Here is a 72,089-nt window from a genome sequence, read left to right on the forward strand (position 1 = left end):
CTGCGGCGGCATTACTGCAACCAGGACGGTACTTAACCTCGAAATCAAAAACAGACAGTTGCGCTACCCACCTCTGCTCTATAGCACCTAACTTGGCTGTCTTGAGGTGGCAGAGGGGATTGTTATCAGTCAGGACAACAAACTTTGAACCAAGCAAGTAACCCCTGAATTTTTCAGCAACTGCCCATTTTAAGGCAAGCAACTCCAACTGCATGCTACTATAATTTCGGTCATTCTTCTCAGCCTGGCGTAGTCTGCGGCTAGCATATGCTAGGACACGTCTGGTGTCACCTTGCTGCTGACACAATACAGCGCCTAATCCATGCTGACTAGCATCTGTCTCAACTACAAATGGTTGTGTGAAGTCGGCAAAACCCAAAATGGGAGCAGAGGTAAGTTTTTCCTTTAACTGCTCAAAGGAAGAGTCACACTCTGGTGTCCACATATTACAAAACTGGTGACCTACTTTCCCTGTTTTTTTCACACCTGAACATTTGTTGACTAGGTCATGCAGTGGCCCGGCAATCTGTGAGAAGCCTCGAATGAATCTCCTGTAGTAACTACAGAAACCCAAGAACGACTGCAGCTCTTTGGCAGTGGTTGGGACCTTCCAGTTCTTAACAGCAGAGACCTTGGAGGGGTCAGTTCCTATACCTTCTGCTGACACCTGATGACCCAAAAACTTTACTGACTGTTGTAGAAAAGCACACTTCTGCAACTTCACCTTAAGGCCCGTCTCTGCCAGTCTCTTAAACACAGTCTCAAGTCTCTCCAAATGCTGCTCAAATGTCTCTGAAAAAACCAAGATGTCATCTAGGTAGACCAGGAGTATCTGAAAAATGAGATCATTCATAGTAACTTGCATAAGTCTCTGAAATGTAGCTGGACCGTTACAAACACCAAAAGGCATTCTCACGTACTCATACAGACCAAACGGTGTAGTAAATGCAGTCTTAGTCCGATCTCTCTCATGCATAGCTACCTGGTGGTATCCGCTCGCCAGATCTATGGTCGAAAAGAACTTTGCCCCTCTCAGCGCATCAAAACTCTCATCAATTCTCGGGAGCGGGAATGCATCACGTCTTGTCTTTGAGTTGAGTTTCCTGTAATCGACACATAGCCTCAGACTACCATCTGCCTTTCTCACTAGTACTATGGGCGAAGCATAAGCACTAGAGCTTTCTTGAATGACCCCTTTTTTAAGCAGCTTGCCAATATGTTCCCTGACTTCACTGTACTGTGTGGGTGGGATTCGTCTGTATGGCTGTGTTACAGGTATGTCATCTGTCAGATGGATCTCATGTTGTACTTTGTCAGTGTGGCCTAGATCTTCATCTTCTGTTGCAAACACAAAAGAGTACTTCTCCAGTAACAAAGTCAGCTGTGCTTGCTGTTCTGGGCTACCACAAAAATTGAGCTTGCCGAGAATTTCCTGCACATCTGTCGGTGTTTCGGGGTGTTCACTGATACTCACTTGTTCAGTGTCTGCTGAGATTCTCTGGAACTGTACCTCACAAAGCTCATCACTTTTCACACAGTCTACCTGAGTCAAAACCCCTAGCCTAGTCCGTGGCCCTAGCCAGATATCTTCATCAGACATGTTCATGACTCTGACTGGAAAAATGTGATTGCCCGATGAAACCAAAGTAGGCACAACAACCAAACCTCCAGGAACGGGGACACCCACAGACTCCAGCAACAAAAAATAACCATCCTCACTCACTGTCCTGAGTCCCCTAGCCATAACTGTAGCAGCAGATGAAGCAGGTATATGGACTACATCCTTACCAGCTACCCTAGCGAAAGAGAGTCTGTCTGTTGCATGTACTGCATGAAGATGATTAAAAGCCTCTCTCCAATTTGAGTCAAACCTCTCCTGCAGTGTGGTGTCAAACTCAGTGTGTACTAGCTCTCTGCATTTTTTGACAATGTTCATCCCTATTAGACCTGGAACAGAGGAAGAGTGTTCAGAATCTTTAACTATCAGAAAACCTCGCTCTGGGATAGTCAGACCCATGGCTTCTACATCAAGCTCCACATAGCCCATATAGGGTATGTCTAATCCATTGGCTGCAGTGATCTTTAACCACTCAAATGCCGGGTGAATGTCTTCACCTTTCACTGACAGGTGTTCCCTGAAAAAACTCTCAGAAATTGTACTGACCTGGCTACCAGTGTCAAGTAAGCAGGACACTGTAACGCCTCGTAGTTTCACCTCAACAGTTTTACATTCTCCGACTGCACGCTCTAAGATCCTGCTTCTGTCTGGAGTTTGTTTTGGTGAGTCAGCTTCCTCCCCTCGAGTTGTGTGGCTCATGACAACTGAGGGTGCGAGTTTTCCTGCACTACATAAGAACTAGGTGTTGCGTCCCCTTGACCCCCTCTGGCCTGTGAGCATTTTCTTGCAATGTGACCTATGCCTCTACACTTGAAACAGATAGGCTGACCATCTGGTGTGAACTTTGGCTGGGGTCGAGGTCGTGGCTTGGGCTCTAGGAATGTCTGTTGAGTGCTGCGCTTACTCAGTTCACCTACAGCAAAGGCTAGATCAGCAAGTGTTTTGCCTAACTCTGCTAGCTGTTTTTCCTGATGGGCTACTGCTCTCCGAACATCATTTAATGCAGTACCTTGGTCATTGTTTGTTTTAATAATAGAGCACTGGGTTTCTGGAACCTCTGATGTAACTTGGTTGCTCTTTATGACCCTGGGACGATGAGACCTGCTGTCCTCCATCTCCCACAGGAGGGCCTCGTTCCTCACATCTAGAAGACTGCTCTCTGGTTTGTCCCTAACCATTTTCCTGAGTTCACGCCTGAGTGCTGCTTCTCTTAAACCCTCCATAAACCGGTCTCTGAGCACAGTTTTCTCATTAGGTATTACATCTGTGGACTGTTTCACTACAGAGCTCAAAATCTGGGATAGTGCATGGGAGTAGTCACGGAGGTCTTCTCCATCAGTTTGGTTACGGTTGTAAAAGGTCTGCAAAAGCTGTGTGGAACTGTGCTTTTCCCCAAATGCATTGCTCAGGTAAGAGTATAAATCACTGGGCCCCACTGACTGACCCCTCATGCATAGTCGCACGTCTTCATTGGAAGAGGTGCGACTATGCATGAGGGGTCAGGGCCACGCAATAGAGATAGTATATAGTCACATTGTTCTTCTGTTGTTTGCTCTCTGTATCTTAAAACCCTTTCAACCTCTTCAATAAACTCTTCGACAGATCTCCTGTCTGTACCACACTCCCCACTAAATGCTTGGATCTGGCGTTCTCTTGGAACGTAGATGTATGAACGTGTGGGTGCACTGTTATCACTTGCTCTCTGAGCCCTTGCTTCACCATTTAACCTGGTGAGCTCATCTCGCAGTCTGGCGAGCTCTTGCACGGTGGTCTGCATTTCTTCTGTAGCACCTTCACCTATACCCGTTATGCCACCTGAGGTGTGGCCATTATCATTACGTGAACTCCCTTCATCACCAGAATCACTAGACATAATGATATATTAATCTTTACTCAGCCCAGTATAAATGAGGATATTTAGTTCAAAACCTGGTTCAAGGATACTACAAGGACAGTCTTTAACTTGGAGCCTTGCTGAATCTTGGTCTTTGTAGCTGAAGTTAGCGCTGGAGTCTTCTGCGCTGGTACGGCTGAGTCGTGTGACACAGGAAGCACCAGAACCTCGTAGAGCCCCTCACGTCGTCTCTCGCTGTCACCACCTCCACAGCAGGATGGCTTCAGACTCAACACCAACGGACGTCACCAGCAATCTTCACCACTGCCGTATTTTTTTTTTTAGTAAAAATAAGCCACTCTGTTGCCAATTTTTAAAAAAATGGTTTAGCTAACCCCACTCCTGGTACCAAAATTATGTAGCCCGTGGAATTAGATACCACACAGGACACAATTACTTCCGGGGTTCTTGTAGCTTTAATTTTATTGTTTGAACCTTCGAATGCAGATCGTTTTACTGAGTGCATAAATTCCTGTGTCTTTCGAGCAAACAGCTCATAAATGTTCACAGATGTGGCAAGTTTAACAGAAAAGATTTTAAAAAGGGAAATAAATACAACATACAATATACGGTGCAAAATACGGCAGTGGACTATGTACGTTAAACAGGGTTTAACAAAGACATGTGGAACTTCCTGAAGATCGCGCAACTTCTCACTCTGTCAGTTACCTTTAAACAGAATTAAAATGCATATAAAACCTTTACATTTCCCTTACTACCCAAATACAATGGCATGGTGTGGCTTTATGCACGCCAACATTACCTTGTCATGCCTGCAATGGCGAACAGTAGTCGACGGCTCGCGCCCAAAATCACCGAACATCAACTCCAGTAGCGTCTAAATCAAACCATCTTGTCAAATTACCGACATACAATATTGTTTGGAATAATGTTACAGGTATATTTCACAAGATATTTACCTTTACTTACTACGGAGTCAGAGCACCGTCACACCGCAATCTTCAGGCGCTCCACACAAGAAAAAAAAGAAAGAATACCCAAGATGCACTTGGATAACTTGCACGGAGTTACAATAAAAGTCCGCAACACTGCCACTTACTGGTCAAAACATGCAATGACAACCAAAACTATAAAAATACACTCACAATCTGCTTCACAATTTAACTACATCAAATGACATTTTACATGGCTTGACAGTGTAACAATTACATATATTAACAGTTAAACTATACTAAATTTAAGTGGAAAATCATTTAACATATTTAACAGATTTACCACCCGGCTACACTAGTATTGTCTTTGATGTCCATGGCCAACAAGAAATTTTCGAAACGAGCCGTCCATTTCTCCCATCTAGGTCCCAACGTCCCCGGGGCACCTCCATGGATATGAAACGCCGGGTACGCGTCGCCCGACGCGAAAAACTTTGCCATGATGAGATGGCAGATGACTTGGATGAGCTTGTTGATTCGTGCTAGCTAACTCAGCTAATGCAGTTAGCTGAACGTTACTACCCTTTTGTTACTACTGATTAGAGTTCATAATTCAATTCCGCAGTGCAGGTTCCGTCAATCCACAAAGTCCTCGTCGCCATTGTAATGACCTACTTTTCACTCTCACAGATGATAACATCGTTTCTGAATTAGCCGTGGAACTTCGGCATGTTTATTTCGCTCCATGCATAACGTGCACATAATCCGACTGACTCTCGTCTACCTTCCCGCTCCCGTGGCTGCTCTGTTTACTATCACATAACTCCCTGTGTCCTTAAAGGTGTATTCCCCTAATACTGAACATCACAAGGGCCTAACACTATGCAGCGAGAATGCGAGGTTCAACACAAAAGCCAAGATGCAAAACTATTTATTACAAATAATATGAACGTCACAGGGAACAAGGGAACTGCCCATGCAAGTAAATACTAAGTCATAAACCAAAAAGGGACCTCCTAAACTAGTGCAGTAGGATTCTAGACTACCAGGGATATACAGGAACCTAAACTACACTAGACTAATAAATACAGAGGGTGGCACTCACTCCTAACCTGGTGTATATAATAAAGATAGGCTACGTGATGAAGAGTGGGCAGCTTACATATCCACTTGACCCTGCGCGTCAAAACCAAACCAAAACGCTATACCGGGTATAGGTCGTAACTGCTGGACAACAAACAAACATGTAGCAATGGCCAACCAAACAAAAGACAAGACGACATCTCTCGAACACAGGACAGGAGGACATTTAAATAGGCGGACGGATGGCTGATTGGCTCTGGAACAGGTACGCAAACGATGATGGACTGGAAACACCTGGCCAATCATGGACGGGCACCTGCTGGATGAGAGGGAGGAGGAGGGGGAGGAGGACCCACACTGGAAGACAAACACAGAACACATACAGGACGATGGGCGTAACACTCTTCGTGCTGTATTTCTTATTTGATTTTCAGAACCATTTTCCCTAACCTGTATCTCTTGATCAGTGTAGCCCATTTCTTCTTTCTTTTTTCCCCCTCATCTGGGATTTAACCGAATACATAATCAAGCCTTTATCTGCCAAAAAAAAAAATGCACAATTTTGAAATTTCTCAAATTTTTTGTTTTTTGCAAGAATTTTTTAATTTGGCGTGCATCATAGTACTCTTGTGTTACACTTTTAAGAATGACGCGATGGCCGGTTCTTGTGTTGCATATTAATTTTCCTTTTTATTCCTGTTGGAACATAAACAAACACAACATCAGTCCTGGCGTCTGTGTATTATTCGTGCGTCTGACGTCTCACTCTACTAGTGACAGGCATCAGTCACCGATACCTTACACCTACAGCTAGTGACAGGCGTCTAGCAACACACATATTACATATTAAACAAACCAAAAACACTCAAAATACAGCCATGTGATCATGTCACAAACACCTTTGTAGCAACTTTGTACTTTGTGTATTTATATCCAATGAACTTATTGTAATCTCTATTTATTACCATATTAACTGTTTAACCTTTTAACTTATTACTGTTTTTAAGTCTATTTATTATTCTCTTTAACCCAATGGTCACAAAACATAACAATGAATTTGAATACTGTAGCCGTGTGATGTAAAGGGGAACTCTTATTTTGTAACAGGAAACGATATACAGTTTTCCTGGCCAACAATTGGTCAGAGCCGCAGTGAAAGCGGGCTTTTACTGTTAGCAACTGTTATTAGCTTCCACTCGTTTACACATCAATTAATAACAGTTCACAACACACCTTAGCATGGGCTAACTAGAAAACACCCTCATTGATAGTTGTTTCATTCGCTATTGTACATTTCTTTCACACACAGTTTCATAGTTCGTTTCCAATTTCATAGATTAGACTGATCCGCCCGGGTAGCGGGAATGACCAAACCGCCTTTATCAAGTGCGTCTACATTCAAAGCTAGTTAGTTACTCCACATCACACTCACAGTCTAAGACCTTAGCAGTTATTATCTCGCTTTCATATATTTTTCTGTTTCTGATATCTGATTATCTTACCTGTTGGAACATAAACAAACACAACATCAGTCCTGGCGTCTGTGTATTATTCGTGCGTCTGACGTCTCACTCTACTAGTGACAGGCGTCAGTCACCGATACATTACACCTACAGCGCCCCCTGTTGACCATGTGTTCCAACCATTTAAGACAGAACCAGAAATACTAGAAATTAATAGAAATCACATGAACAACATTGAAGCAGTAATTTTAACATATTTTAAAGTCTTTCGCTTTTTTATAAGGAGTTTTAATTTTAAATGGGGGGCAAGATATTTTAATCTTTTTCATGCCAATGTCTATGAAAACACTCAGTGACACACTTGCTTTGTTGCACCTGACAACTGGGAGGGGGTGCGAGTCTGGCTGTCTACACCACCATCCTCCTCCTCAAACTCACCTTCAGACGTTTGTACCTCTTGTTGCTTTTTCTTTAATACAGGTACCTGGCTGTCTAGACCACAGTCCCCTTCCTCCTCCTCCTCCTCCTCCTCCATACTCAACTCAACCTCAGACAGTTGTTCCTCGTGCTGCCTGCCTCTCTCCCTTGTTATTGCTCCTTTTTGGGGCTTGAGAACCACTCGTTTTAACTGCCTGCTTTCTCTTCAGTACAGGAATCTTACAGACTTTTTCTTCCTCCTTCAAATCCTCGTCGCTGCTCAACACTACACCTTCTGCAGCTCTGCCTGTAGTGTGTGATGCCGCTGCCTGTGCACTTTGTGCCTCGTTTTCATCATTTATGTTTTTTTTCTTTTTAGACGTTTCACTCTGTTTAGGTGGTTCCGTTTTGTCAGTGTAGTCTGGACTCTGTCCCTTTTCTGTTGTCTCTTCGATGTTCTGCCTGGTTTTACTCTGTTTGTTTCCTCTCTCTTCTTCACTCTGCGTTTTGTCCTCAGAGGAGTGTTTCTGAGGACAGGACCGAACCAAATGACCCTCTCTTCCACAGCCAAAACACTTCAAGGTCCCGGAGTTTACAAAACTCACGTAATCAAAATCATCTACCTTCACCTTAAAAGCCACATCCAGTGCTTCGTCTTTGTCATTCAGGATCATTTGAACCTGTCGTCTGTGTGAAATTACACGTCGCACCAGCAGTGATTTGCAGCCAGATGACAGCTTCCTGACCGACGAAACTACTTTCCCATACCTTGACAGCGAGACAGAACATCACCGGAAATGAACGGCGGGATGTTGGAAATGGTGACTCTTGTGGACGGCGTGGTGAGCGGTGACGCCGACACGAAGCTGTCATTAACAACAACCGGCTTCCACCACTTCGTTCGCTTTGGCTACAACGTCGACAACAGTCACCACAGCGCCGTTCAATCTAGCAGCAGATTTAACGCTGCTGTGACCCACAACCTCCCCCACTGCCAGAGCACAGTCCTCCACCCAACATGGGAAACCAGGCGACACTTTATATAGCCATGCTGTCTGGCGAGTTTGGGAAACTCCATACCGACGTTTAGCACGCCGACTTCAAACACACACACACACACACACACACACACACACACACACACACACACACACACACACACACACACAAACCCCCTTCAAACCTCCTTATATGCACACGCTAAACCAGTAACCCTACAAAACGCACTATGTACAATATTTACAAGGAAAAATAAAGATAGCAAAAAGATAGAAAACGCCCACAGCCGCTCTGATACGTCTGCTCAGCACGCTCACTCGCACTTGCGAAAGAGGGAGAGAGAGAGTGAGTTCGTGCTCGGGTGCTGTGATTATGCCTCCACTTTAGCTTTCATCACTTTTTCTGTATTTGCACAATTTTTTCTAGTAGTAACTACCATCCATACTGTGGCGGACGTAGAAGCAACCACAAAGGTAACTGTGCAGCCCCTTTATTGAACTCACACAGAAACAAGAATTTACCGAAATGTGACACAATACATGGGAGTCATCAACTCGAACAACAAAGTTGTTCAGGGTTTCAGTTACAAGGTTACACAACACAACAGAATGACAACTGCAATTACACCACAACAAATAGTAATCACATAAACACATAAAACCACATAAAACACTTACAAAACATTTAATAACAACTGACAATCTGCACGCAGTGCCTGATGGGTAAAACAGGACATTTGGCACAATTCTGACGTGGTAGCAACTTCGCTACATTACCCCCTCCAGCGTGTCGCCTGTCCTCAGCCGACAACAAAGTCCCTATAGCGAAGGGGAAGCCGTCTCCGCCGCCGCGGGGGCACGGGTCCCTGTTCCCCACTGTCTGTCCGGTTGGTAGGGCCTGTGGGTGTAGGAGGGACCGTCCCGGGTGGGCTAAACTGATCTACAGGTTCTTCAGCCAAGGGGCGGTAAGGTGCCAAACGGCCCCGGTGCAGAACTACCACCCGCCCCGGGACACACAGTTTCACCCGGTACACAACATCCGAAAGCTGCTCCAACACCTCACAGGGCCCCACCCACTGGCTGGCGAGCTTGGGGGAGACCCCTCTCTTCCGGGTTGGGTTGAAGACCCACACCTTTGCTCCTGGGGTGAAGGAGCGGCCCTGACAACGAGTGTCATATGCCCGCTTTTGTTTTGCACCTGCCTGTTCCTGATGCTGCCGAGCAAACTCATGTGCCTCGGCCAGACGTTGATGGAGGTCCCGCAGGTACTCGAAACCGGGTATCTTGGGAAGGTCAGTACCCGGGGGCGTGCCAAAGGCTAAGTCCACAGGGGTCCGCAGTTCTCTCCCGAACATGAGCGCGGCCGGTGTACACCCAGTACTTTCTTGTACTGCCGACCGGTACGCCCAGAGGACCAGGGGTAGATGACAGTCCCAGTCTCGCTGGTCCCGTGAGGTGACAATAGCGAGTTGTGTGGTGAGCGTTCGATTGAACCTCTCCACCAGTCCGTCGCTCTGGAGGTGGAGGGGCGTTGTCCTGGTCTTCTTCACCCCCATGCGTTGACACACGTCAGCGAATACCTGTGCCTCGAAGTTCCGCCCCTGATCGCTGCGTATTTATTCGGGCGCACCGAACCGACAGAACATCTCACACACCAGCCGCTCGGCTGTAGTGGCAGCGCTCTGGTCTGGGACCGCATACGCCTCGGGCCATTTGGTAAAGTAGTCCATGGCCACAAGGACGTACCGGTTTCCGTTGTCTGTGGTGGGAAATGGGCCAAGAAAGTCCACACCGACCCGTTCCATGGGGGCCCCCACCTGATAGTTTTGTAGAGGGGCATGGGAGCGTCTGGTTGGTCCTTTCTTGGCAGTGCAGGCATTACAACAGTGCACAAAAAGTTCAGTGTCATGCCTGCATCCGGCCCAGTAGAACCGTTGGCGCAGTTTGTTCAGCGTCTTTGCCACCCCATAGTGACCTGCCCCCACCGAGCCGTGGGCTGCCCGTAGCACTCGTTGGCGCCAGTCCTTGGGCACCAGTAACTGCCACACACTTCTTCCCGGCCCGGCGCTTGCAAGACCCGGTACAACAGTCCATCACGCCGGGCCAAGGTGGCCCACTGGGAAAAGTAGGCCTTGGTCTCTACCGACATGGCAGAGACAGCTTGCCAGTGGGGGCGTGCCTTGGCGTCGACCCACTGTCCCACCCTGGCCAGGGTGGGATCACTATCCTGCGCTGTTTGCCACTCCTGCTTGTCCATTGCCATCAGTCACGCCTCCTCTGGCTCAACCTGCCGCGTGGTGGACACTTGGAGGATTGCTCTGTCTCGCTCCTCTTGGCGCCCACAATGTCTACAATCCTTGCAGGGACGACGGGAGAGGGCATCTGCATTGCTGTGCAGGCGCCCAGCTCGGTGCTGGGTCTCGAAGTCGTAGCTCTGCAGCTCCTCAATCCACCTTGCCACCTGGCGTTCGGGCTCCTTAAAGCTGAGCAGCCAGATCAGGGCCGCATGATCCGTCCGCAGGAGAAAGGTCTGGCCATAGAGATAGGGCGAAAATGATTGAACGCCGCGACCACCGCCAGGAGCTCGCGTCGTGTAACGCAGTAATTGCGTTCAGGGCGGCTCAAGACACGACTGTAGTAAGCCACCACTCTCTCTCCCCCAGCAACTTCCTGAGACAGGACGGCCCCCAGCCCCACATTGCTGGCGTCTGTGTCCACGATGAAGCGGCACTTAGGATCAGGAAGGGCCAGGATGGATGCAGTGATCAAGGCAGTGCGGAGCCGGGCAAAGGCGGCTGCACAGTTGTCGTCCCAGTGGAACTCCCGTCCCTTCTCGGTGAGACGGTGTAGGGGACTGGCAATGGAGGCAAAGTTGCGGACAAAACGTCGGTAGTAGGAGACGAGCCCCGTGAAGCTGCGCACCTCGCTGACGTTTCGCGGAACTGGCCATTTCTCGACCGCCTCCACCTTAGTAGGATCAGGGGCCACGCCCTCTGCCCCCACTACATGGCCCAAAAACTTAGTCTCACGTCGAAGGAGGTTGCATTTCTTGGGGTGCAGGCGCAGGCCCGCCCCCCGAATGGCTTGGAAGACCTGACGGAGGTTCTCTAGGGCCATCTCGAAGTCAGCGGCATGAACCAGAAGGTCATCAAGGTAAACCACGCACCGGTTGCGGGGAATGTGAGCCAGCACCCTCTTCATTAGTCTCTCGAACGTGGTGGGGGCATTGCAGAGACCAAAGGGCATCACACGAAACTGCCAGAGTCCCTGACCGATGGTGAAGGCCGTCTTGGGTCTGGCTTCTGGTGCCAGCTCCACCTGCCAGTAACCGCTCCGTAGGTCAAGTGAGCTGAACCACTGTGACCCTGCGATGTGGTCCAGAGCGTCGTCAATGCGGGGCAAGGGGTAGGAGTCCTTGCGAGTTGCATTGTTCAGCCGACGAAAGTCCACACAGAACCTCCAGGTGTCATCTTTCTTTTTGACCAGGATGGCAGGGGCGGCCCAAGGGCTATTGGATGGCTCTATCACCCCGGCCGCAGCCATCTCTAGAATCATCCGCTCTGCAGCTTCACGCTTGGCAAGCGCTAACCGGTAGGGTCGCAGTCTAATGGGTGGGGTTGTACCAGTGTCGATTGTGTGCTGCACCAGGTTGGTCTGGGTGCACTCCTCTTCACGTGCAGCGAAAATCTCAGCGAACTGTTGGAGCAGGTCTTTCAGCTGTTGACTCTGCTGAGGGTCCAGCCCTTCACTGCTCCGCTGATACAGATCCTGGATGGCGGCAACAGTGTCCGGCGAGGGTGTCTGAGGAATGGTAGCCTCAATGAGGGTCGTCGTCATTGTTGGTGGGCTGGGCAGTGTCGTCATCCCCTTGGTTGGCAGTGGAGGTGGGGGCGGCGGCGGCGGCATGGTGACAGGTGGAGTTGGCTGGATGTGGACACGTCCCACCTTCCTCTCTGGACGGCGCCGGAGGGCCAGGGTCTCTGTGCCAAGGTGAATGGCATTACTCGACACATCGACCAGAGCCCCCCAGCGAGTCAGCAAATCTAGACCGATGATGCAAGGGTCTTGTATTTCAGCCAACCAAAACTCGTGGGTGGCTGCAACTTTCCCTGCCCGCACCTGCAGTGCTCTCTTCCCCAGCATGCTGGTTAGTTCCCCAGTCACAGTTCTGATTTTAAAGGTGGTGGGCCTCCACTCTGTCTCTGGCAGCACCCCTGGACGCACAATGGAGATGGTGGACCCTGTGTCCACAAGGGTCCAGCAGCGGTGTCCACCAATGGAGCAACAAAGATAGAGACCGTGTGCGTGGCCCACTCTGCCGATCTGGGAAGAGTTCTTAATGGGGGATATGGTCGGTTGGCTGTGTGGGGCCATTACAGCCTCCACCCTCTCTGCCTCTTCCAATGCAGTCTTGAAGGCTGTAGGTGCCGTGATGTGGAGGTGCTCCTTCAACCTCTCTGGGGTGAGCCCCTGGATGAAGGCACTCAGGGCTAACTCGTCATGAGCTGCTGGATCAAAGGTGGGGTAGCCACGATGTGCAAAGAAGTGCACGTCTGCTGCATAGGTTCCCAGGGTCTCGCCCTCTTGGCGGCGCCGGCGGGCCAGTCGGTCTCGCATGCTGTCAGTAGAGACCCGTTGACCAAAGCGTCGGTCTAAAGCAGCGGCCAGTGTCTCGTAATCCTGCTGTTCTGACGGCATAAGGTCGAGAAATACCTGCAGCGCATTCCCTTCGAGCGCCAGGGCAACATGAGCAGCAGTGTCTTGGGTGCTCCACTGGTTGTGACTTGCTACCAGTTTCACCTGAGCTAGGTATGGCTCCAGGGCTGTGATGCCCGCATACCCTGGGAGCTTGAAGATGCTTGGGGATGGCAGCATCACATTAGCAGGGGGTGCTGGGGTTGTAGTGACGTTGGTCAGCGAAGTGGTGACGGTGACCGGTGACGTAATGGCGGCGGCCGGCGGCGACATGGCGGCTGTTGATAGTGGATGGGCCGTGGCCGGCACCGGCGATGAGACGGCGGTGGAGACGGCGGCGGCTGGCGATGACATGGTGGCGGCTGGCGGCTGCATGGCGACTGTTGAATTCAGAGTAGGCCGCGACTTCTCGGCGGCAGTTACCGCCTCCGAATCGCTGAACCGGCCGGCCGTGTCGGGTCCTGAAGGACTGGGAGCGCTGGCTCCGTCCGCCCTTCCTCCGCGGGACATCTTCTTCCGAGCGGCGATGCTCTCTCCCGGGAAAGCTATTTTTCCAGACACTCGGTGAAGCCTTCAATCTACCGGAGTTCTACGTCAAAGCTTCTTCTTGACGTTGCCATCTTCGATTTGTGGGTATTGGCTGCAATCCTACTTCTGACACCAGAGTGGCGAACGTAGAAGTAATGACCAAGATAACTTTGCAGTCCCTTTATTGAACTCACACAGAAACAAGAACTTACCGAAATGTGACACAATACATGGGCGTCATCAACTCGAACAACAAAGTCTTTCAGGGTTTCAGTTACAAGGTTACACAACACAACAGAATGACAACTGCAATTACACCACAACAAATAGTAATCACATAAACACATAAAACCACATAAAACACTTACAAAACATTTAATAACAACTGACAATCTGCACGCAGTGCCTGATGGGTAAAACAGGACAATTGGCACAATTCTGACGTGGTAGCAAATTCACTACAATACTTTACCGCTCATCAAAGACTGTGAACGTATATGTGTCTGTGCGAGTGTGTGTATGTCCACTGCAGTACCTTTACACTCTCTCCCATTTCACCATGCATGTACGCGCGCGTGTGCGTGCGTCGTGCGCGTGTGTGTGTGTGTGTGTGAGAGAGAGAGAGAGAGAGAGAGAGAGAGAGAGAGAGAGAGAGAGAGAGAGAGAGAGAGAGAGAGAGAGAGTGTGAGTGTGTTTTTACTCAGTGATTACAACTCCATGCTTTACCTCCATCACAAGCTGTTTGGTTTCCATGGTGAGAAAATCCTCGTCTCTGTTAAGCTACTGGCAGCACACTGCAGCCTTCTTCTTCCCTACTTTCATTTCTCCCTGTCTGTTTAACTCTCTTTCTCTTTTTAGGAAGTTATTGGGATTTTCTCTCCATTTTGTGTCGCCATCTCATACCAGTAGCCAGTAGCTTTGTTTCTCTCTGTCCCTTTCGCCGTCTCGCTTTCACTCTGGGTTAGGATCCATCTTGTCCCCATCTCTTTCATTTTACATTCTTCCCCCTTTTCTCTCTCATCTTGCTGTCCAGATGATTCTCTCTGTTTTTCCTCCCTCCCTTCATTCTTTCTTTTTTCTTGCTTTCTTCCTTCCTTTCTTTCTTTCTTTCTTTCTTTCTTTCTTTCTTTCTTTCTTTCTTTCTTTCTTTCTTTCTTTCTTTCTACCTCCTTCCATTCCATCCCACTCTTTCCACCCTCCTTTCCTCTGCTGTCACCCTTCTCCCTTTATCTCCAGTGTGTTTCTGGTCTGTCCTGCTATGTTCTGTTCAGTTCCTTGGTCTGGCCCGGTCTCATTATGGCTTTAATTGGCAGCAGACTTCCTGTTAGAGAGCTGATGACTACCTAGCACACTGTGGATAGACAGAAAGAGAGCGAGAGACGAGAGAGACTTGGCATTTAAATATATATTTTATTTACACCACAGTATAAAAATCCTCCATTCCCATCATGTCAACATTAAACTGGTACGTGAACACAGCCTTGCTATTGAAAAGGGGAGACACAGGACGACCTGGCTCCCTGCAGAGCAAAGGCCGTGTTGTCACTGCACCCTCAGGGAGTCTGAAACAGAGCTACACTTTCTCACCACATGTGAAAAAATGTAAACATCTTAGAGGAGCACATTTTAAACAATTCCAACTAATAACAACATATTTTCTTAACCTACCAAATGAAGAAAAACCACTTTATTTCATTTTGTTTTATTTTTTGGTACTCTGTTGACCTGTTTTGCTGTCACCTGTTTTGGCAACATTGTAATTAATGCAGTCATGCCAATAAAGCATCATTGAATTGAATTAAATTGAATTGAATTGAGAGAGAGGGGGTGTATATATATATAGAGAGAGAGAGAGAGAGAGAGAGAGGAGAGGAGAGAGAGAGAGAGAGAGAGAGAGAGAGAGAGAGAGAGAGAGAGAGAGAGAGAGAGAGAGAGAGAGAGAGAGAGAGAGAGAGAGAGAGAGAGAGAGAGAGAGAGAGAGAGAGAGAGAGAGAGAGAGAGAGAATGTGGCGATAACAGAGAAAAGAGGGAACAGGACAGGAGATTGCCAGAGGATCAAATGACGAGTTAACCTGAGCTGAGATGAGAGTGGAGGAAAGGAGGAGAGGGGGATGGTCTTCAATGCCAGATATCTGAATAGAGATGCATTTCACCAATGTTGTACCTACAGTGCAGATGTGTACATACAATGGGAATCAAATCTTTACCAATGTGAGTGACAGGCTCTACCTGCATCAGACACTACTGCTGGGTAAACAACGTAAAAAAAACAATCTGTTGAATTGTTAACCTAACAATGAACTTGAATGTGGAATATACATTTTCATTAAATAGTACATATAATTTTTGAGGAAAAAACACAAATTAAGCCAACATGTGTAACCTCATGATGCCTTGCATGTGAAGACATTCTATAGCTTTGGATCATAAGTGTCAGGGGAATTCAAAAACACTTTACAAAACTGCAGAAAATCCTTACCAAGGCACTAGTAGTAAATAAATAAGGAGCAAACTGTTAGTTAACAAATAGCTACAAGTTCCTGAATAACTCTGAATCAAGTTTTCTATAGTAGATAATAAGTTCTATAAAGAGACAATGTTATGCTTTTTTTATCGTTCCTGTAGTGTGTCATATGCATGGAAGTGCATGTAAAATGTGTGCAGAGTTACAAAGGCCAAAGACCATGCCAAAGTGCGCCATTCTTTCCGACAGAAAACACTGCTGCTGAGCTGCCTGAAGTGCCTCGTTTGTAGTCCATCTTTTCCCCCCGTTACTTATCTACGTCACTATGTAACACAATTTCAATAATGCCCGCCTAAGCGGCTAGTTTGGCCCGCCCTCAAACAAGGCTACGTAGAGCGGAAGGCTAGGTAACAAGGCTAGGTAGAGCGGAAGGCTAGGTAACAAGGCTAGGTTGAGCAGAAGGCTAGGTAACAAGGCTAGGTAGAGCGGAAGGCTAGGTAACAAGGCTAGGTAGAGCGGAAGGCTAGGTAACAAGGCTAGGTAGAGCGGAAAGCTAGGTAACAAGGCTATGTAGAGCGGAAGGCTAGGTAACAAGGCTAGGTAGAGCGGAAAGCTAGGTAACAAGGCTAGGTAGAGCGGAAGGCTAGGTAACAAGGCTTGGTAGAACGGAAAGCTAGGTAACAAGGCTATGTAGAGCGGAAGGCTAGGTAACAAGGCTAGGTAGAGCGGAAAGCTAGGTAACAAGGCTAGGTAGAACAGAAAGCTAGGTAACAAGGCTATGTAGAGCGGAAGGCAAGGTAACAAGGCTAGGTAGAGCGGAAGGCTAGATAACAAGGCTAGGTAGAGCGGAAGGCTAGGTAACAAGGCTAGGTAGAGCGGAAAGCTAGGTAACAAGGCTATGTAGAGCGGAAGGCTAGGTAACAAGGCTAGGTAGAGCGGAAAGCTAGGTAACAAGGCTAGGTAGAGCGGAAGGCTAGGTAACAAGGCTTGGTAGAGCGGAAGGCTAGGTAACAAGGCTATGTAGAGCGGAAGTTGGAAAGAGTTTGGTTACTGCGTATCGCCGTGTCGGGAAGACGCTGCTTTTTTTCTGTGCGAAGGCAAATTCGCTATGTATGGACTTTCAAAGGAAGACGAAATGAAGAATAAGTGGTTAAAATTAGTTTTTACCACCCACTATTCCCCAGCAATACAACCACAACCTTTTATTGTGTTCCCTTCATTTTACCGAGGACTGCTTCCTGCGCCAGGCACAGTTAAACGCTGGATTTTCGACGTGGTTGCTCATGGAAGACGGAGCAGCTCCCACCCTGTTAGGGCAATCTGGAGATTCGGGATCACAACCTGTAAGTGTGCTTTATTAGTTGTAGATTTGCTATGTTTAAAACAAACACGTTAGCTACTACCGAGTGTTGAAGTGCGGAGTTGTTGGTTGTGGCTAAATTGACCTTAAACTGTATACCCAATGCAAAAGCTAGCTAACGTTGTAGTGTTTAAATGCTTTTGTTAATCAGCAGTAGGCCCACTTTTACCTAAAAATATGCTGAAATATGGCGATGGTTTTTCTATCACAATATATTGAACAGTGTTCAAGTGTGGAGGTGGATTTAATTATACAAGCTGTAATGTTACGGCTGCAATCCACTTTAGATTGGCTAACTTGATAGCTAATTTGGGGGCGTGTATATGTTCCCTCAGCACTATTTCATTAAACTACCCAAAATGCTTACCCTAACCTAACCTTAACCGATAGCTAACCTATTCTATAGCTAATCCACAATGCTGAGGGAACATAGGGATAAACCCGTAAATGAAAGTTGATAATACCCCCAGTATTTTTCTACCTCCTCTTAAGGTGGACATAGCCAGCGTTCTTTATTTGTTGTAATTGTTACGCCCCTCACCGCTGTTCTCCTTTCATAACACTGCCGACAGAAAGGTTGCATAGACCAATTCCAGCAAAATATGACTAACTTTGATTTACAACATGCCTTTTACTTGGAGGCCATTTACCACAGTGTAGTTCAAGTTCAAAAAACTTGTCATTGTGCAATCACAACGAAATTGCTATTGTGTCAACCTCAAATGGTGCATACAAAGAATAAATAAGACAGGAAAGAGAAAAAATATAAAATAAACAATAAAAAGTACAGAAACAATTTAATGTATTAAACACAATAAATGCTAAAATACAACTAATGAGGTGTAAAAACATCAGCAGCAAAAATGTAGTAAAGGTGCAGTGTGACATATATAAAGTGGCTTTAAGTTACTTGTAATTAAATATTGCAAATATTGCCCATGCCCAATGCTGGCAGCGTATTGGTCTTGTTAGACTGAGGATATGTCTGAGTTCAATATTCCCACAGCTTTTGGAAAGAAACTGTTTTTCAATCTATTTGATCTGAAGTGCCTACCTGATTGGAAGAGCTGAAACAGATGGTGTCCAGGGTGCGTGATATCTTTTATGATGTTCTTAGCCCTCCTCACACAGCGAGTGTCGCGAATATGTTCTAGTGAAGGCCACTCAATGTCAACAATGCCATGTGCTGTTTTCACGACATGCTGAAGGGCTTTTTGTCAGCTTTGGTGTAGCTGCTGTACCAGGCTGTCATGCAGTTTGTCAGGATGCTTTCTGTGGTGCATCTATAAAAGTTGAGAAGCTTTTTGGGGGGATTGGCTCTCCTTAGCCTCCTCGGAAAATCAAGGCATTGTTGTGCCTTACCCTCCACTGCTGAGGTGTTGTCAGCCTAAGAGATGTTTCCTGTGACGGTGACTCCTGAGGTACACAACTGATGATGTGTCCTGGTAGTGGCAATGTCACCTTGGCAGACATCTCCAGTTTAATCTCCACTGAATCTGTTGCAGTGCAAACACTAGGGATTTTAACAACCAGTCCTTTTTTGAATCTTGAATATCTGGAGTAAACCAGTGACCGCTGCGAAAGGGCAGCTGACAATCAGGGGAAGACCAGATGACGGCCTGGAAAGACTGCTGACAGGAGGGAATAGACCCCAACGGGGCTGGTATGGGCTAGCGACTCATACTAGCAGGACCCAGCGCTAGTTAGCGTTCCTGGATCCACCCAATATTGCTACAAAAACTTTAAGGAGAAGAATACCCCCAGAGTCTGCGAGAGCGGGGGCGCAAGATGATTCACAGGTGGATCACACGGTAACGGAACAAGGAAAGGATTTGACAACGAGTCGGACGACCAGCACTGCAACCGATGGATCATCAGCACTGGCAGGACAAAAGCTGCACAGCTGCATCAGTGGCTGGTCAAAGGTTACATCAGTGAAGGGTCTCAAGATCCATCAAGGCAAAAATAAGTGCCTTAGTGAGCTCAGTAAGGGGCCTCGCATTGACCAATACTTTTTAAGAAGTAGGCCAAATCAGTCGAGTGAATCCCGGGAGGCAGGGGAACCCCCACAGTCCTCAGGGTTTCAGCACCCCAGACGAAGCTCAACTTTGCATAGACCCTCCAGTGGACTCCGGTCTGGAGCCCGGCCAGCCACAGCCAGCAGCAGAGAGGAAGATGGAAGGAAGAAAACCTCAAATCCTGTGGCCCAAGTCCAGCCAGAAGATTGAGTGGGAGACCATCAACTCTGACGTTGTCCTCTTACTAGAAGGTCAAAAGGGAACAGTTGAAAGAAAACTGGAGAACATGGGAACATTTACAGCTATGGCGTAGAGAGATTTGGGGTAAAGGAGACGATATCCAGTAGGCAGAAGGACCCTTCAACCCAGCCCAAATCCAGGAGGCAGTGGGAAATTGACAGGTTGGTGAAGGATAGAAGACAACTGAGGAAGCAGTGGAGGAAGGCCACAGAGGGAGAGAGGGTTGGGCCTGACGCACTGCAGGCTGAAATAAAGCAGCGCTTGACAAAGCTGCGAAGAGCAGAACACCTCAGACGACAGCATAAGAGGAAAGAACGGGCTAGGACTCGTTTCTACAGCAACCCTTACAGCTTTGTCAAGAGCCTTTTTGACAGCAAGAAAAATAGAGCCTTAGAGTCCCCATACGAGATCTGGAAGAGCACCTAAAGAGGACCTACTCTGATGTCCGGAGACATGAGCCAGTCACCATCCCAGATGACATGCCACCAATTCACCCACCTGACCACCATATGGACATAAGACCCCCCACATGGAGCGAGGTGGAGAGGACAGTAAAGCAGGCAAGATCGATGTCAGCTCCTGGGCCCAATGGTATTCAGTATAGACTCTATAAGAATACTCCTGGAGTCCTGAAATACCTCTGGAAACTGATGAAAGTGGCATGGCAGAAAAGAGTCATACCCAGGGCATGGCGAAGAGCAGGAGGCATTCTGATCCCCAAGGAAAAGAACTCTTCCTGCATCAGCCAGTTTCGCCAGATCAGCCTTCTTAATGTAGAGGGAAAGATATTTTTTAGTGTGATTGCCTAAAGGCTCTCCACATTCCTGCAAAGAAACAACTTTGTCCATACATCAGTGTAGAAAGCCAGGATCCATGGTTTCTCAGGATGTCTGGAGCATGCTAATATCATCTGGCACCAGATACAAGCTGCCAAGAAAGAACGGAGAGAACGGCACGTGGTTTTCTTAGACCTTGCCAACGCTTTTGGATCAGTTCCTCACAAGATCCTGTGGACGGCGTTTGATTTTTTCCATGTCCCCAAAAATATCACAGAGTTGGTCAAGACCAATTTTCAGGATCTCCAGTTCTGTGTCACAACACAGAACACCACCACCACTTGGCAACATCTGGAAATAGGCATTATGGTGGGCTGCACTATTTCCCCTCTGGCGTTCACCATGGCAATGGAGCTCGTCATCCGTGCATCTCGATGGGTGGTGGGAGGCGAAAGGTCCAGGAATGGCCTGTGTCTTCCACCAATCCGGGCATGCATGGATGACTTGACCACCATAGCAATAACAAAACCATGCACCAGGCGCCTGCTGCAGAAACTCCAGGAGAACATCAAGTGGGCACGAATGGAGTTTAAACCAAGTAAATCTCATAGCATCTCCATTGTCAAAGGCCAACTAGCAGATGAACGGTTCTGCATTAGTGATCAACCAATTCCCACAGTCCGGGAGAAGCCCATCAAGAGCCTCGGACGGTGGTACAATGCAGACCTCAAAAGACACCCAGCAACTGGAGCAACTTCGCCAGGATACAATCAGTGGCCTCAGGCAAATCAACAACACTGCACTGCCCGGGAAGTTGAAGCTTTGGTGCTTTCAGTTTGGGCTGCTACCCCGACTCATGTGGCCAATAACCATGTACGAAGTCTCACTATCTCATGCCAATCGTTTGGAGAGGCTAGTGAACTTGCAGGTGAGGAAGTGGCTTGGACTGCCAAGGTGCCTCAGCAGTGTTGGACTCTACGGCAATGGAGCCCTCGCACTGCCAATTTCCAGCCTGGTTGAGGAATTCAAATGTGCCAAAATGAGACTCGATGTGTCCCTCACAGAATCCCGAGACCCGGTAGTGAGAGGAGTTGCTCCAACCCTAGCAACAGGGAAGAAATGGACCCCGGCTGCAGCTGTACTGGAGGCGAAATCTGCCCTCTGCCACCGAGACGTAGTAGGCCATGTTCAACAAGGCAGAGGCGGCCTTGGCCTGGGAATAAAAACACCTACCTGGCAAAAGGCGACTACTACCGGACGGCGAACTATGGTGGTTGAGGAGGTTCGCCGACAGGAAGAAGCAGCCAGATGTGCTAAAGCCGTAGCACAAGCCAAACAGGGTCGCTGGATGAGGTGGGAGGGTGTTGAAAAGAGGAAACTCACATGGAGTGAGCTCTGGAGCATGGAATCAAACAGGCTGAGTTTCATCATCAAGGCCACATATGATGTCCTGCCCTCTCCAATAAATCTAAATCTCTGGTTTGGAGATAATCCATCTTGCTCCCTGTGTACAGCCCCAGCAACCCTAAAGCACATCTTGGTTGGCTGCAAGACCAGCCTTACCCAAGGCAGATACACCTGGCGACACAATCAGGTGCTCAGGTGCTCAGGTGCTTGGCAGCTGAACTCGATTGCAAGAGGACTTCCATCAATGCCCAACCCTTCAACAACCAGGAAGGGCCCTGGCGGTTTCCAGCTTTCGTTCAGGAGGGAGATAAACTGAAGGCCAACCCTTCACTTTCCAACTTAGGCTCACTAAACTCAGCCAGGGATTGGGAAATGCGAGTGGACTTAGGCCAGAAGCTCATCTTCCCGACAGAGATCGCAACAACCACCTTGCGACCAGACCTCGTCCTCTGGTCCAATTCTAACCAGCTCGCTTACATCATTGAGCTGACAGTCCCCTGGGAGGATGCAGTCGATGAAGCGTACGAGCGTAAGAAGCTGCGGTACGCCAACCTAGCAGCCGAAGCAGAGGACAGAGGCTGGAAGGTGAAGGTGCACCCTGTGGAGGTGGGTTGTAGGGGCTTTGTTGCCAGCTCCACAGCAAAACTCCTGAGGGAATTAGGAGTCAGGGGGCAGGCCCACAGGAGAGTGATCAAAGAGCTAGCCAACACTGCTGAGAGGACTAGACACTGGATCAAAAGGAGAGACGCCGTCTGGGCTGCCAGGGTGAACAGCTAACCACAGGACACACACCCAGGATCGATCAACCTGCGGTGGGCCTGCCTCAGCGGAGGGTGTCTTGTGATAAAAGGCCGAAACACCCTGTGATGCTGAGGTACACAACTGATGATGTGTCCTGGTGGTGGCAATGTCACCTTGGCATACATCTCCAGTTTAATCTCCACTGAATCTGTTGCAGTGCAAACACTAGGGATTTTAACAACCAGTCCTTTTTTGAATCTGGGAGCCTGAAGCTGGAGACTCACTCCACAGCCTCTGTGTTGATATTGACAGGACTGTGTGTGATCGTCTTGGAGGTACTAGAATCCAAGATCATCTCCTTGACCTTTTTGGTGTTTAAGACCAGGTTGTTGTTAGTAGGGCTGCGTGATATTAGGAAAACATGCAATATGCGATAACGTTACTGAATATTGCAATGACGATATGACTCGCGATAAATGAACAAATATTGAAGTATACAGTTTTAATGTCTTTCTGCTTAAGGTTTGGTGCTAACACAGATCCCAGACAATGAACAGCCTATGCACACTGAATAAAAAAAATTAGATGCATTATTTCCATTCCAGCAACATGTTTTTTTTTAAATGCACCTGGCTACAGCCACTATGTTGACAATGAACAAATAGCACCAACTTCGTTGCATGGCAGTACAGTTTTTCATCACTTTAACACAACATCTAGGCCTATATATAGCAGCCACTAGGAGTTTATATTATAAATGATTACGTAATAGCCTCAGTTTAAAACTGATGTCTTACCAGTTTTGCAGAGTGAGTAACTAATGTTAGAATTTTATTTTTTACATTATGTTTTGTTGTTACTGAAGTGGTATCGGCCAAGTGACACTACCGCTTTTTTCCAGAATGGGAAACCAAAGTCAACACAAACTCCTAGTAGTACGCAGAGTGTGAATGCATGGCACGTGCATATACCATTTATCATAGTTCAAGCAGTCTTTTGCGATACATATGTTGCGCATGTTGATATCGTGATGAAGGTAAATTTTCGATATATTGTGCAGCCCTTGTCAAGTCAAGTCCATTTTATTTGTATAGCCCTAGTTGTTAATGCACCATGTTGTCAGGTTCTGAACCTCTTCCCTGTATGTGGCTTCGTTGTCTGATATGAGCCCAGTGACTGGCGTATTATCCGCAAACTTAACATAGTGTTGAGTTGTGGATGGGTTGGCAGTCATGCATGAAGAGTGCATAAAGGAGTGGGCTCAGCACACAGCCTTGGAGGATGCCAGTTCTCTGGATGAGGGTGGAGGATGTGTGCTTTCCCAGTCTGACAGTCTGGCGGTAGTTGATGAGGAAGTCCAGCATCTAATTGTATGTGGAGGGAATTAGTCCTAGTATGTGGAGTTTATTGACCAGCTTGTTCGGTGCGATGGTGTTAAATGGCAAGCTGTAATCACCAAGAGCATCCTGACATAGATGTTGGGTCTTTCCAGGTGAGAGAGGGCTTTATTGAGAGCCACACAGATGGTGTCCTCAGTCCGTCTGCTTGCCCGGTAGGCGAACTGGTGTTGGTCTAGATCAGCTGTGACAGTGTCTTTGATGTGGGTAAGTATCAGTCGTTCAAAGCATTTTTAAATGATAGGGGGGAGAGCAGCTTGTCAATAGTCATTGGGGAAGGTTACCATTGTTTTGTTTTTTTGGGAACGGGCAGAATGATAGTGGATTTGAGGCATGTGGGGACCGTGCACAAGGATAGAGAGAGGTTGAAAATGTGTGAATACCTCTGCTAGCTTGTCAGCACAGGTCTGAAGTACACGCCCTTGTACACCGTAAGGCTCAACTGCTTTCCATGTGTTGAGGCTTCAGAGGGTCCACTGCACCTCGTGAGTGTGTAAAACAAGGGTCTTTGGATCATTGTACATCTCCAGGTCTGTCTGATGAGCAAATATATTCCATTCCATGTGTTCAAATCAGTCCTGGAGTTGAGAGGTGGCTCCCTCAGGCCAAACTTTAGCTGCCCTGCTGATTGGCTTAGCACTTAGCAAGGGCTTTATGTGTTCAGACCAAAAACAAAGAGAGGAGGTCTGACTGTCAAAGGTATGGCCCTGTAAGCATCTTTTATGTTAGAATAGACATGATCTAAGGTGTTTTCCCCCTGGCCGTGCTTTTTTTTTTTAATCTTTTATTGATTTTTGAGCCAGTGTTGCATACAAAACATTGTTATATAAACAAAATGTCCAATTATATTTACAAAATGTTCAACTGGTTGTGCATTTAACATGTTGGTAGAATCTGGGCAGAACATTTCTGAGGTTCGTTTGTTTGAAGTCCCCAGTTGGTCCCGAGTTAAACTGCCGGGGCTATATTTATGTAATACAAGGATATTGGTTGGAATGGTATCAGTCGGCACACAGCGGTCCATGAGTACATTAGGGATCACGTGAGAAGCAAAGATATATAACAGGCTGTTTTTGCATTTGTATTTGAGATACAGTACCTGGAAATATTTTATTGTACTGAAATACTTCGAATTAAGCTCAGAGTCATTGAATGTATTCATTGTATTATTGTAGGTTGTACCTAGTGGTAATGCATTGTAATGAAAATGCGGACCACCATCAAGCAACAACAGGTGTTTCAGACCAAACAGTTCTGGGGACTTATTTGAGAGGAACTACCCAGTGCTTGAAGTGGAAAAAATCAAGTGCCAGTACTCCCTTTATTCACATGTTAGCGTGTGTATCAGCTGGTATCAGCAAATCATTATTACATTGTGAGTTTCTGCAGTGAATAAAAGATACTAGGAGATATTGCCGATGTTCACAACATGAATTCATTTAATCAAAGGAGTGGGGCTAACGTTAGCTTGCTGCTCCCCGCCTGCATTTAGTAATGTAGGATTTGACATTCAAAACTCTGCTGAGTCATCTTCTGAATCTGTTTGTGTTCTCTTTGTGTTGCCCTTTTGGAGCCAGGCCAACATTATTATAAGGTTAATGTAGTGTTACTTAGATTAGGTGTCAACAGAGAAAAGCGAGCAGACAAGAACAGAAACAGCAGCTGGTCGCTGTGTTTATATTTATTTATCAAGTGTATTTACACTTTTTCTTTTTTAAATTTGCTAAAATATTTATTTTGAGGGAAATATTTATTTCATTAGTTCATCAGTTCTGTGGGTTTTGTGGTATAATTAAACCTCAGTGTTCTGATTTTATTTTACAGTTACGTATATCTGATTACATGTACTAACAACTTACTCTCTTTCTGTTCTAGGCCTCAAAGGTCCATAGTCAGCTCTCTAAATGATGTGACTATTCTGCCGGGTGTAGGGATTCAGTTAGGCTCTTGGCCTTCAGACATGTAGGAGGGACTGGAACCTGGTTCATTCATCTTACAACCTAATAAGGAAAATAAGACACTGATTTACAAGATTATTTCCTGACACAAGCAATGTCATTCTAATTCTCAGCTACTTAAATAAAAAAATATGCTCTACACAATTGCATATGAAATTAATTGTGAGCTACTTTTTGTGTTTACAGGTAGTTAGCTACATAATGTAGGAATTGAGTATACTAACTGTTTGCTACTTTTCATTGCAGCATACATTTTCAACTTTATTGGACATTCTGGTGCAGTTTCTACAAGTGCATCTAATTAATACATTTAAAAAATATGCACTTCAGTCAGTCAGTGGACATACAGTTGTTACTGTGAAGTAAAGAAATTACACAGTTATACATCTGAAATAGATAGATATATAGATAGATAGCTACAAAATAAAAACTTACCACTGTGAAACGTCCGCTCCAGTCTTGGTTGTGAGGGCAGTTCAGGTCAATTGCTTTGTTCTGCCTGACTTTGTATTTCAGGATCAGACCCAGGGTCAAACAGGTAAAGCTGAACAATGCCATTGTTACCATAGCTACAGCGGTGTTTTCAGCTGTTCAGGAAGCCTGTGGAGCTGAAATCTGGTTATGGTAAGGGGCCTGACTTTTCCAACACGCACACTAAGCAGTTGGCCAACAACACAGTGAGCTTGGTACAGTGAACAGTGGGGGGCTTAGAGACAGAAGAGACTGGAAGCCAAAACAGCCTGTTTCAGGCAGAGTGAGCATGAGGTGCTGCACACAGCCTGTCCAGCTGTAACTGGGAAATTTTTTACCATGAGAACATTCACATTTTTGTAAATAGGCCACGAAAATAAATATATTAATCTGGAAAATGGCATGATATGGGCTCTGTAGTTTTCCTTGTAAATATATTCGGTTTTGCTTACATTCAGATTTTCTCACCAAAACATTGTGTGTGTCCTTTAAGCCTAACAAACATGTTTCATGCATTACCTAACTCACAAGCCATTTGTAATAATTACTTTATTTATATAGCACTTTTCTAAAAAGATGTTAGGAAGTGCTTTACAAATAAATAAAACCAGACAAGGCATAAATAGGGATAAGACCAACTAAGTAAGAGTAAAAATAAAACAGTATGAATAAATAATAACAAATATCAAACATTTGTTAAAGCTTTCACAAAAAGAAATGTTTTAAGGTGAGATTTACAAACCCCAATTCCAATGAAGTTGGGACGTTGTGTAAAACGTAAATAAAAACAGAATACAATGATTTGCAAATGCTTTTTGACCTATATTCAATTGAATATACTACAAAGACAAGATATTTAATGTTCAAACTGATAAACGTTATTGTTTTTTTGCAAATATTCACTCATTTTGAATTTGATTCCTGCAAAATGTTCCAAAAAAGCTGGGACGGGCATGTTTACCACTGTGTTACATCACCTTTCCTTTTAACAACACTCAATAAGCGTTTGGGAACTGAGGACACTAATTGTTGAAGCTTTGGAATTCTTTCCCATTCTTGCTTGATGGATGACTTCAGTTGCTCATCAGTCCGGGGTCTCCGTTGTCGTATGTTGCACTTCATAATGCGCCACACATTTTCAATGGGAGACAGGTCTGGACTGCAGGCAGGCCAGTCTAGTACCTGCGCTCTTTTGCTACGAAGCCACGCTGTTGTAACACGTGCAGAATGTGGCTTGGCATTGTCTTGCTGAAATAAGCAGGGACTTCCCTGAGAAAGACGTCGCTTGGATGGCAGCATATGTTGCTCCAAAACCTGTATGTACCTTTCAGCATTAATGGTGCCTTCACAGATGTGCAAGTTAACACACCCCCATACCATCACAGATGCTGGCTTTTGAACTTTGCGCTGATAACAATCTGGATGGTCCTTTTCCTCTTTAGGCCGGAGGACCCGACGTCCATGATTTCCAAAAACAATTTGAAATATGGACTCGTCAGACCACAGCACACTTTTCCACTTTGTGTCAGTCCATCTCAGATGAGATTGGGCCCAGAGAAGCCGGCGGCGTTTCTGGGTGTTGTTGATATATGGCTTTCGCTTTGCATGGTAGAGTTTTAACTTGCACTTGTAGATGTAGCGACGAACTGTGTTAACTGACAATGGTTTTCCGAAGTATTCCTGAGCCCACATGGTAATATCCTTTACAGAATGATGTGAGTTTTAATGCAGTGCCGCCCGATGGATCGAAGGTCACAGGCATTCAGCGTCGTTTTTCGGCCTTGCCGCTTACGTGCAGAGATTTCTCTGGATTCTCTGAATCTTTTGATGATATTATGGACTGTAGATGATGAAATCCATAGATTCCTTGCAATTGTACGTTGAGAAACGTTCTTAAACTGTTGGACTATTTGCTCATGCAGTTGTTCACAAAGTGGTGAACCTCACCCCATCCTTGCTTGTGTACGATTGAGCCTTTCGGGTATGCTCCTTTCATACCCAATCATGATACTCACCTGTTTCCAATAAACCTGTTCACCTGTGGAATTTTCCAAACAGGTGTTTTTTGAGCATTCCTCAACTTTCCCAGTCTTTTGTTGCCCCTGTCCCAGCTTCTTTGGAATGAGTTGCAGGCATCAAATTCAAAATGAGTGAATATTTGCAAAAAACAATAAAGTTTATCAGTTTGAACATTAAATATCGTGTCTTTGTAGTGTATTCAATTGAATATAGGTTGAAAAGGATTTTGAAATCATTGTATTCTGTTTTTATTCACGTTTTACACAACGTCCCAACTTCATTGGAATTGGGGTTTGTAAAAGAAGCTAGAGACTGGGCAAATTTGACTGAGGCAAATTTGTAATTTGTGATAATGGGCTATATAAATAAAATTGACTTGACTTTGTCTTAGTTCAATAGGAAGAGAGTTCCAGTTTGTGGCGGCTGTAACAGCAAAAGCCTGAGCATCCTTTGTGACAAACCGAGACCTGGAAATAATCAGCAGGGCTCCATCTGTGGATATTGATGGTTGAGAGGGTGTATACCAGGTCAGTAAATAACAAATGCATGTAGGAGCAAGACCGTTTAAGGCCTTAAAAGTCATTAATTATCCAAACCACTTATCCTTACTCAGGGCCGTGGGGATGCTGGAGCTTATCCCAGTAGTCATTGGGCAGCAGGCGGGAAGACACCCTGGACAGGCCACCAGATCATCACAGGGCCTAAGGCCTTAAAAGTGAGCAACACAATTTTAAAATCAAATATAACAGAAGCATTGTAGGGAGGCAAGCACAGGAGTGATATGGTCATGCCTCTTTGTCCCGGTAATGAGCTGAGCAGCGGCATCTTGTACCAACTACAGAGGATGGAGGGAGCCCTTGCTGATACCCGAGTAAAGTGTGTTGCAATAGTCAAGCCGAGAATAGATAAACAACTTGTACAACTTTTTGCAGATCGACAATTGATAAAAATGATATAATTTTGGAGATACCTTGAGCTGGAGAAAGGATGACAAACAACATGTTTGATTTGATTATCAAAACTGAGCTTAGCATCGACTATTACCCCAAGATTCCTAGCAGCTTGCTTAAGACTACCTGACCGACAACCAAGATTAGTACCAAAAGGGCTGACGTAATTTGGGGGACTGAACAGAATGACCACAGACTCATCATTGTTAAATTTAAGAAAATGTTTGGACATCCAGGATTCAATGTCAGAGAGGCAAGTTGTGAGATTTGCTAGGGCACTAGGATCTGTAGGTTTTAGTGGCATGTGTAACTGTGTCGTTCGCATAAAAATGGTAAAACTCAACGTGATTTTGAATGACCTGGCCAAGGGGCAGCATGTATATAGAATGTATATGACTTGAATATGGGGAGATCGCAGCACTCTCTGATGTGCTTGGAGAGGGAGTTCCAAGAGGAGGGGGCAGCAGGTCGAGTGCTCAATCCTTAGTCTGCTTCAGATTAGGGATGGATAAAATGGCAGCGGTGGGGGGAGGGCACGAGAAGGCAGTGGATAAGAGGTGTGTCTTGAGATGGGATTGGAAGAGTGGGAGGGATTCTGAGTCTCTAATGATTTGGGGTAGTGAGTTCCAGAGCCTGGGAGAAGGCTCAGTCACCAAAAGGTAGTGAGTTCCAGAGCCTGGAGAAGGCTCAGTCCCCAGGCTCGGTCTGAGTCTCTAATAATTTGGGGTAGTGAGTTCCAGAGGCTTGGAGAAGGCTCGGTCACCAAAGCCATGAAGGTCGGACCTGGGGGTGGAGAGAAAGAATGCTGAGGTGGATCTGAGGGACCAAGAGGGTTGGTAGGGGGAGAGTAGATTGGTAAGGGCTTTGTAAGTGAGAACCAGGACTTTGTAATTGAGCCAGTGGGAGATGGGTAGCCAGTACAGGTCTTTTAGTACTGGGGTGATGTGCCAGGATTAGGTGAAAGTTAAAAGTCGGGTGGATAAGTTCTGGACCAGTTGGAGTCTGTTGATAGCACTAACACTGATGCCATAGAGGAGTGAGTTGCAGTAATCAAGGTCGGATGAGATGAAGGCATGGATCAGTGTCTCAGCAGCAGAGCGTGCGAGAGAGGGTCTTATTTTCGCAATGTTGCAAAGGTGGTAGAAGGAGGATTTGACAATTTGGCAAATATGGGGCTCAAGGGAAAAGGTGGGATCAAGGTTCACACCAAGTTTCATGCCTGAGAGGAAGGGGAGACAGTAGTGCCGTCGATGGTGTGTGTGAGGTTGTTGATTTGGCTGGGAGTGGACTTGGAGCCAATGAAGAGGAGTTCAGTTTTGTCACTGTTGAGTTTGAGGAAGTTTTGCTGCCTCCAGACTTTAATTGCAGACAGACAGGAGTTGATGTGAGAGAGGGGTGGATTGTGAGGGGATTTGGTGCTGAGGTATAGCTGGGTGTCATCAGCATAGCGGTGGAAGTCGTGGTTGAAATGGCGGAGAATCTGACCAAGAGGGAGGATATAGATGATGAAAAGGAGTGGGCCGAGTATAGAACCTTGAGGAACACCTTGTGTGACTGTGGATGGAACAGAGGAGTAGTTGTGAAGTGAGATGAAGTGTGACCTGTTGGAGAGGTAGGACTGGAGCCAGCTGAGTATGGTGCCTTCAATACCGGCATCTTTCAATCTGGTGAGCAGTTTATCTGTCAAGTAATATACAGCACATATATCGAGGACAGCACAGTGAAACCACAGCTTTTTAGCGGGTAAGATAATGTAGTTCAAGCTGGCAGATAACAACGTCGTCACATGCAGCCAGTGGACAACCCTTAGAGCAGTGTCTAAACAGAGATACACCACCAGTCTGTGCCATGGTGGAGGGAGCATCTTCATTAAAGATGCGCTACCGCATTTTGTGTTCCTCAGTATGATCAATTACATCATCAACTGGGTCTGCTGCAGCCAAGGTGAGAGCAAGAGCAGAAGCAGCAAAAGCACGTCTTTCCTACGCTGAAGAGGAAATTAAGGTAAAGCTAGCAAAAGTCAAGTTGGAAGCATCTATGGAAATGTTTAGTTAAAAGATAGAGACAGCTGCAGCCATTGCTGAAGCGGAAGCACTTGAAGCAGCTGTTGATGTAAATAGTGAGAAACACTGTTGCAAGTTAAACCTAGATTCTATTCTCTTGGAAACCACACGACTCACTGAACAATGTTATTGGCCAAAGTACGAGACACTGAACTCCAACTATGTGATGATAATGTCCCAGCAAAAACAGAACCAAGCCCCAGCTACAGCATTTTACCTTCACATCTCAAATCTGAAGCCAAAATTTTCTTTCCAGACCAAACCAATAGCCTTTACCAATCACCTCATCTTACCTCACAGCAGCCTTGCATCTATGGAGATGAATATGTTCATGAGTCACGTGAAGTTAGGTCCAAGAAAGACCATGCTACTTCTGTGCAGCATTTTAGACCTCAAAATAACAATGGTCATCCTGTTCCCTTACCCAATGCCATATCTCCAAACTCCAATAATGACAGCTCAACCATAAATGACTTTGTAAGATACCTTGCTTGTTGTGAGCTTGTGGCTACAGGCTGACCTCAATTTCACTAGAACAGCTAGGATTTCACTCCTACCTAAAATGACCATGGGTGGTCAAAATGACCGCCGGTTTTTAAACTCTATGTTCTGTCAAGATAAATACCCTGTTGAGATATTAATGCATTGCATATGTTAGTATGTCTGTTAGGAAACAGAAAGTGTTTGTCTTTGAAGTGTTCAGTGACCAAAATCCAAGTGCTCCTTACATGTTGAGAACATGTGCTGGAGTAAAGGAATCAGCAGGAAGAAGGGCCAGTAGCTATGAAGTGGAATCTCTGGATGTAACTGTCCGTATCCCAATCCCATTAGCAAGCCTCATAGAATGTAATGACATTCCTAATAACAGAGACAAGATTCCAACCCCTGATGTGGCTCTTCATCATGAAAACCTAAAGTCAGTGGTACACCTCATCCCAGACATTGACCCGCAAGCAGGGCTCGAAATTAACGATGTCCCGATGTCCCGGGGACCATAAAAAATCCTACTGGGACACAAATATATTTTGTCCGGGACAATTCTGGGACAGTGAAAAAAAATGTCAAAGTAAACTTCGAAAATAGATGTTATTTGCAAAGTCATTAATTATGAGTATCTAGACGTTACTTTGTCATTTGAATAATTTAATAAAAACATGTGAACGGCGAAACTACAGAAGGCTTACGTTCTTGCAGCACCTCATGATAGGGCAGTCAATCGCCTGTTCGTGCAAATCATAGAATGCATTCTACGTCATCCACTCTGCCAGTGGCTGCTGCTTGACTCACGCAAATGGTACATTCATAGAGCCAGAGCGATAGACCATCATCAACGACAGTTAAAAGAAGAAGAAGAAGAAAGAAATGCTGAGGTGGTTGAATAAACAGCCCCCTGATGCAAGCCCCAATACTGCCAACTCCCGAAACGACTGCCGACTCCCGAAACTCCCGAAACTAATATTCATATGTTTAATAAAAGAATAAGTATTTTTTAAATTTATTTCTAGTTTTTCCCCTTATCCCACCCGATTAACCCAATGGCATATGGCCGGAACTCTTGTTGAATAACTCCCCTGGCTCACGTTTCCACAGGAAGGAGACAGGTGTAACGCCAGCTTCCTTCAAACTCGTGTCGGCTGCTCTAGCTATTTTACATGCTGAAGCCTCGCATGGATTGCATCACCTTCAAGCCATGAAGGAGGCGTAGGGAGAATGCTTTCAGTTGCTTGGCTGCAGGCGCCCGGGTGGGCCAGAGGGGTCGCTGGAGAACGACGAGTCCCCGAACACTACACCGATCTACACCCACTATCCCTCGGATAAGGGTTGCCTAATGAATGCCTTACCCCGTGGACGCTCTGGCCGTGACAAAGAATAAGTATTTTAAACGTATATGGTGGACCAGAGTCCATGGTGTGATGATTAAGTGACAAAAAGAATCAAATTATATGTATTCTCCATAATTGGGGGGTTGACGACAAGAATTAAAATTTGGGACACTGTTGGTTATATCCGGGACAATACAAAGTAGAATTCGGGACAGTTGTGGGACACTGAGGAAAAAAGTTAATTTCGAGCCCTGCCCGCAAGCCCCAGTTACGCTTCTCTTAGGTTGGGACATTGTCAGAGTTCATAGAGTCCGTAAACAGGTGAATGGCTCACACAACGTACCCTATGCACAGAAGTTGGATCTGGGGTGGGTCATTGAAGGCAATGCACATCTAGGAAGCGTCCACAAACCACTGACAGTCAGCACCTTTTACATGAATACCACAGATCTAAAATGCCCTACTCTTTGATCCATGCCCTAATGTGTTCTGTGTTAAGGAAAAATACGGTGACATCCAGGTCACCGATTACCTCCTAACATATTCTGAGGAGAAATGCTGACCACCTGGGATGCACTGTGTTTAAGCGGACCAAAGATGACAACCAGGTGGCTCCTTCAATTCAGAATGCCTCCTTCATGAAAATAATGGATGAAGGACTATGGAAATATTCGAATAAGAGTTGGGTAGAGCCATTACCCTTTAAGTGCCCATTTCATCAGCTCCCTAATAACAGGCCCAAGCAAAGTGTCTCATGTCTCTCAGGCGCAACTTTGAGAGGAATCCTGAAATAGGAGACCTCAGCAAAAAAAAAAAAAATGCTGTTGGATGCTGTTTATAGATTACAGCTCTGCCTTCAACACTATCATCCCCGCCAAACTAACCACCAAACTCCTCTCCCTTGGCCTCAACCCCTCCCTCTGTAACTGAATCCTGGACTTCCTGACCAACAGTCTGTTAGGTTAGGTGACCACTCCTCCTCCACCCTGACCCTCAGCACAGGTGCCCCTCAGGCTGTGTTCTGAGCCCCCTCCTTTTCTCTCACTTTACCCACGACTGCCTGCCAACTCACCCTTCAAATGTTATAGTGAAGTTTGCAGATGACACCACAGTCATTGGTCGTATCACCAACAATGATGAGATGGCCTACAGAGACGAAATCTAGCACCTCACATCATGGTGTACTACCAACAATCTTGTCCTTAATGTGCAGAAGACAAAGGAGCTGATTGTGGACTTCAGGAGGTCTAGAAGCTGCAGCCACTCCCCCATACACATCAATGGAGTGGAAGTGGAGCGTGTTTCCAGCTTTAAATTCCTTGGAGTCCACATCAGCGAGGACCTTTCATGGACATTAAACACCCAGGCCCTTGTGAAAAAGGCCCAACAACGCCTGCATTTCCTGAGGAGGCTGAGGAGCGCCCGTCTACCCCCCAAAATTCTCACCAACTTCTACCACTGCACCATAGAGAGCATCCTGACCATCTGCATCTCAGTGTGGTACGGCAACTGCACCTCAGTAGACCAGAAAGCTCTGCAGCAGATCGTCAAGGCGGCCCAGCATATCACCGGTACCCAGCTCCCAGCCATAAAAGACATTTATCACAAACGCTGCCTTCGAAGGGGTCTGAGCATCAGCAGAGATCCCACCCACCCCAACCATGGACTGTTCTCCCCCTGTGCTCTGGAAGGCGCTACAGGAGCCTCAGAGCCCGCACTACCAGGTTCAAAAACAGCTTCTTTCCACAAGCTGTTGCCCACCTGAACCTGGCTACCCACTGAATGTCTGTAGATATTTTAAATATTTTGTACTCCAGCTCTCTTTTAACTTATTTTTAGCTTTGGTCTTCATGTGTGTATATCTTATATTGTGTTTGCTGTGTTTGTCTGTGTCTGTCCTGCACTGTTTGGTGAAGCCACAGCCCTCATTTCATTTTTAACATGTGCCTGCACATTGTTTTTAATGACAATAAAATTGAATTGAATTGAATTGAATTGAAAGATGTTTAAAATTGGCCACGCTGAGTTAGCCCCTCCTCTCAGTGTGGAAGAGGAATGATGGCACTTGGCAACATTGACTCCTTTGATTATTCTTGGCAAATTTCACATTGCCGCTTTACTTGTTAGACAGCACCATGAGCAGATCCACCATCAAGGTCGTCACTTTACAGAAGGGTGTGTCTGTTCAGCTGGCTTTTGGATAGTTAGTGGGAAGAGAAAACTGAGGAGCATCATCCACCAATGTGTAACTTGCAGACGGCTTAGAGCTCCACTTAGCATCCAAAAAATGGCCTCCCTTCCAGAAGATCTTCTTTCAACAGACCCTTCCTTTACAAATGTTGGGCTAGATGTGTTTGGCGCTTGGACTGTCTCCTCACGTCAGACCTGAGGAGGCTTTCACACAGTAAACAGTGGGCCATAATCTTTACATGTATGAGCATAAAAGCCATTCATATCGAAGTCATAGAAACCCCCGACACATCCAGCTTCATCAACGCGCTAAGGTGTTTTCTTGCTTGCACAAGCTGGTCAAACATAGTCATTCGGACCATGGCACTAACTTCATTGGTGCCTGTAAGGACTTGAATATACCTTCAAACATTGACAGGAAAGCTGTGAAGATATACCTGTCAGACCAAGGTTGCACTTGGACCTTTAATCCTCTGAATGCTTCCCATTGCGGTGGACCATGGGAAAGAGTGATTGGTCTTGCAAGGAGAATTCTGGACTCCATGTTTCTCCAGCTGAAAGACAAACTTACCTATGAAGTGCTGGTGACCTTCATGGCAGAAGTAGCAGCCATTATCGATGCCAGGCCTATTGTTCCTTTGACAACCGCCCCTGATGATTTCTTTATACTCACACCAGCTGCTCTTCTCATGCAAAAGGTGAACATTGTTCCTGCTCCTGCAGGCGAGTTTGGAGTTTCAGACCTCTACAAGCACCAGTGGTGGCAAGTTCAGCACCTGTCCAACACCTTCTGGGACAGATGGCGTAACCAATTTCTCTCAATACTACAGGCATGCAAGAAGTGACAGTCCATTCATCCAAACGTCAAGCCAGGAAGTGTTGTTCTCCTCAAGAACAGCCAAGTACCAAGAAATTAATGGCCTCTTGGACTGGTAACTCAGATCTTCCCTAGCAAAGACGGGAAGGTGTTCCAGGTCGAGGTGAAGGTCATTAAACCAGGAGGGGCTACACTCATTCTTAGGCCTGTTACAGATATAGTGCGTCTTCTCCCCCCAGATGCCTAAGTAGATGAAGAGTCAGGGATTTGTTGAGTGACGCGTAATCATGGCGGGTGGGGAGTGTTTTGTTACAACTAAGTTAATATGTTAGAAGTCTTGTTTCTGTTTTCTAAAGTAATTCTTTGTGTGCTTCTGTATTTTGTTGTGGCCACTTTAAGAATCACATGATGTCAGAAACAGGAAGGTATGTCATGTGACCAGTATTCAGGAAGTAAGTGAGCATGACACAGAGCTGTTGTTTTATTGTGTCTGAGCTAATCCAGTGACATATGCATACATCTTATGCCTTGGGTAGCATTGTGGTTTCACTGTGCTGTCCTTTATGTGTTGTGTATAATTTGACAGTCAGATAAACACCTTCCTTCCTTGCAATGTCAATAAAGCTGTGGACAGGGGGCCAACTGTCTTCAGAGTATTGATGTTAGGAGGGCGTTTATCTGACTGTCAAGTTATATACAGCACATATATCGAGGACTGCACAATTAGTGTTCATAAAAGAAATCAGTTTAGATGATATTACTCTCTCCAGAACCTTAGATAAAAAAGACAATTTGGAGATTTGTCTGTATTTACTTAAGGACAAGGGATCTAAATCAGCAATGGGTGACAATGGCATGCTTAAAACTGTCTGGAAAAGAACTAGAGCCCAGAGAATTATTAAGAATTTGCAGAACAAAGGGGCTGAAAATAACCTCCTTGAGCAGCTTAGTGGGAATGATGTCTAAGATGCAGGAGGAGTTCATATTCGAGACTGTACTCTCTAACACTGAAATTGTAATTGGTTGGAACTGTGTAAAAGAGGCAGAATTAACATGGGGGATGGAACAAATGCAAGGACCAGATATTCTCCACCTTATTTACAAAATGAGTGAGATATTTTTTGGACACCTCAACATCAGGTTCAGGGAAAAAAAAGCAGAGGGACCATTAATAACAGAATCAATTAGAACTTAAGGATTGTGGTTATTTCTTTATCAGTTCAGAGAAGTAAGATGATCTCATATAGTATCTTTAACTGCCTTCTAGTAAATTAACATTTGTTTTTTAAGGGTGTTGTGCGCTAATTCAGATTTCTTGACCTTCCATTGTCATTCTGATTTTCTACAGAGTCTTCTAAGGGCACGAGTGTTATTGTTCAGCTATGGGAGGTTATTTGATTTTCAAACGGTGCAATTTGGTCAAGGATGGATAGGCACTGATCATTGAATGAATTTAACAGTGCACCTGGATTGACATGAAAGAAGTGAAAGCCACTTTATTGGACACTGAACAACGAATTGTATCCTTACAATGAATTTTGTTCCCTGCATTTAACCCATCCTATTGTATAGGAGCAGTTGGCAGCTGCAGCACACAGGGACCAACTCTAGTTCTTCTTTCCATTGCCATGGGCAGGGGCACAGGCAGGAGTATTAACCGTAACGTCAATGTATTTTTGATGGGGGAGGAAACCAGAGCATCCAGAGGAAACCCATGCAGGCACGGGGAGAACATGCAAACTCCACACAGAAGGGACCTGGGATGGCCTGGGGTTCGAACCCAGCATCTTCTTGCTGCTTATTGAGGATGTAAGGGACTGTGGCACCAGGGAAACAGTGAGTGGCTGTGTTAAGAAAACGGATGTTCCTGATTCTGGAATCCCCAACTATTGATGTGGCTGGGGAGAAAAGGGGACGAAAAGATTTCGGCTGTGGGTTCTCATAGCAGGAAGAGTACATGATCCACACTGTGTTGAAATGGCCGACTGGGGATTTGGTATCCAAGCAAGTAAATGTTGTGATGAGGTAGCGACATCAGTTCTGAGAGTGGATTTCTCTGCCGGTTCAGGCACGAAAGACTTCGAGAGCGTCTGATCACGGCCTCTTTCAAAATCTTATGACGGAAGAGGAGATTATTACCCGGGATGAGGTCTGTTGTTTTGGCTTCCCAGTGGGATGGCAAGCCACCTGGACACCGCTTGCCACCAGTGGGGTAGCTGCAGTGTCAGCAGGTGCCATTTTCACAGAAGGGCCCGACTGAGACACAGGAACATCAGCTGGGTAGACCGGAGTGTCATCAGACAGGGCCGCATAGCGGTTGGAGAGGCCTAAGCGAGGGGGGAAGGCAGCCCCACCCAAGCCCCTCTTGCAACCGTGGACTACCGCTTCATTCCAGGATGACTGGTGGTTAGGTGTCGAGCAGAAGGAAAGCTGTGGACAAGTGGAGGGGTCCCACAGAACTGTGTCCTGGATGGTTGCACTGAGAGAGGCAACCAGTTTGAACTGCCCAGAAGCCACTCTCATGAAGGAGATCAAAAGGGAGTCTTTCTTATGGAGTTCATCAGAAAGCCATCGGACATCCTCTTCAAGGTCAGCAATCTTTCTGTTTGCTTTCTTTAGTAGCACACAGTGCTCACAGGGTAAAGTTGGCTTAATTGTTTGGCTAGCTTAGCCAGAGGCTAGAAACAAGCCACATACAGTCCCAGCACTACAGAATCATAGGCTTCAGTGCAATCAAGTCAGTGCAGGAGCCAATGATCGAATAAAATCCATGAAGGGGTTGTTAAGTTGTTAAAGTTAAAAGTTAATGTTAAAGATTAAATGGCTAAAAGCAAGCAGAGCAACAGACAAACCATCAGCTGGGAACCAATAGGGGGGGGGGGGTATGAGGATGACGTCTTATTTTTTCATGCTTTGAAAGTGCCATTATTCACAACTGGCAATGTTCTTCTTCTGTTCTTTTTATTGTCGGATCACGAGGTTACATCGGCACGCTACTGCCACCAATTGTCGAATTGAGTGTAACCAAGTGAACTGAGTGTAAAACCTCATTCACCTGTTATTTGATTGACATCATCAAAAAAAAGAAACACTTCTTGGTTAACTATCATGCAATTTGTTATGTTGCTAACAACAAGACGTTTTCAGCCAAGGTGATACCATAAAAAGTTAGTGATCCTATACCCGGCCAAAGCCAGCTGCTGTTTATTGGTTAATGTGTAATTAATTAGCCTATTAAGTGTTACTGGTAATTATTTTCATGACCAAAATGCATATGTGATATTAATCTGTCTGTTTTATAGTGCTCAACAAAATCTAAATATAGCATTTACCAATCCCATGACCTTGTGTAATGGATAAAAAAAACAAAACAAAACAAAACCATCATTAGCACAAATTATCAGTTTAAATGATGCAACATAAATGAACATAAAAAAAAAACAAAAGTGTTTTCTTTCCACGGGCTGTCATTCAAATTAATGCTAAACACTGTCAATATGTTATATATACTGTATTATGCATTGTCCGTATACTGGTACGTGGTGTCATGTCCATCTACCTCAAGAATGTATGTAAGTAACCTACTAACATTTATTTCAGCATTTCTGATATATTCTCTGCACCATTGAACTTTTTCACCTCTTATTTCCCCTGTATAAGTCAATCCTTATGTATATATCTGAATATTGTTGTGTTGTAGTGTTGTTATTCTATGTTAAGTACATTGAGAGAGCCACAAAACCAGATTCAAATTCCATGTATGTGCAAACCTACATGGCCAAAAAACATGATTCTGATTCGGATAAAACTGTGTGTCATAAAGGTGTCTTACACATTTATTACATAGAGTTTGATTTCACTTGCCCTTACACATTATTTGCACTCATGCCTACATGCAGCATTTAGATATTTATGGCAATTTGTTTCTAAGACAATTCCCCAATTTCCCTGCCCAGGATTTGGTCTTGAGGATGTCTGAGGCTGGAATCAGGGACATATTTGTAAGAGTTGTTGAACATTAGCCAGGATTTCCTCTATCTACTTCTTTATCTCAGTGTTTACTTCATTCTACATTACATTCAGGTTCTTTACCTTTGCGGCAGCAGCTTCCTTCTCGGCAGTCGACATAATTCTCCCGTTGGTGTTCTTTTATTTCTCCTTATTTCCTGGGTGAATATTGGTTTGGCCCGATTTCCTGTTTGGTAGTTCCTCTGTGTTTTTTCCACAGGTGTATGTGTAATGCTTCAACCCATGCTCGTCCTCGTGTGCATGCTTGAAGAACACGTGAGCCAAACAATGCGGAGACCTGCTGCTTTGTACCACCAATTGTGACTAAGCTACATTGGTTAGATACCTTTAAGAACAGACTGTTAGATATCATGTAAATGAACTCCTATTTAATCATTAGTTCCTGGATATCTGTGAATCTGCATAATGACCACTTACTTAATGATCCATTCCTGATTAACTCTAACTCAGGTGATAAATGGCATTTGACCAGTAACAAATCATTACTTCCTTATTACCTACATATTAGTGAGTATTTTTGTGCCCCCCTCAAGTAAAGTAGTGCATCAGTCCTCGTATCTAGCTAATATGATGCATGGCTCTACTTGAGGGGGCACAAAAATGGTGCCTTCCCCAAACAAGGAACTGGATATGCCAAATGGGGAAATAGGGTGAGGAAAAAAAACAAAAAAAAACCATAGATTAACTAATGAGTACACCAAAAGCAACTGTTTTAAGCTAAGCTGGTATTGAATTGACGCTCATTCACGTTTCTTTACTTTCATTTTGAGGTAATCAGTTTCCCTAAAGGTTTCAAGTTAACTGACCATTATAATGGAATAGAATACTCGTTATTAGTCATTTTGTACATACATACATACATACATACATACATACATACATACATACATACATACATACAAATGAAATTTACTCTCTGCATTTAACCCATCCTAGCTGAGTAGCTAGGAGCAGTGGGCAGCTGCCGTGCAGCACTCGGGGCCAACTCCAGTTATTTCTTCCCATTGCCTTGGTCAGGGGCAGACAAGAGTATTAACCCTGACATGCATATCTTTTTTTTGATGGTGGGAGGAAACCAGAGTGCCCGGGGGAAACCCACACAGGTAGAACATGCAAACTCCACACAAAAAGGAACTGAGATGGCCTGTGGTTCAAACCCAGGACCTTCTTGTTGTGAGGCAACAGCGCTAACCACTGGGCCACCGTGCCACCATTCAGTCTTGAAATGTATTGAATCGAACGGGATCGAAACCCTAACCCCGACAGCAGTACTTCACTGCCCATTAAGCCACAGTGCAACAACTTATTTACAGTGGAAATTTTCACAGCTCCTAAATTAATTTCATGGAGAATGAATTAAAGCCAGCTCTATCACCCACCAAGGACATTCCTAGTTTCAGCTCAAAACATATTTTTCTCATAATTTCCATTAGAGAGGACTCAGATCCATGTGCTCTTGACAGAGCTGAGAGCTGTGGGGCGGTTTTTAAAGCATCTGACAGCGACAATTGAAAATATTTCAAATGCAGCCAAAAGAGTCACGCTTTGAAAGTTCAAATTTGATTTTCTCATGACGGACACACTGTACGGGAAAATGGGGATGATGCAGTGGATGCAGATGCTACCCTCACATTTGAGCCCCTGTGTATGCACCCCTCCTAAGTGTCTTAAGCAAGGCAGTGCACCAAACCTCTGACCTCACTGTGGAGGTGGGCATGGCAAACAAAGAACAAAATTTATCTGTGTGTGTGTGTGGGTGGGTGAGTGAGAGAGAAAAACTTTTGCTTTCATGTGGAGTATCAAACCTCACTCCTTGTCAGATCAGGGCCAGTTACTGGTCATAGAACTGGATGGCAGTAAACACCACATTCATCTTAGGTGTTTGACTGACACCTCTGTCCCGACAGACTTTGGATTAGGGTGAGAGTAGAGTGACCTTCTGGTTCAAATCACCACCATGACGTTACCAGTCATAGGGAGAAGTTAAAGCCCAATACTGAAGAAGGAGAAAGTTCTCAAGGTGAGACAATATGTCAAATTAAGTCTTTTTTCTTTTTCTTTTTTTTTTTTGTATAGCCCGAATTCACAAGGCTTGCCTAAAGGGCTTTGTAATCAGTACAGTATACAACAGTATACAATATACGACACCCTCTGTCCTTGGACCCTAAACCCGAATGAGACAAAAACTCCACCAAAAAAAAAACCTTATTAGGAAAAAAATATGGGAGAAACCCCAGGAAGAGCAACAAAGGAGGGATCCCTCTTCCATGACGGACAGGCATGCAATAGGTGTCAAATGCACAAAATACACAACAATAACAGAATAATAATGTAACACCATAGATTGCACAGAGCAAGGTAATGTAGAATACATACAGTTAATGAATAAAATCTAGCAACTTTAAATCTATAATGAGTAGGATTTTCCTAAAAAATATGTATAGTCTCATACAAAAATAATCTCTCTATCATCACCTATGACCCACTAGATGTGTGTGGTGGTGTCTATGTCTGCAGAGACCCTGTCCTTTGTCTGTATTTTCTTATTTTGCTGTGTATGGGATGTTTCTGGGTGTTAACCTTTGGGCAGTGGGACTGTATAAAATCGTAGTGACCAGGTGGCAGATAAATATCATAAGCACACATTCAAGATGAAGCTGTAACAATGGCAGACACTGCTGAAAAAATGCAAATGTAGCGAGGCGAAATGCCAAGTGGACAAAGCTCGTTCCAAAACGAGAGCTTGCAGTCTCTTTTAGATTGCACCTTCTGCATAAGATATAGTCCACCTGTGTGCACCTTCCTCCACTCTTATACGTCAGCGTGTTCCTCCCGCTTCTTGAAATACATATTCACCACAGCCATTCCATCCTTTTCGCAAAATCCACCAACATCTGTCCCTCCACATTTCTCTCCTTGACACCATACTGACCCATCACCTCTTCATCACCTCCATTATCTTCAACATCATGCCCTTTGAAGTCCACTCCAATCACCACCCTCTCCTGTTTGGGTACACTCATGACCACTTCATCCAACTCCAGAATTATTCTTTCTCTTCCATCTCACACCCAACTTGTCAGGCATTTGCGCTGATAACATTCATCATCACACCTTCAATTTCTAGCTTCATACTAATCACTGTTTGACACTCTCTTCACCTCCAACACACTCTTGACATACTCCTCCCTCAGAATTACCCCTACCCCATTTCTCCTCCCATCCACATCATGGTAGAAGAGTTTGAACCCACCTCCGATGCTCCTGGCCTTACTCCCCTTCCACCTGGTCTCTTGCACACACAGTGTCTGTAACTTTCTTCTCTCCATCATATCAGCCAGCTCTCTCCCTTTACCAGTCATAGTGCCAACATTCAAAGTTCTGACTCTCACATCCACACTCCTACCCTTCCTTCTCTCGCTGCCTCGGGACATGCCTTCCCCCTTCTCTTCTTCCTTGCCCAACCGTAGCATAATTTCCACCAGCACCTTGCTGGCAAACAGTGCTGGAGGTGGTCGTTGGTAACTTGGGCCTTGATCGATCCGGTATGATCCACATATTTGATTTGTCAAAGATTTTACACTGGATGCCCTTCCTGAATTGACCCTCCCCTTTATCTGGGCTTGGGATGGGCACTAAGAATGCACTGGCTTGTGCATCCTCAATGGCTGGGTTAAACCACATATTATTGACTAAAGATAATTACATGTTTATTGTGATGCTAATAAGGGACTTTTAAAAGGAAATTTGTGTGACTGGCCTTTCTGAAATTTTACACTTAATGGGATACTCCCTAATTAGTGTTTCAAATCTGATGCTATGCATCCTTTTTAACGTTAATTCCTCAGAATCTTTCTTTTATTTCCTTCCTGGATGCAAAGTAATTTTTATCCCCACCACATGGGATCTGGCTGCCAAAGTGGTGATTGATGCTAATCATTTCCATTCTACTCGGGTGTTTCTGAGCAATGGAGGACATCAGGTAGGTTTTCACGAGTTTGAACTTCAAGAAGCTTCTGTCTATGGTTGCCACTGTCACTGGAAAAGTGCAGACTATCCTCACTGCTACACAAAGGTTTTTGTGTAACTCACACAGCCCCTTTTCATGTATATGAATGAGTAGGTCCAATGCCGTCATCATCAAACAACATGCAATATGAGAAAATGATAAGAGGAGCGAGAGGCTGCAGAGGACACAGGAGTCCTCACAACCAAGTATATATGTGCATTTTTATGTTATGTCTTTAGCTAAGTCTTCTACTGAAGAGTATTGCAGGTGTCTTTTCCTGGATCACCACCCTGTTGTGGTGGAGAAGCTTGTGTGTACTAATGATCCCAAGAGCTATGCCATCCAGAGCTTGGCTCCTGGTAGGGTCACCCAAGGCTGGTAGGTCAAGGGGGAGGTTCCAGATGAAGCATGATCCAACAAAGACCTCAACGGTGGAACTGGCAGAAGATGTCTCCAGGTCACAATGCAAGTGAAGGTGGATGAATGCTGCAACAAAGGGTGGTCCCCAGTCGTCTTGGTTCTCCATGCCATTGGGCTCTTGACAACCCCCTGCCAAGAACCATATGGTGGCTGCAGGCACATCAGCCTCTCCATGTAAAAAGTTTACACGTGCAAGAGTCCTCCCGCAAGAAAACCCACAAGGACCTAGAAGGAAGATAGCCATACTCGACCCCAGTGACCGCTGATGATATTGAATGCAGGTGTATGAGCAAGACCCATCGTTTTGGGCAAAATGAACAAGTTAACCACTAGTGTTAGATAGTAAAAAGAGAGTAGCAGATAATCTACAAGCTACTCACCTGCAGTTAAATTTTGTGATGCTTTTAATTCATCATCCTTTAATCCCTCTTTATCACCGCTCAATCCAGATGCACTATTAAATTCATTCAATGATCAGTGCCAATCCGTCCTCGACCAAATTGCACCATTTAAAACTAGGAAACAAAAATTAAATAACCTCCCCTGGTTGAATGATCACACCCGTGCCCTTTGAAGACTTTGTAGAAAAACAGAATGACAATGGAAGGCCAACAAGTCCGAATTAACACATAGCAACCTTAAAAACCTAATGTTAATTTACCAGAAAGCAGTTAAGGATGTGAGATCAGCATACTTCTCTGAACTAATATTGAGAAATAACCACAATCCTAAAGTTCTCTTCGGGATAATTGATTCTGTCATTAATGGTCCCTCCACTTCTCTTTTTGAACCTGATGTTGAGCTGTCCAAAAAAAATCTCGCTGATTTTGTAAACGAGGTGGAGAATATTAGGTCCCAAATCCATCCAGGCTCTTTTCGTTCCATTCCCCATGTTAATTCTGCCTCTTTCACCCAATTCCAACCAATTACAATTTCAGTGTTGGAGACTACAGTCTGCAATATGACCTCCTCCTCCTGCATCCTTGACACCATTCCTGCTAAGCTACTCAAGGAGGTATTTTCCACTGTCAGCCCGATTATTCTTCAAATTCTTAATAATTCGCTGGCCCCCGGTTCTTTTCCAGACAGTTTTAAGCATGCCATCATTCACCTATTGCTGAAGAAACCTAATTTAGACCCCCTGTCCCTAAGTTACTACAGGCCAATCAACAATTGTCTTTTTTATCTAAGGTTCTGGAGAGAGTAATTTCTTCTCAGTTGATTTCTTTTATGAACACAAATACTGTTTTTAATAGTTTTCAGTCCGGTTTTAGAGCACTTCATAGTACTGAGACAGCTCTAGTTAGGGTCACTAATGATCTACTGCTGAATGTAGACAGAGGTGACTGCTCAATTTTAGTTCTTTTGGATTTAAGTGCTGCCTTTGACACTGTTGATCACAACATCCTCCTTCATCACTTAGAGACTTGGGTTGGCATCAAGGGCTCGGCTCTGAACTTGTTACACTCTTACCTCACCAACAGAACTTTTTCCTGTTGTTCTGGATAACTCTACCTCCTCAGTGGATCAGTTGAGTTGTGGTGTCCCTCAAGGCTCAGTTCTTGGCCCCCATCTCTTCTCTATTTACATGCTGCCCCTTGGCCATGTCATTCAAAATCACCATGTGCTCTACCATTTTTATGCTGACGACACTCAGTTATACATGCCACTAAAACCCACTGATCCTAGCGCCCTATTAAATCTCACAGCTTGCCTCACCGACATTAAATTCTGGATATCCAAACATTTTCTTAAACTTAATGATGATAAATCTGAGGTCATTCTGTTTGGGCCCGAAAATTCCATCAGTCCGTTTGTTACTAATCTGGGTAGTCTGTCAGGTAATCTTAAACAGTCTGCTATGAATATTGGGGTAATATTTGATGCTAACCTCAGTTTTGACAATCAAATTAAACATGCTGTTCAGTCATGCTTTTTCCAACTCAAGCTAATCTCCAAAATTAGGTCATTTTATCTATTGCCGATTTGCAAAACGTTGTACATGCTTTTATCTTTTCTCGACTCGACTACTGTAATGCACTATATTCTGGTATCAGCAAGGGCTCACTCCACCATCTGCAGTTAGAACAAAATGCCGCTGTTCGGCTCATTGCAGGAACAAGGAGGCATAACCATATCACTCCTGTGCTTGCCTCCCTACACTGGCTCCTTGTTATATTTCGAATTGATTTTAAAATTTTACTGCTCACTTTTAAGGCTTTAAATGGTATTGCTCCTTTATAAATTTGTGATTTATTGACTTGGTATGTCCCCCCTCGACCATTAAGGTCTGCAGATGAAGCCCTGCTAGTTATTCTCAGGTCTCGGTTGGTTACAAAGGGTGATCGGGCTTTTGCTGTTAGAGCCCCCACACTAAGGAACTCTCTTCCTGCTGAGCTAAGATGAACTAAGTCTTTAGCTTCTTTTAAATCTAGTCTTAAAACTTTTCTTTTTATGAAAGCTTTTACAAATGTTTGATATTTGTTTTTATTTTTACTGTTTTTAATTTTACTCTTATTTGATCTTACTCTTATTCCTGCCTTGTCTGGTTTTATCTGGGTTTTTTTGTGTTTTTTTTTTTTTTGTGAAGCACTTTGTAACTGTTACGGCCCCAGTGCCGTGTGTTGTGTACAATTACCCTAATTTACAAACCTAGGGTTTGTACCTATGGGAAGGGGTGTTACGGCTCTAGTCCCGCTTGTCTGTAATTTTCCCTCTCCAGGAAATGCCCCGCCTCCTGTGGAACTGCTGATTGAGCCCAGGTGACCCCAACTGCTCATTAGCTGGGTATATAACTCAGAGAGAGACGCCCAACAGTGCCAGTGGGCCATCGTTGGCAGCTAGAGTGAGACGGCCAGTGGGCCATTGTTGTCAACCAGAGAGCAAGCTCTTGTGTCAGTACTCTATACTCCTTGAGAAGGAGGGTGAAACTTATGTTGGTGTTCTTGTTTCTCTCGTTTTGGTTTGATCTGAGGTTGTTTTGTTATCTAAGCCTGGATAGTTAAGGGCCTGCACCTTCAGTTGCCTTTTCTTATTGTGTATATAGGGTTAGTTTTGTCAATAAATCTATTTGTTTTTACACATGGTTCTGCCTCCCACCTTCCTTATTCCCCCGGGACACTTTTATTTTCTTTGTTACTTCCCCTCATCCCCTGGACCTTTAAAGGGGAACGTAACAATTGGGGGCTCGTCCGGGATAATTTTTTTTGAATAAGACAGTAAGGAGGTGGATTCCTGGGGTGTGTGTCGGAGAGAGACACCCAACAATGGCCCACTGGCACTGTTAGGCGTCTCTCTCCGAGTTATATACCCAGCTGATGAGCAATTGGGGTCACCTGGGCTCAATCAGCAGTTCCACAGGAGGCGGGGCATTACCTGGAGGGGGAAAATTACAGACGCGCGGCACTAGGGCCGTAACACCCCCTCTCATAAATACAAACCCTAGGTTTGTATATGAGGGTAATTGTACACAACACACAGCACTAGGGCCGTAACACCCCCTCTCATAAATACAAACCCTAGGTTTGTATATGAGGGTAATTGTACACAACACACTGCACTGGGGCCGTAACAGTAACATCGTTTTAGAAAAGGTGCTATATAGATAAAATTATTATCATTATTATTATTAGCAAAACACAACACATGAAAACTAAATTTGTCAAGATACACAAAAAAGGCAATTGAAGAGTTATGTGAATAGAGTACAAAACCTCACAATAGGTTAAACGTAATTCAGACAAGGAGTAATAAAGGCGATAAAGAAAATGTAACATAACATGAGGTGAGGAGTAGTCGATCCCGCAAGGTATACAAGGTGTCGTTTACGCTCTTCCTGTTTATACCGCAATGCTATTACCACATCGGTCCACCAACGGTCATCAAAAGGCAAATACAGATGAGAAGAACAACATAAAGAAGTATTTCTATTCTAACACATAAGATGAAAAGTTTTCAGTGAAGGTAGAGGAGAAAGGAGCTGAGGAAGGAGAAACTGAAATGCTGGGTGATTTTCATTATTGACAGCGTAAATGACATGGCTGCTGTTCCTACGGCACGCTGCTGAAAGCCGGGCGTAGTTTTTAAAGGCGCTTGAAAGTGGCAGTTAAAAAAACATATTTCATCTGTAGCCAAGAGAGTCGCACTTCAAATCGGGTTTTCTGTCATCGCAAAGCGACAGGAAGAGGGGCAATTTAAAAGCATGGAGATGGGATATAGACACAGAACCTGACTGCAGTGACATTTATATTTATATTTCACATTAAAGACATTGCCCTGTCCATCTTATCAGGAGACCAGAAGTAGAAGTTTCAATGTCCTACATTAACATCAGTTGCAGGGAAGTGAGTATAGAGATGTCAAAGACCAGCTCAGTATTCATTCTTTCTTGCTTCATAAGCAGTTTAGGGTTTTGTGTGTGTGTGTGTGTGTGTGTGTGTGTGTGTGTGTGTGTGTGTGTGTGTGTGTGTGTGTGTGTGTGTGTGTGTGTGTGTGTGTGTGTGTGTGTGTGTGCGTGCAGGCATGCTCAGCAAGTATGGGAGGCCAATTAGGGTGAAAACTAATTGGCCTGCTATTTAACAATTCTTCCAAACAAATGTCCCTTGTTGGTTAACACACACACACACACACACACACACACACACACACACACATTATGCTCTGATGGACATCCCATTCCTATATCTGAGTACAACGTAGAGTTTCTACTTCAGTTGCAGATTCTTATGTTTTTACTTGACTATCCAAAGGTGCATGCAAACTCCGTTTTAATATGAATGTGTAGCATATCTCCCCTGGGGTGGTTAAGTACAATAGGGAAGGAGTAACAGCCAGTTCACTTTAGTTTCCTTTTTGTTTTTGTTTTTGTTTTTTTTGGGGGGGTGGTCCAAGCTCAGGTGGCACTGTGGTTAGCATGGTCGCCTCACAGCAAGAAGGTCCTGGGTTTGAGCCCCGGGGTAGTCCAACCTTGGGGGGTCATCCTGAGTCGTCCTCTGTGTGGAGTTTGCATGTTCTCCCCGCGTCTGTGAGGGTTTCCTCCAGCTGCTCCGGTTTCCTCCCTCGTTCCAAAGACATGTAGGTCAGGGGAATCGGCCGTACTAAATTGTCCCAGTTGTGTGTGTGTGTGTGTGTGTGTGTGTGTGTGTGTGTGTGTGTGTGTGTGTGTGTGTGTGTGTGTGTGTGGGCCCTGTGATGGCCTGGCGGCCTGTCCAGGGTGTCTCCCCGCCTGCCGCCCAATGACTGCTGGGATAGGCTTGAGCATCCCTGCGACCCTGAGAGCAGGATAAGTGGTTTAGATAATGGATGGATGGATGGATGGATGGATAGATAGTCCAAGCTAACGTCATTATTCAATCCAAAATAATAGTTAAAAAAAACTATTTCAATAGAGCTTTACCAATGTTGTAAAATGCCTCAATAGACAACCAATGGAATACATTGGCAAATAAAAACATTATGACGAAAGATAAAAACAGGTTAAAAAACACAAATCCAAAATAAAACAAAGAAAGAAAGAAGAAGAAAGGTATAAAAATGGATGTTATAGGTTTATAGAAGACATAAAAAAGTCTACTTATTGTCCCCGTAGAAAAGTTGCCTCAGACTCTCAGGACAGCTGTTCGATCATTATAACTGCAACACAATAAAACATCAGTAAGAGTGACAGTCATGACATTTCACTCATCTGAACATTCATTTAAGAGGCAGTGTTAGTAAAGACATATTGCACAATTCCTGTAGCTAACAACTCATATTTCCTATTAGCATAACGGAAATTTAACTGCTGTCGGCAGGGATGAATGTTGGCGGCGGTTCAGTCTGCACAGAGGGACCCTGCAACTTTTACCAGAGGGATAGGAGCAGGAATTCAGGGCAAAGGATATGAGTGCAGTCAGACACTAATTTCCCGAGCCTGTCTGATAACAGACTGTTTGTAATGTGACTGAAGGGATGGATGTTCTTTAACCCCCCCCCCCATAATTTTCACAGCAGTCTGCACAAGGCGAGCAATCTGAGATTGCATTTGTGCAGACAAATTACCGCGTCATGCTGTTATCCCATATGTTATTTACCCTTCATTTTAGATTGTGTGTTAAAAGAGGAACATAGACTTCCTGCTCAACTCCATGAACTCTGGTTTTACATTAATGAAGTACTTCAGCTAGGCACAATCTACTTTCGACTTGGGTCATCCATCTAAGTGTGTTATCAATGTGAACCCCAAGGTATTTATTACAGCAGATCTGACTGACTGATGGGTTGGCCGTGGATGACAACCGGTCTGTGAGCTTCCACAACTCCAGGGTCAAACACCATCTCCCCAGGCTTCTTTACATTTAAAAATCAGATGTCCAGAGTCACACCGGTGTACAAAACTGGATATTTCAGAATGGTGATGCTAACAGACTGGCTGTCTCTGTGTATCAAGCCGAGCATGGCAGTGTCATCCAAGAACTTGATGACATGGCAGCCAGGTTGGCTAGCTGCTGCATTCATTTCTATATAACCTGAATAAGAGTTGGGGAGCTGACACAAATCCTTTCGCGGTGCCTGTGCTGATTGATTTTGGCCCCTGAGCTGAGAGAGCATTCTTCACCTACTAGACACATCTTGTTAAAAAGGCTTAAATAGGGGCATCCGGGTAGCGTATAGCGGTCTATTCCATTGCCTAACAACACAAAGATCGTAGGTTTGAATCCCTGTATTACCTCCGGCTTGGTCGGGCGTCCCTACAGACACAATTGGCCGTGTCTGTGGGTGGGAAGCCGGATTTGGGTTTTTGTCCTGGTCGCTGCACTAGTGCCTCCTCTGGTCGGGCGGGGCGCCTGTTCGGGGGGGGGGGGACTGGGGGGGAATAGCGTGATCCTACCATGTGCAACGTCCCCCTGGTGAAACTCCTCACTGTCAGGTGAAAAGAAGTGGCGTTGTAGTCTGCAGCCCTCCCCAGATTGGCAGAGGGGGTGGAGCAGTGACTGGGATGGCTCGGAAGAGTGGGGTAATTGGCCGGATACAATTGGGGGAAAAAAGGGGGCAAAGTAAAAAAGGGTAAACTACCATCATATAAAAAAGGATTACCACATATCTGTGACCATGTTTGAACAAAAACGTGAGGCGGCAAAATATTCCAGTAAATGCTACTAAAATTAACCCACATCAGATTTACATACGTGAAAAAGAATAGTCTGTGTAGCGTTACATGGTCCCTGTAGACATGTTACAATTATGTGGTGCCCAAGGAGAAAGAAATTACAAGCGAGGGAGCTGAGTTTACTGTTTGTTCGTACCGTAAACTGTAAATGTTTGTTGTGTCTACCATTGAAAAAATAAAAATAAAAAAATCGCCCTGTAGGAATAAATAGTTTATTGAATGTATGAATTTATAATATCTAATGTGTTCTCTCTGGCTGTGGTGTGTTTTGCATAATTGCATAATGGTTTGTAGTAAAACGTTCTCATTTCATAAACTGCTTCGGTAGTATTGCCTCTGTTTAATAGCCATGATAATAATCCTTTATGTGAATGAGAGAGAGAGAGAGAGAGAGAGAGAGAGAGATAAACTTAAAGCACAGGAAGTGAAAGAGAGACCAGGCAAACATCCATCATGTAGCAATCCATTTATCCATCTATCTAGCCATCGTCAATACATCCATCAGCCGTTCTCATCCAATAAGCAACCAATCTGTTTACCCATTCATTCATCCATCTAGGTCCCTTCCTCTGCTAAATTTGAGAGAGAGGCGCTGCTATAGCAGCAGCAAGGGGACTGAATCATTGAGACTGTTGTCTCACCGCAAAAAAAAAAGGTTTTTGCTTTGGTCCCAAGTCCCACTGTACAGAGTTTGCATGTTCTGCCAGTGTTTGTGTGGGTTTCTTCTGGGCACTTGTTTCCTTCCACAATTATAGGATTTGTATGCTCGGTGAACTCTAAATTGCCCTAAGGTGTAAGAGACAGTTTGATGGGCAGGGTGATGTGTCCAGGATGTCTCCCTGTCCTCCATCTATGGCACGCTGGGATAGGCTACAACATTCCCAGGATCCTGATTTGGATAAAGCAGGAGCGAAATGTCAAGTCAAACTTTACTTTTAAAGCATAGTTTGTAAGGAGGCAGAAAATGAAGTTGCATATCGCTGTGTCGAGAAGACGCTGTTTTCTTCTGTGTGAAGGCAATATCCCTTGGACTTCCAAAGGAAGATGAAATAAAGAATCTGTGGTTAAAATTCCTTTTTACCACTATTCCTCAGTAGTACAACCACAACCTTTTGTGGTTGTACTACTGAGGATTTTTTTGTTTGGACTGTGTTGCAGGGTGGACTGTGCTGTTAACTGTTTGTTTTTGTTTTTGTTTTTGCTTTCTTCTCTCTGTTTTTTTATGTTTTTGGTGGTGTCGTTTTTGGGAAATTTTGGATGTGTTTTTTGTGTTGTACTGCTGTGGGCTGGGGGAAAAGAAATTGCATTTCTTGGTGTATGCAAGTACGTCTAAGAAATGACAATAAATTGTTCCTGATTCCTGATTTTATGGTGTTCCCTTCATTTTACTGAGGACTCCTTTCTGAATATGGCGGCACGGTGGTGCAGTGGTTAGCGCGGTCCCCTCACAGCAAGAAGGTCCTGGGTTCGAGCCCTGGGGTAGTCCAACTTTGGGGGTCATCCTCTGTGTGGAGTTTGCATGTTCTCCCCGTGTCTGCGTGGGTTTCCTCTGGGTGTTCCGGTTTCCTCCCACAGTCCAAAGACATGTAGGTCAGGTGAATCGGCCGTACTAAATTGTCCCTAGGTGTGTGTGTGTGTGTGTGTGTGTGTGTGTGTGTGTGTGTGTGTGTGTGTGTGTGTGTGTGTGTGTGTGTGTGTGTGTGTGTTGGCGGCCTGTGTTGGAAAAGTGGCTTCTCCAGGGTAGTCTCCCCGCCTGCCCCCCAATGACTGCTGGGATAGGCTCCTGCAACCCTGAGTAAGGATAAGCGGTTTGGATAATGGATGGATGAATGAGTTTGTACGGAAGGTGTCACAGTATGCTCTGTAACCGCAAAGTATGAAAAAAAAACTTTGACCGGATAGAAAAAAAAATATGATAACGCTCCAAAAATTCTTGTGTATAAAATCGTTTGGAAAATGTGCCTTTTCCTTCTCCTCATTCATGAAGACCCGAGTGCACCACAGATGCGCAATTTCACTACGATGGCTGCAATATGTTGAGCCGTAATTGGCATAGCCTGATAAAGCAGCCCAGCTAATGAGTCACTGTTATCACTGGAGCCTGTGTTGGCTGGTGGCAAATATACAATAACAAACAACAGCCTGCTGTCACTCTGCTCCAGCCAGCAGAGATAGAACGAGAGAGAGACAGAGAGAGCAAGAGAGAGAGAGAGGGAACGAGAGAGAGGGAAAGAGAGAGATAGAGGAATGACAAAGGGTACAGGGAGGAAGAGTGACAGGGCTAGATGAAAACAGAAAGTCGAGGAAGAAGAGGGAGAGAGTAGGTGTGAAGAGGAGAGGAAGACTTAAGAATGTGAGAGAAAAACAGACAGACAGAAAATAGACTTCAAAAGCGAAAGAACATTGGACAGATGGAGAAAGCGATAGATGGGAAGGTGAAAGGGCTGTTTATTTGTTTATTTTGGTTTAGTATTTTTAGTTTGGTGGGGCAGAAAACAGTTTTTAACAGCGTAATAATAACAACTCTGAGAAAGAGAGGGGGGAGCACGAGGGGGGGGCGATACTTAAATGTGTTTTTTATAATGGAACACCATACCAAAACAAACACACACACACACACAGGTACCACCATAACGCACAGAAAGAAACAAAACGATAAAGGGGCAAAGGGGAAGGATAAGAGAGAGACACGAATAAATACTCACACACCCACACACACACACACACACACACACACACATCTTCTTCGGCAGTCCATCGAAACGACGATAACTGATGTACGTAGCTTAAGCTTGGCAAGCACCTCTTTGGGCCATCAAGCCTGCATTAGAATGACAATATTGTCCACATTTGTCACAGACAAATGTTGTTTGAGTTGGTCTGTTATGTCTTGCATGGTGGGCCTTATCATAGGCTTCTTGTCTCTTTTGTTCAACAGCTGTTCTCGATTGCCTTACTGTGGAGCGCCATCTCTGTTTGTCCAGGGCGACTGTATCCCAGCTGGAGTCATCTATGCCGCAGATCTTCACGTGGCACTTGAGCACATCTTTGAAGTGTAGCTTCTGGCTTCCCTGCTTCCTTTTTCCCTGGCACAGCTCCCTGTAGAAAACCTTTGTTAGGCGGTTGTCTGGCATTCTTCTCACATGTCTGGCCCATCTGAGCTGGAAGGCTGTTATTAGGGCTTCAACACTAACAGTACCAGCATGTCTCAATACTTCCAACTTGTCTTCCCATCTGATTCACAGCAGCTTTCACAGATGACGAAGCTGTATGCTGGTGAGCTTCTTAATGTGCTTGCGATACAGGGTCATGCATTCAGTGGAGTATAGTAGAGATGGGAGAACAGCGGTGTTGTAGACCTTGATCTTTGTTGTCAGCCTGATGTCATGGTGGGACTAAAGTCGTTTGTGGAGGGCACCAAAGGCTTTTGTGGCAGCTTGGATTCTTCTGTCCACTTCTAAGTCAGAGGAGTTTGTATCTGTCACAGCACTGACCAGATAGGTAAAGCACTCAGTGGTCTTCAGAGTTGCTCCATTAACCAAAATACTGGGCTTACCTTATTTGGCGGCTTTTCTTAGGGGGAGGCTGGCACAGAAGCTCTGTTTTGGAGGCGTTGATCTTCAGTCCAAATAGAGTAGCTGCGGAAGAGAAGCGGTCTACTATTTCTTGCATTTTCCAGGGTGATTTGCAACCAGAGCTGAGTCATCTGCATAGAGAAGCTCGTGAACACAGGGTTCTCTTGTTTTGGTAGACGCCTTGAGTCTTGCAAGATTGTAGAGGTTTCCATCTGTTCGGGTCCTGATGTACAAGCCACCTCTCAAGTTGGCTGACATTGTTTCTAGGACTGCAGTGAAATATAATGTGAATAGGGTCGGTGCAAGCACACATCCCTGCTTCACTCCATGCTTGATGTTGAACGCATCGCCAACGTCTCCTCCAATTGATACTTTCCCTGTCATATTATCGTGGAAAAGTCTGATGATTCTGATTAGTTTCTGGGGGCAGCCATACATCTGTAGCACTTCCCACAGTGTCTCTCTATCAACAGTGTCAAACGCTTTTGAAAGGTCCACAAAAACAATGTAAGGTGGCTGGTGCTGTTTGGTCGCTTTCTCTTGGAGTTGTCTCAGGGTGAAGATCATGTCTGTGGTGGATCTACCAGATCTGAAACCACATTGGCTTTCAGCCAACACTTCTTCTGAAAGGATCTTTATCTGGTTCAGTATCTTAGCCAAGACCTTTCCAGCAGTCGACCGAAGTGAGAACCCACGGTGGTTTCCACAATCACTTCGTTCACCCTTCTTCTTGTAGATGGTCACAATCAAAGCATCTTTGACGTCTCGAGGAAGGCATACATTCTGCCAGCAGGCATTGTAGAGCTTTAGTAGCTCTGACTTATGTATTGAGCTGCTATGTTTCAGGGTGTCTGATGAGATGCCATCTTGTCCTGGTGCCTTCCCGCTTCTGGTGTCTTTAAGTGCTTTCTCTACTTCAGCCATTGTGATCGGCTCACATAGGTCTTCTCTTATTGGCCTTCTTGTAAGCTACTGGCATATATTTTGATCTGCTGATCCTTCTTGATTCAAGAGGATGTAGAAGTGCTCTATCTTTCTGTGATCTCTTTCAGGTCAGTACACAGCTTACTTCCATCTGCCGTTTTTACTTGTGCTATCGTATTGCTTCTTGGGCCATAGATGGCTCTCAGTGCAGAGAAGAGTCCATGCATATCATTTTGATCTGCTAAGGCCTGCAGCTCTTCTGCTTTCTTGTTCCACCAGTTGTCCTTCATCACCCTAATCACCTTCTGAACTTTTGCTTTGATTGCCTTGAAGGCCGATTGACTCTTCTCAGAGTTCTCTTTCAGGTGGGCATTGTGATGCAATTGTTTTTTCCTGTAGCAGTTCTTGGATTGCTTCATCTTGATCCTGGAACCAGTCAGGTGATTTTCTTTTTGGATGACCAAGCACCTCTTTTGCTGAATTATAGATGGTCTCTTTCATTTGTGTCCAGCATTCTTCAACATTACTTGCGCCTGTTGCAACCCCTTCTTCATCTTGAAGAGCAGATGTGATTTTTGCAGCTAGTCTCATTAGATGTTCTGTGCTTGCTAGCTTGTTGGTATCTTGGTGCTTCACAGGGTGTTTTTTGTGACTTCATCTTTAGTTTCATTCGCAACCGTGTTTGGACCAGGTAGTGATCAGTTGAGCATTCCGCTCCACGCAACACCTTTGTTGAGAGTACTTCTGTCAAGATTGCCCTGCGAGTCACAACGTAGACTAACAAATGAAAATGCTTTAATCTTGGATGCATCCAGGTGAAGTAGTTCTTTTAGGGCTGAGAGAAGAAGGTGTTTGTGATACACAGGTCACGCTCAGCATAGAAACTCAACATAAGGTCGCCTTTGGTATTCTTATTACCCTTGCCAAACTTTCCGATGACACCTTCATAGGTTAAGTGGTCCTTGCCTATCCCTGTATTGAAGTCTCCTAAAATGAGAAGCTTGTCTGCGCTTGGTACACTGTACGCTACTTCAGCCAATTTCTGGTAGAAAGATCCCTTGTCTTTCTTTGGATATGCCATGGTTGGAGCATACACATTGATGAGTGATAAGAAGTGTTCTCCCTCCACAGGGACCCAGAGACTCATAATCCTCTCAGAGATTCCTAATTATAGGGTGGGCAATCTGGACACAATTCTGTTAGTAATGGCAAAGGCCAGCCCAGCATCTCTCCTTCCCTTGGCCTTTCCAATCCAGAAGAAGGTGTAATTGCTGTCTTGTATTTGTACTTGGCCTTCAATCCTTGTTTCTTGTAGAGTAGCATGTCAATGTGGTATCTCTCTAGCTCATTAGCAATCAATGCAGTTCTTCTCTCAGGTCTGGTGTGGTTGTCCAACTTGGTCCGAACATTCCATGTAGCAACAGTCAGTTTCACTTTCTTGCATTTTCGACCGCTGAAGTGAAGACCCAGCCAGGTAGTTTCTGAGCAAGCTTTTTTTTACCCCACCTTCTCTAGGGGCTTCCCCTTACGGGACAGGCAGGGCTTTCCCTGAAAAGGGCTGCCCAGACATTCACACAGCTGCCTCAACCCTGTTGTTGCCCAGGATTCGACAGAGTTGCGACCATCAAATGTGAGTCGACTATGTGCAGAGGTCCCACTAGTAGCTTCCCGCTCCTTAAGCCTGCTACCACCATGTTCATTCTGTCACCATAGGACTTTGTAAACGCTCTCCTCGCAAGAGCTTTTCCCATCGCAAGAGCTTTTCCCATCGAGCTCTCCTCACATCACGCCTTGCACAGTAGTTAAGATAGTTGGTATAGATAAAGAGGTTGCTCCGCAGTGACAGCTTACTTGTAAAGTGATGTCATTCATTGGCCAACAGAGCGGTTCCTCTGCATGCCATCTGATGTTTATGCCATTGGTCTGATAGGGCTCATAATCCTATTGGGTTCTGCTGCCACAAACACCATCGAGTGCCCTGCTGCCAGCACCTTCTTGGATTTGAATTCGGAGTTACCTTCCCCTAGCCTTTGCCTAAAGAGGCAACTCTACAAGGCAGTAGAAACAGATGCAGATAGTACCATCTACTGTCATAATGGTAGCAGCAAAGGCGCTCTCTCTCTCTCTCTCTCTCTCTCTCTCTCTCTCTCTCTCTCTCTCTCTCTCTCTCTCTCTCTCTCCCTCTCTCTCTCTCTCTATATATATATATACATACATACATACACACACACACACATATATATATACATATACATACACACACACACACACACACACACACACATATATATATATATATATATATATATATATATATATATATATTGATATTCCGAGCACTTTTATCAACACCATTGACGGTTTCCGAAAAAAATAAAACGCTATATATACACACACACACACACACACACACACACACATATGTATAGCGTTTTTTTTATCAACAACATTGACAATTTTTTTTTAATCAACACCATTGGCGGTTTCAGAAAAAAAAACGCTATATATATAATATTTTAATGCATAGCAGTACAGGCCTGTTTCGTGCGTCTCGCACTCATCAGCTACTAATGTTTTTTTTTTCACAAAGAATCATACAGTTACGTGGCCCAGCGTCACGCCCCATGTGTATATATATATATATATATATATATATATATGCATGTATTTAGATATGTATTCATGTTTTCTTTTGTACGACAAATATGAACAGAAATAAAACATTGGATTCATGTCTTATTTTATTTTTCTTCATATTTTATTTTTCTTCATATTTGAATTGTGAATGACCGCTGGGATAGGCTCCAGCATCCACGCGACCCTGAGAGCAGGAAAAGCAGTTTGGATAATGGATGGACAATGGGGCAACGATATATGGTTATCTCATGGAACAGAAAGATCGGCAGGGGTCTCTCCTTCGAAGACATATAGAGAAACAGAAAGAAAAGGAAGGCAAGAGACGAGGAACGAAAAGAGAAAGTCAGAGAGAAAGACGAAGGAGAGAGATTTTGGTCCAAAAAGCAAGCAAGCAAAAGTTTATTTAAATAGCATGTTTAAAAACACACAGTTACAAAGTGCTTTATACTCCATACACAAAAATATGAATAGATACATATAAAATAAATTGGATGAATATAAAAACATGGCATTGGGAGTAACAGACCAAGCTAAAAGTGAAACAAAACAGAAGTTAGGGGTGGGAATCTATAGAAAGGCTTGCCTGAAAAGATGGGTTTTTAAAAGCCACTTAAAACAGTCCAAAGATTCAGCAAATCTAATGGATTGGGGAGATTATTCCAGAGGCATGGGGCTAAAACTGCAAAGGCGCGGTCACCTTTTGTTTCGCAGTTGGCGTGAGTATTGGTTAAAAGACCGAGGTTTGAGGATCGGAGTGGTCGGGAAGTGGAATGAGGAATGAGAAGATCAGAAATATAACTGGGGGCAAGATCATGCAGTGCTTTAAATGTAATCAATATGATCTTATAGACAGCAGAAGAACGAGGAGAGATTGGATATAAGACAAATCCAGAAATGGAGATGAAGAGGCAAAAGTGAGAATGTAGTTGTTAACAATTAATTTTAAAAAAAACCTGATAACTGGTGTGAGGGAGAACAGATAACACACACCGCACACAAATACACACTAACACACCTACGGCAAGCCCCAAGGGAAATAAAAAAGAAAAACCACGTGGACCGAGTTCGCTTGCTCCATACCATGGCTATGCAGTCACATTGCGAAAACACAGTACAGTATGTATGTATTAAAGATAGTTGGTGTATTTTAGATAGCTAATGTAAGCTTAGCTCCATTCATTGACAGGTTGAGCTGCGCATAACTGTCAGTTTGTGGTGGTTGGACGGCTAGTGAGTCCTCACTAAAAATCGGTGTTGCTTTAAACATGTCCAGTTGCACCATGCTATCACTACCAAAGCACTATATCTAGCTACCCCTGACCATCATGTCATTAGGGTGGTTATTTATATTGCCGTATATGTGGCCACCCTCTATTTTTTCCGATAGCTCCGTTTTGCAGTCCGCCCAGAGGAGTTACTGCAGCAGATGAAGTGTACTGTCTGGCATATGCTCACTAAGCCATGTTTCAGTGAGACACAGGGTGGCAGAACTGGAAAAGTCCGAGTTTTTTCAGTTTATGAGTAGGAGTTCATCCATCTTGTTGGCTAGAGGGTGGACATTCACCTGGTGGATTGATGGGAGCGTGGTTCTAACTCATCATCATCATCATCATCATCATCATTACATTTATAAATCCCCACTGTCACAGTTTTAACAAGCGCTCTGGCTCACTTACCCCTTCAGTGTCTTCGTTGTAGTCCACACGGGGCTGTACCAGTCAAGAGTTTGGCAAGACTTTCATTAAAACATTCAGTTAAAGTCGGTAAAAAAGTCTGTTCAGTTTGTCCAGTGGACATTTCGATGCTTATGTATGTGATCAGTGAGTGGGCACTGGAAACTAAAATAAACAAAAACAGAAAAGTACAAGAGAGCGCAGAACCATCCGTGGCGCTATCTTGATGTTGATATATATATATCAACACAGATGCAGGAAAAAAAGTTTTGATGCATAGCAGTACAGGCCTGTTCCGTGTGTCGTGCACTCATCAGCTGCTAATGTCTTTCAACAAAGAATCATACATTGTGAATCATACATTGTATGATTCTTTGTTGAAAGACATTAGCAGCTGATGAGTGCGCGACAAATGAAACAGGCCTGCACTGCTATGCATTAAAACTTTTTTTTCCTGCATCTGTGTTGATATTCCGCTCCTCATTAGTTGAGCACTTATAACATCATTGATGGTTTCGGAACCCCCCCCCCCCCCCGCTATATATCTTTTTTTTATACTCTCATTTAGCTATTTCTACCACGCTCTCCCTCTCTCCATATTCCCGCTCTGTCTGCATCCCTCCATATCACTGTACACCCCCCCCCCACTTTACAGTCTCTCTTCACCTCCATTAGCTCTAGCTGCTTTCTTTTTTGAACTACTACTGCAACTACCACTTTTGGCTGCTCCCGTTAGGGGTCGCCACTGCGGATCATCCGTTTCCATCTCTTCCTGTCCTCTGCATCTTCTTCTGTCATGCCAGCCACCTGCATGTCCTCCCTCACCATATCCATAAACATCATCTTTGGCCTTCCTCTTTTCCTCTTTTCCTTTTGCCTGGCAGCTCCATCTTCAGCATCCTTCTCCCAATATACCCAGCATTTATCCACCACACATGTTCAAACCATCTGAGTCTTGTCTCTCTTGCTTTGTCTCCAAACCATCCAATCTGAGCTGTCCCTCTAATATACTCATTCCAAATCCTGTCTTTCTTCATCACTCCCAACATAAATGTTAGCATCTTCAACTCTGCCACCTCAAGCTCTGCCTCCTCTCTTTTCGTCACTGCCACCATCTCCAAACAATATAACATAGCTGGTCACACTACCATCTTGTAAACCTTCCCTTTGACATTTGCTGGTTCCTTTTTGTCACAAATCAATTCTGACACTCATCTCCACCCTGCCTGCACTCACTTCTTCACCTTGCTTCCACACTCCCTGTTACTTTGGACAGTTGACCCCGAGTATTTAAACTCATACACCTTCGTCACCGCTACTCCTTGCATCCTCACCATTCCACTGTCCTCCCTCTCATTCACGCATATGTATTCCATCTTGCTGCTACTGATTTTCATTCCTCTTCTCTCCAGTGCATACCTCCACCTCTCCAGTCTCTCTCCTCAATCTGCTCCCTACTCTCACTACCGATCACAATATCATCTGCGAAGATCATGGTCCATGGAGACTCCTGCCTGATCTCATCTGTCAACCTGTCCATCACCATCACAAACAAGAAAGGGCTCAGAGCTGATCCTTGATGTAATCCCATCTCCACCTTGAACCCATCCGTCACTCTTACTGCACACCTCACCACTGTCAAACTGCCCTTATACATATCCTGTACCACTCTGACATACTTCTCTGCCACTCCCGACTTCCTCATACAATATCACACATCTTCTCTTGGCACCCTGTCATATGCTTTTGCTAAATCCACATAGACACAATGTAACTCCTTCTGACCTTCTCTATACTTCTCCATCAACATTCTCAATGCAAATATTGCATCTGTAGTGCACTTTCATGGCATGAAACCATACTGCTGCTCACTAATTATCACCTCTCCTCTTAACCTAGCTTCCACTACTCTCTCATATCTTCATGCTGTGACTGATCAAATTTATACCTCTGTAGTTACTGCAGCTCCACACATCACCCTTATTCTTGAAAATTGGTACCAGTATATTTCTTCTCCAATGCTCAGACAACCTCTCACTTTCCAAGATTGTGTTAAACGATGTAGTTAAAAATTTCACTGCCATCTCTCCTAAACATCACTGTTAGGGTTTGCACCCGACCCCAAGAGCACAAACACAGAAGGCACAATATAGCGGGACCAACAGGCTAATTTATTGAAGAGAAAACTCAGGAAGTCCACTTTCACCAGGAAACGCGAAGTCCACCTTTAAGCCGGGAACCGTGGAGTCGCCCTTTAATCCGGGAACAGTGGAGTCGGCCCTTAATCCAGGCAGGAGGGGGGGGGTAAACAGGAGGATACCAAAGGAGAACGGAAAATCACAGCAACGCTGGAGTGAAGAAATCCTCTTCGTAAACGGAAAGCAGCGCACAGGGGAAGGGGAGCAACAAGGAAGGTCCAACAGAGAAATCTCCAGGGAAGATCCAGGTAAGTAAACAAACTTCGATGAGCAGGACAAGCACAAGTACTCTCCCAGGGAACGGCACGAACTGGCAACAAGCTGAGAGTGACACAGCCAGATATAGGGAGGTGATTGCCAACAGGTGAGTGGAGGGGTAACGAGGAAACAGGCATCAGGTGGAGTTGGCAGAGCTCCGGGTACGCTTACACTGCAGAGCGGGTGTGGAGCGGGGAGACGTTGAGCCTTGGCCAAGGTTACACTGCAGAGCGGGTGTGGAGCGGCGAGACGTAACAGTACCCCCCCCTCTACGGGAGCCACCTGGCGACTGACCTGGCGCCCCCGGGTGGGCACGGTAGAAGTCGGCGAGGAGAGAGGGATCCATAATGAGCTTCCGCGAAATCCAACTGCGCTCCTCAGGTCCATAACCTGCCCAGTCCGCGAGATACTGGAACCCGCGGCCGCAGCGCCGGACTTTAAGCAGCCGGCGGACCTTCCATTGAGGATGACCATCTACAAATTCCGGAGGCGGAGGCTCAGGAACCGGGGGCATAAGAGGACTGCTGGAGACGGGCTTAACTCGAGAGACGTGGAAGACAGGATGAATGTGCATGGAGGAAGGCAGCTTCAGCCGAACAGCTGCCGGGCTCAGGACTTTGACTTCAAAAGGTCCAATGAAGCGGGGCGAGAGTTTCTTGTCGGTTGTCTGGAGGGGAACGTCCTTCGAGGACAGCCAGACCCTCTGTCCCTTCTTGTACTCCGGCGCAGGGGTACGTCGCCGGTCAGCCCCTCTGCGAGCGCGCTCCCCAGCCTTGAGCAGTGCTGTCCGGATGGTCCTCCAGACATGCTGACAGCGTCGCAAGTGGAGCTGTACGGAGGGAACGGCCACTTCATCCTGCTGTGGGTCGAACAGGGGAGGTTGATACCCCAGGGATGCCTCGAATGGAGAAAGTCCAGATGCAGAGCTGACCAGGGAATTGGTGGCGTACTCTACCCACGGTAGGTAGTCACTCCAGGTGGAGGGCTTGCTGTTACATACACAACGCAACGCTGTCTCCATGCTCTGGTTTGTCCTCTCGGTCTGACCATTTGTTTGGGGGTGGTAGCCCGAAGACAGACTTACTGTGGCTCCGATGCCTTTACAAAATGCACGCCACACTTGTGAGGTGAACTGAGGACCTCTATCGGAGACTACATCTGATGGCAGGCCATGAAGCCGGAAGACATGTTGCATCAAGAGGTCCGCGGTCTCAGCAGCCGAAGGAAGTTTGGGAAGGGCTATCAGATGGACGCCCTTGCTGAAACGGTCTATGACGGTGAGAACCACAGTGTTTCCCCGAGAAGGTGGTAGTCCGCAAACGAAATCCAAAGCCACGTGAGACCAGGGGCGGCTAGGAATAGGGAGTGGCTGCAACAGACCAGATGGCGCCTGGTGAGAGGCCTTGCTGCGGGCGCAAACAGTGCAGGCCGCTACAAAGCTCTTGACATCCTCCCGCATAGTTGGCCACCAGAAGCGCCGAGCGATGAACGACTGGGTACGACTAACTCCTGGGTGACAGGAGAAACGACTGCTATGACCCCACTGAAGAACTCGAGACCAAACAGCATCTGGGACGAAGAGGCGACGGGGTGGCACGTTACTCGGAGCGGGTTGAGCACGTTGGGCAGTGCGAACAGCCGACTCAAGACCAAAAGTGACCACACCGACCACTCTAGCCGCAGGGAGGATGGGTTCAGGCTCTTCAAACGCGCCCTCCTTCGGGTGTAGCCGAGACAGGATGTCAGCCTTTACGTTGCGTGTCCCAGGACGGTAAGTCAGAACATAGTTGAAACGACTAAGGAAGCCAGCCCACCGAGCCTGACGACTGTTGAGACGTTTGGCTGCCCTCAGGTGAGTCAAGTTCTTGTGGTCCGTCCAGATGAGAAACGGGTGCTCAGCGCCCTCGAGCCAGTGGCGCCATTCCTCCAGAGCAGCCACTACAGCCAGTAACTCCCGGTTTCCAACGTCATAATTCTGCTCGGCCGGCAGAAAAAGGCGCAAGGATGGAGTTTCTGGTCCTCAGCCGACCGCTGGGAGAGCACCCCCCCTACGCCTGAATCCGAGGCATCAACCTCTACCACGAATTGTCTCTTGGGGTCAGGATGGAGCAGCACTGGGGCCGAGGTGAACCTTGTCTTGAGGACTTGGAAAGCAGAGCTGGCAGCAGGAGACCAGATGAAGGGTTTGGCTGGGGAGGTCAACGCAGTAAGCGGTTCTGCCAGCTGGCTGTAGTTGCGAATGAATCTCCGGTAGAAATTTGCGAACCCTAGAAAACTCTGCAGCTCCTTACGGTTGGTAGGTTCCGGCCAGTCCACCACTGTCTGGACCTTGCGGGGATCTGCTCTGGTCCGTCCCTTCTCTACGATGAATCCCAAGTAATCCACAGAGGGGGAGTGAAACAGGCACTTCTCCGCCTTGACGTAGAGTTGGTTCTGGAGGAGGCGCTCCAGTACCCTGCGAACATGCTGGACGTGTTCCTCAAGAGACTGGGAGAAAATGAGGATGTCGTCCAGGTAAACGACGACAAACACATCCAACATGTCACGGAGTACGTCGTTCATAAACGCCTGAAACACTGCTGGTGCGTTTGTGAGTCCGAACGGCATCACCAAGTACTCATAGTGGCCTCGGGGTGTTTTGAAGGCGGTCTTCCACTCATCGCCTTCCCTGATTCGCACGAGGTGGTAAGCGCTCCTCAGGTCTAGCTTGGTGAAGATGGTCGCCTGTGAGAGAGGCTCAAAAGTCGAACTCATAAGTGGAAGCGGGTACTTGTTCTTAATGGTGATTGCCTTCAGTTGCCGGTAGTCAATACAAGGTCGAAGTCCCCCGTCCTTCTTCTTCACAAAAAAGAACCCTGCAGCAACAGAGGAAGACGAGGGCTTGATGAGACCTGCAGCAAGGGACTCGGTGATGTACTCATCCATGGTCGCCTTCTCAGGGAGTGACAAGTTGTAGAGGCGGCTACTGGGAAGAGTAGCCCCAGGACGGAGATCAATGGCGCAATCATACGGGCGGTGAGGCGGGAGTGACTTAGCACGGGTCTTGCTAAATACCTCACCAAGGTCATGATACACAGGGGGCACGGAGGAGAGATCAGGAGGCAGGGGAGTAGGCGAGCTCAAAGGCGTAGCACTAGGAGCTGCACGAAGGCATTGGGCATGGCAAGTAGAGCCCCATCCAAGGACTGTGCCTGTGGACCAAGAGATGTGGGGTTCATGGTGTCTGAGCCAGGGGCGTCCCAAGATAACTGGATTAAGCGGGGAACGTATGATGTAAAATTGCATTGTCTCTGTGTGGTTACCTGCAACGGTGAGAGTAACGGGGACGGTCCGCTGTGTGATACAGGCTAATCTCCGGTCATCCAAGGCAAACGCATCAATGGGGGTCCCAAGAGACTCAAGGGGAATGTCTGCCTGCGAGGCAAAGTCAAGGTCCATAAAACTATCATCTGCTCCGGAATCAATCAGGGCTCCAAGGGAAAGTCTCTGGCCCGCCCAGACTAAGGCAATAGGAACAAGATGGCCGCGAGATTCGGACCCACGGGAGAAGGAAAGGCAGCTTACTAGGATCTCCCTTGGTCCTGGTAAGCCTAATCTTTTGGCCGTGAGGGACAGTCGCGGAGTCGGTGCCCCTTAAGACCACAGTACAGGCAAAGACCTGCCTTGAATCGGCTCTCCCGTTCAGCAGGAGTAAGTCTAGCACGTCCTACCTCCATCCGCTCTTCTACATCCCCAGGTGGCGTTGTCGCGAAAGAGTCAGAGGAGGGATTGGCCGGGGAAACGGGAACAGCGGTTCGGTCTGACGCAGAGGTAGTTCTGGGATTGAAGGAAGTTCCACGCAAGGCCTTCTCACGCTTTCTCTCCCGGATACGTCCATCAATGCGGATAGCGAGAGCAATGAGGTCATCCAGAGATGAGGGTTCTTCTCGGGTAGCAAGTTGATCCTTCACCGCCTCGCTCAATCCTCTACGAAAAGTGGCACGCAGGGCCTGGTCATTCCATCCGCTCTCAGCGGCAGCCAGGCGGAAGTCGACGGAGTAATCTGTGACGCTGGCGCCGCCCTGCTGGATGTTATTCAGTCGTGAGTCAGAATCCCGACCGTTTACCGGATGGTGGAAAACCTTACGTAGCTCTGCGACAAAGTCTCTATAAGAGTTACAGTAGCTGGCCCCCATGGACCAAGAAGACGTAGCCCACTGCACTGCTCGACCACTGAGCAGGTTGGTCACGTAAGCGATCTTAACAGCATCACTGGAGAACACGGTGGGCTGGTGTGTGAAAACAAGCTCACACTGCATAATGAAGGTAGAGCAAGTTTCAAAGTTACCGTCAAATGGGCGTGGACTGGTAATGATGGTTCCACGGGGTAAATAAACAGGAACCGGAGGATCTACTGGAGCGGCGGCCACAGGGGGCGCACTTGCTGGCGGTACAGGCTGGTTCAGCTGCTGGTTGGCAAGAGCTGCTGAAATGGTCTGCAGTTGTTGCATGATCTCTGCCTGCTGACTCGCCATCGCCGCCTGCTGGACAGCTAAAGCTTCCACAGAAGCTTGCAGGGGTTGAACTTGAGACTGGAGACCCTGCACAGCAACCGAAGCCTCTTGTAATTGCTGGGAATGGGCGTTGGTAATCTGAATTTGTTTTACTAGGGCTGCTTGCACCGGATTGGCTGTGGGTGTGCCGTCTGTGCTGGCTGGGGTCGTCATGGCCAGTTCGTACTGTTAGGGTTTGCACCCGACCCCAAGAGCACAAACACAGAAGGCACAATATAGCGGGACCAACAGGCTAATTTATTGAAGAGAAAACTCAGGAAGTCCACTTTCACCAGGAAACGCGAAGTCCAACTTTAAGCCGGGAACCGTGGAGTCGCCCTTTAATCCGGGAACAGTGGAGTCGGCCCTTAATCCAGGCAGGAGGGGGGGGGGGGGGTAAACAGGAGGATACCAAAGGAGAACGGAAAATCACAGCAACGCTGGAGTGAAGAAATCCTCTTCGTAAACGGAAAGCAGCGCACAGGGGAAGGGGAGCAACGAGGAAGGTCCAACAGAGAAATCTCCAGGGAAGATCCAGGTAAGTAAACAAACTTCGATGAGCAGGACAAGCACAAGTACTCTCCCAGGGAACGGCACGAACTGGCAACAAGCTGAGAGTGACACAGCCAGATATAGGGAGGTGATTGCCAACAGGTGAGTGGAGGGGTAACGAGGAAACAGGCATCAGGTGGAGTTGGCAGAGCTCCGGGTACGCTTACACTGCAGAGCGGGTGTGGAGCGGGGAGACGTTGAGCCTTGGCCAAGGTTACACTGCAGAGCGGGTGTGGAGCGGCGAGACGTAACAATCACCATGGCTTCACAGGTTTGTCATCTGGATTGAGTGCCTTTCCACTCTTCATCCTCCTCAACCTCTTATTAGCTTTTCTCACTTCCACCTTGCTAACACATGGGGCTTCCTGATTCACTATCCCTACATCATCCAACCTTTTATCACTCTGATTTTCTTCATTCATCAGCCCGTCAAAGTACTCCTTCCACCTTCTCAAAACACTCCCCTCGCTTGTCAGCACATTTCCATCTCCCTCCTTCTTCATCACCTACTGCACATCCTGCCCAGCTTGATTCCTTGGTTTTGCCAGTTGGTACAAGTCCTTTTCTCCTTCCTTAGTGCCCAGTCTCTCATACAACCCACCATACTCCTTTTCCTTTGCCTTCAGCATCTCTCTCTTGACTTAACACAGCATCTCCTTGTACTCCTGTCTACTTTCTTCATCTCTCTGATTATCCCACTTCTTCTTTGACAACCTTTTCCTCTGTATACCCTCTTGTACTTCCTCATTCCACCACCAAGTCTCGTTGTCTTCATTCCTCACTCCAGATGACGAACCAAGTACTTTTTTAGCTGTCTCCCTCAGTGCAGTAGTTGCCCACCCATCTGACAACTCTTCACTACCACCCAGTGCCTGTCTTAACTCTTCCCTGAACTCCACATAACAGTCTTCCTTCTTTATCTTCTATCATTTGGTCCTTGGCTCTGCCTTCAATCACTTCTTCTTCTTTATCTCTAAAGTCATCCTACAGACTACCATCCGATGCTGCCTACCTAGGGTTTTCCCCTGTCATCATCTTGCACTCTCCAATACCTTTCAGATTGTGCCTCCTGCATAAGATATAGTCCACCTATGTGCACCTTCCTCCTCTCTTATATGTCACCCTGTGCTCCACCCGCTTCTTGAAATATGTACTCACTACAGCCATTTCCATACTTTTCACAAACTCTACCACCCTCTGTCCTTCCACATTCCTTTCCTTGACACCATACATACCCATCACCTCCTCATCACCTCTGTTCCTTTCACTTGCATGCCCATTGAAGTCCACTCCAATCACCACACTCTCTTCCTTGGGTACACTGTCCACCACTTCATCAAACTCACTCCAGAATTCTTCTTTCTCCTCTATTTCACACCCAACTTGTGCATATGCACTGATAACATTGACCACAAGGTTTTGATTTCTAGCTTCATTCTCATCACTCTGTCCGACACTCTCTTCACCTCCAATACACTCTTGACATACTCTTCCTTCAATATTACCCCCTACCCCATTTCTCCTCCCATCCGCACCATGGTAGAAGAGTTTGAACCATCTTCCGATGCTCCTGGCATTACTCCTATTTCACCTGGTCTCTTGCACACACAGTGTATCTACCTTCCTTCTCTCCATCATATCAGCCAGCTCTCTCCCTTTACCAGTCATAGTGCCAATGTTCAAAGTTCCAACTCTGACTTCCACACTCCTACTCTTCCCCTGCCTCTGGACATGCCTTCGCTCTCTCCTTCTTCTTCTCCCAATAGTAGCATAGTTTCCATCAGCACCTTGCTGGCCAACAGTACCAGTGGTGGTCGTCTGTAATCTGCATATGTATGATCCGCATATTTGATTTGGCGAAGGTCTTATAACGGATGCCCTTCCTGATGCAACCCTCCCCATTTATCAAGGCTTGGGAACGGCACTAATAATTCACTGGCTTGTACATCCTCAGAGGCTGGTAGCTGTTCTTCTAAACTATATCCAAAATGACAGATTAGCAATGAGCAAGGCTCAGCGTTTTCGGTTTTTACCGATTTTCACCGAAAAATACCCAGATTTTTAAACTGATTTTCACCCGGATTTTATGTTTCCACGGATCCAAAAGTTGTTCCTGTTCATGTGAGGTTGTGTAACAGTGTCCTCTTGTGGCGAAATTCGGCATGCTGGATGGCTTTGAAAAATAAAAACCGAAAACGCTGAGCCTTGCCAATGAGGCACTAAACCTTTAAAAAAGCATGATCACCATTTCCATTCATGTTTCATTTCAACTTTTATTTTACTGGGAAAAGTTGCCTGTGAAAACACTAACAGCCAGTTTTGTTAACATTGACCAGCTTCATAGTCCTATATCATACGGTTCATATTACAATTTAGGGGCTGTCAAGTATTACCATAGCCCTCTGCTGCTGGCCACTAAAAGCTACCAAGAACAACCATGGTCTTTAAATAGCAAGAATTGGGGTCTGTCCAGTCCATCCAGTCTTCTATCTTCCCTAGTGGCTGCTAGGCTGCTGCAACCAAACCTGCTGAGAGTCAGTGGAGTCTGACCTCTGGTCTTAGTCCAAGCTGTAAAGATCCATATGGTGCTAGTGTGTGTACTTTTGGCAGAAATCACAATTTTTGGCCTAGAGGACCACCAGGAGGTCATCTTCCAATCCTGATATAGCGCAAGCACGTTTGACCTAACTGACCCACTGTTAGCATGCATAATTAGAAGCTAATTAACCCAGATCGGGGAAATTACATATCTTTTGAACAAGTAGATCAATTTGGGTGATATTTGGCTCATTTCTGGAAGGTTTTAAGATGTTGGATAAATGTATGTACCCAAGATCATTTGATTGAGGGATAAAGTCAGTCATGATCATTTTACACCAAAATCTTTGTAACAGCCTATTTATCATTCACTGTATACTTTTTAAAAAACCTGAATACTCCAGTGACAATTTTAGCTGCAATTAAAGTCATGGGCATTAATGAAGGTGTAGGTCAAGGTCACTGGAAACATCAAAAATGGAAAAATCCAGCATCTTGGTTAAAAATGGGTTTACCAACAAAATGATTGTGTAAAGAAATATTTGAGGTTAATGCTATATGCTAAATGTCAAAGTCCAGTGGCAGCTAATCAAAGGAGGCAAGATAAGTAATGATTCCTCAAACATTTGAGAGAAAAAAATAATAAAACTGTTGCAGATGATAATAAAATTAACACTGTGTTTAAGACACTGTGTTTAAGACACTGTTTTCGTCAAAGTTTCCGCATAGCACTATGGTGCTGTTTTGTGTCTGACATGGAGTAGCAAGTGCTAGGCTAGCAACATCAAGGGTGACAGATGGCACATACTACAAAGCCGGGAGAAAAACAAAATAACCAATCAGAATTGAGTGAATGACAATTTGACAGGCATTAAAGTGCCTTGAGGAAAAAAAAAACTCAAAGGAAGCTCACTGTGTCTTACTGATCAACTACTTATCAGATTTAGAATGCATGAAGATTGACTTTTTTCCCTCTGTGAAACTATGCTTTGTCAAGCTGGTTAACTAACTAGGCACACTAGCTCAGAAACCTCAGTATGGTTTATGACTAAAAGCTCAGTATGATTTATTTTATTATGACATTGCTATGTATATTGCCATGAAAATGTATTTGCCCCTTTCTAGTTTCCTCTATTTTTGCATATTTGTCACACTGAATTGTTTCAGCTCTTCAAACATAATTTAATATAAGATAAGGAGATCCTGAGTAAACACAAAATTCATGTTTTAAATGATCATTTTATTTATTGAAGGAAAAATGTTATCCAACACCCATATTACACATGCAAAAACATAATTGCCCCCCTGAACTTA

At 45.5% G+C, this 72,089-nt stretch overlaps 1 pseudogene; it reads right to left on the reverse strand.

Moving 5' to 3' along the window:
- Positions 1-9,706: 9,706 nt before the first annotated feature.
- On the reverse strand, positions 9,707-55,022 carry LOC130119765 (uncharacterized; annotated as a pseudogene).
- Positions 55,023-72,089: the final 17,067 nt, after the last annotated feature.

This window comes from Lampris incognitus, chromosome 10, assembly GCF_029633865.1.
Source record: "Lampris incognitus isolate fLamInc1 chromosome 10, fLamInc1.hap2, whole genome shotgun sequence".
Taxonomy (NCBI): Eukaryota; Metazoa; Chordata; class Actinopteri; order Lampriformes; family Lampridae; genus Lampris; species Lampris incognitus.